This window comes from Carcharhinus amblyrhynchos, chromosome 24, assembly GCF_965287045.1.
Source record: "Carcharhinus amblyrhynchos chromosome 24, sCarAmb.v2.hapA, whole genome shotgun sequence".
Lineage (NCBI taxonomy): Eukaryota > Metazoa > Chordata > Chondrichthyes > Carcharhiniformes > Carcharhinidae > Carcharhinus > Carcharhinus amblyrhynchos.
Window position 1 is genome coordinate 32,184,678 of NC_137347.1, and position 72,089 is coordinate 32,256,766.

The window sequence follows — 72,089 nt, forward strand, 5'->3', positions numbered from 1 at the left end:
CGTCCTGTAAAGGCAAGCATGCCATATGCCTTCTTCACCACCTTCTCCACCTGTGCTGCCACCTTCAAGGATCTGTGGACTTGCACACCCAGGTCCCTCTGTGTGTTTATACTTTTGACGGTTCTGCCATTTATTGTATAGCTCCCCTCTACATTAGTTCTACCAAAATGCATCACTTTGCATTTATCTGGATTAAATTCCAATGCCATTTCTCCGCCCAATTTTCCAGCCTATCTATATCCTGCTGTACTCTCCAACAATGTTCATCGCTATCTGCAAGTCCAGCCATCTTTTTGTCATCCGCAAACTTACTGATCACACCATTTACACCTTCTTCCAAATCATTTATATATATCACAAACAGCAGAGGTCCCAGTACAGAGCCCTGCGGAACACCACTGGTCACAGACCTCCAGCCAGAAAAAGACCCTTCCACTGCTACCCTCCGCCTTCTGTGGCCAAGCCAGTTCTCTACCCATCTAGCCACCTCTCCTTTTATCAGAGAAAACTTAAGGGATTAAGGGGACTTTCACAGTAATTTCATTGCAGTGTTAATGTAAGCCTTACTACAAACTTTAACTTTAAAGGTTTGCAGTTTATGGTATTTGTGCCACTGAGGTGGATGATAGTATATTGCTGTGTTCCTCTGTAACATAGAATAATTCAGATTAAGTAACATTACAACGTAAAGGCAATCCATTAAAATACAGGTCCTTTAACTTTTTTGTTACCCCAAAATTGAGACATTTCCAACATCTTCAACTCTGTTTTCCACAGAATACACCTTTGTTAGAGTGAACGGAAAGCAGTACTGCATCCTTAGAATTCATGGTCACATCACCCACCAGCAATTCACATCTGAAATGGAACTAACTTTCCTAGGAGAGACATTCAACGTATATTACAAAACAAAAGGTGATGTAACTACAGACTATGTTAGAGACTGGCAGCTTGGAATGCCTACTGGCTAATGAGAGGTGTTTCACTGTTTTGCAGCAGATATTCCATTGCTGATTAATGGACATAACAGGATTGAATACCTCCTCAAACACTGCAGGATAGGGAACATTATCCTGAAACTAGATATCCTTCCATTTCAGACAACCTCAGTTTATCTTTTCCCTCTTACTTCTCTAGTTTCCTTTTGAATGCTATTCACCTCAAGCACCTCCTGTGGTAGTGAGTTCCAAATTCTAAACTGAGTAAATAAAGTTCTGTTTTTTTCCCTATTGAATTTATTAGTAACTATCTTGTATTTAAGGCCTCCAGGTTTGGATTCTCCCACAAATGGAAACATTTTCTCTATCTCCATTTTTCAACTCTATCCAATTCATTCATAATGTTGAAAGTCTCGATAGGATCTCCTCTAAGTCTTCACTTTTCTACTTTCTCCAGTGCTTCTACATCCTGTTATTGGATAGAAACTCAAATAGTGCAACATTCTCTAAATGCAACCTGAATCAATCCTGTACAAGCTAAAATATAATTTCTTTACATTTTAATTCTTTACCCCATTAAATAAATCCCTTTTTTTATTGCTTTACTGACCTGCAATGCTCCTTCTTTTAATGATTGAACACATATATCCCTTGCTCTATTCCCTGTTTTGTTTCTTATTTTTCTGTGGAGAACTGTCCAGTCTGCAAATTTTCTAATATCTTTTTTCATTATGTTGGCTTCTTCCTCAACATTGGATATAACTGTGCTACCCCTTAAATTTAGCATAATTTACATATTTTATTATGGAGTTCCAGATCAATGTAAATTATGAATAGCAGTGATCCCAATCCAGAAAAACTGCTTCCTACCTTCTTTCAATCTAAAACTGCCATTACCATCTACCACTACTTCTTGTTTTCTATTTTTTAAGCCATGAAGAAAGCTGGCTTCAAAATGTGTACAGAGGGATTTAGGGCACATGTTCACATAACATTAAACTGCAACTCCTCAGGTAGGTAAGACTATATAAAAAAAAATACTTGAAATTCATTCCATGATATACAAGGTGAAAGGCAAGAGGTCATGATGAGTTGGATGATCAGCCAGCCTGGTCATGATACAAAGATATGTAGAGGGATAGGTTAGTATTGAGAAAGCGGGGGGGCTGCAGAAGGACTTGGATAGGTTAGGAGAGTGGGCAAAGAAGTGACAGATGGAATACAATGTGGAAAAGTCTGAAGTTATGCACTTTGGAAGGAGGAATGGAGGCATAGACTATTTTCTAAATGGGGAAAATGCTTAGGAAATCAGAAACACAAAGACTTGGGAATCATTGTTCAAGATTCTCTGAAGGCTAACGTGCAGATTCACTCGGCAGTTAGGAAGGCAAATGCAATGGTAGCATTCATGTCGAGAGGGCTAGAATACCAGAGGAGGCGTGTACTTCTGAGGCTGTATAAGGCTCTGGTCAGACCACATTTGAGGTACTGTGAGCAGTTTTGGGCTCCATATCTAAGGAAGGATATGCTGGCCTTGGAAAGGGTCCAGAGGAGGTTCACAAGAATGATCCTTGGAATGAAGAGCTTGTCGAATGAGGAACAGTTGAGAATTCTGGGTCTGTATTCGTTGGAGTTCAGAAGAATGATGAGGCATCTTATTGACTTACAGGATACTGCGAGGCCTGGATAGAGTGGACATGGAGAGAATATCTCCACTAGTAGGAAAAACTAGAACCAGAGGGCACAACCTCGGGCTAAAGGGATGATCCTTTAAAACAGAGATGAGGAGGAATTTCTTCAGCTAGAAAATGGTGAATCTGTGGAACTCTTTGCCACAGAAGGCTGCGGAGGCCAGGTAATTGAGTGTCTTTAAGGCAGAGATAAGGGATTGATTCTTGATTGATAAGGGGATCAGGGGTAATGGGGAAAAGGCAGGAGAATGGGGATGAGAGAAAAAAATCAACCATGATTGAATGGCAGAGCAGACTCAATGGGCTGAAAGGCCTAATTCTGTTCCTATGTCTTAGGGTCCTTTGAGCCTCAGTTAATCTTTTGGAAGACTGCAGTTTGGGCTGTACACTGTAGATAGGACATTCAAGCATTAGACAGGGTACAGTACAATTTCAGTAGGATTCTTGCTGGTGTGAGAAAATACAAATATGAAGGAAGACTTGAAAAATTGAGTCTGTTTTATTGTAACAAATTATAGAATCGTTCAAAATTATGAAACAGTAGGACAGAATATACATAGAAGACTGTGGTCCATAACATCCGGGCTCCTCAGTGTCAGATTTGGGACGTAGCCCCAAAGATGTGCTGGGAAATCCTTCTTAGAAGTTCTCAGATAAGCGGTTGCACCACAATGTCCAGAAGTGTTAACTTCTGCTGGACAATTGCGCTGTGCTGGGAATCATCCAGCAAAGCAATTTAAATCATTAACTTTGGATGGTTCTATCAGATTTACTTTGAAAAAGTTAGAATAAAACCTCTTCTAACTTCTGTATAACTATTTTGAATACCTAGACTGACTCCCACATGGGACTCATTCCCCCCACCCATATGGGATACTCCATCTTCCCCACCCACTTACCGTAGCCACTTCTCCTTGATCTGTCATTTTCAACGTTACCTTGAATATTATCTACTTTAAAGCAGCTTATGCTTTGAAAAAGGGGGTGTATTCTCCTTCGCACCAATTCTTTTAGACTTCAAAGCTGGGCCTTGACAATTTATGCATTGCCTAGATCTTGTCCAGCCTGAATCAAAAAGGTTGGATGAGACAGGCTTGGTAGAAGTTTGGTGCAGGTAAGTGGGTACAGCGTGGCAATCTGATGCGGATTGCTATTTCAATTAAGTTATGGTTCATTATTTCTGGTAGTTGAGGGGGCTTAGTATGAGAGGCCCTAGATCACAAGGTGAGTGTTTGCCCTTTAAAGGATAAGATAGGGGAACTAATAATGGGAAATAAGAAGACATAAAAAAAACCAAGAATTTTTCAAAATAAAGTAAAACGAGGGAGGAACTTAAAACGATCATGATGGAAAAGATACTAGTAAACCTATTGGAATGAAAGGCTTACAAGCTCTCTGAACCTACTGGCATTCATCCTATGGTCTTAAAAGAAGAGGCAGCAGGGATAGTAAGTATATTGGTTGTGATTTTCAAAAGTTCCCTAGATTCTGGAATTGCCTTCTCAAACTTGCCACTTGCCTGAAGTGTGGTGAAGTAATGCTGATGATGTGCCAAGTGCTTATCTAGGTACTTTTTAAAGAATGTGAGGCAACCCACTTTTACCACCCTCCTAGGAAGCACATTCCAAGTCAAATCTCCTCCTTAGTGGAGAGAGCAGCCTATGGGCAATCTGGGACTTCAGCTTTTTATTACTGAATACAGAATGTAGATACCTGCCCTATCTACACATCTTTACCAGGTGCAAAGAATATTGCAAGTGCTTAGTCAGAAATTGGTCATGTTGTAAAATACAAAAGTAATTTTTCTTTTGCAAATGCTCAATATTTATAATTGTTTTTATATTCCTCCTAATCTGTTCCCTTTTTAATGATGTTTTGATCCGTCCTCAACAGAGCCTTGCAATAAACCATTTCCAATGCTAATAATCACTGGGTGCAGAACATTTCTATGAACTTTTTCCTTCCCATAACTCAAACACTTCTAGTGAAGCCCAGTACCACAGCTGCAACTTGTACCACTTGTTTAGCTTGCCAGACCCTCTCAAAAAAAGACCAGAGCTATTTCTGCTGATTGGTGTGTTAATAATTGGCATCACTATTTGGATTCCATAAATTTAAGATCACCAACATAACAGGGGGAAGAGGGTTCAATGAAATTAAAAATCAGAAATGAAGATTTATTCAATCATTAAAGACTAAGAACGCATTTTTAATATTTACCCTTTTTTTAGTTTCATTGTACCATCGTTATAAATAAAGATGAGTTTTTATCTGTTCCTGCTGGTTAGTGTCTCCTGTTATTTTGGAATTCAGCAGCATAATGTAAGACTACATTAAATCCACTAGGTGGTACATAAAGGTAACTGTTATCTCCTTGGCTCTAGGGCATCCATGTCAGGAGTCAACATAGAGAAGGCAAAACTTTGGGATTGCCAGGGACAAGTTGAGCTACCACGATTCACTTTTAGAACAATTTAAAAAATGCAAATAAAATTTGATGTTTTCAGATTGAGGATTTTTACAATAATCCAGGCTGTGTGGTGTGAAAACCATGATCTAATGCAATGGCTCAATCTCACACAGCAGCAGCATGGACTGTAGCACTCAGCAGTGCTTACTATATTGTTCACAACTAGGTAGCAATGATCAACTACATAGTTAAACTTGTTAGATTTTATGGATAAAGTGCAACCACGAGATGAGAGAAAAAACATTTTCACACAATGAGTGGTTTGGGTCTGGAATGCACTGCCTGGAAGTGTGGTGGAGGCAGGTTCAATCGAGGCACTCAAGAGAGCACTAATAATTACTTGAATAGAAACGATGTGTAGGGGTGCAGGGTAAAGACAGTGGAATGGCATTACGCCATGATGTTCGTTTGGACAGCCTGTGCAGACGCGATGGGCGAATTGGGTCTCCTGCGTCGGAACAATTTTGTAATTTGGTGATGAGGGGGTGGAGAATGCAGAGAGAGGGCTCTGGATTTCAAATTATGTGAAAAAATGCTTCCAGATTCCAGTCCTGAATGCTTTATGTTTACTTTCCCCATCAGAACATTTTTTAACATTTGGGATATTCCAAAGATGAATGATTGGGGCTGTTTTCCCTCGAAAGACAGCGACTGAGGGGGGAATCTAATAGAGGCATATAAGATTATGAAGGGTATAGATAAACAGTGGTAAGCTATTTCCCATGTTAGAAATGCACAATACGAGGGGCCATGGGCTTAGGGTGAGGGGGGAGAGGTATAACACAGATATTGGAGGTTTTTCACTGAGGGTAGTGGGGGTATGGAATGCTCTGCCAAGCAAGGTGGTGGACGCAGGCACGCTGGAGTTGTTTGACAGTTACTTAGACAGGCACATGAGTGGGTTGGAGATGGAAGGATATAGGAGATTGTTTTAAATAAGGTTCATCAACATTGGGACATCCCTGGTAATGTATGAGGATGTGGAATGATACTAATGTTTTTCTCTTTTAATTCATAGGTTTTAAGCCGGTCTGCCTTGTTGTCCAACGAGGGGCATACACGCGATGGGTCGTACAAGGGCTGCTCTTGGATTTTCGAGAATAGCCTAGTACTTCATGTCGTTAGTGTACGCTTAAACTGGACCAGATGCTGGGCAACACGACAGCTCAGTGACTATCACTGTTTGCTGTGCAGACACATGGATTTGGGCCAGTGTCTGTGGGAGTTTGCGCATTCTCCCCGTGCTTGCGTGGGTTTTCTCCAGGTGCTCCGGTTTCCTCCCACACCCCAAAGGTGTGCGATTAGGCTGACTGGAGGTAATAAATTGTCCCTAAATTAGTTTTCCCTCAATGTGGAATGCTATAAGCATAGATAAGGGTCATGGGTGGAGGGGAGACTGGTAATGTTAAAATGGCGGTGCAGGCTCGTTGGGCCGAAGGGCCTGTCTCCTGGGCTGTTTTTGTTCTTTGATTGAGGCACCAACCAACTGCATTCCCCAAACTGTAATTCTGATCATCTGCTAAATCTCAGAAAATTGAGCAATCCTGACAACAATACTGACAGTAAGCAATCATACATCAAAAGTCTATATCATGAAGAGATAATTGGCACACATATGCAGCATGAGTTGTACCTATATTTATTTAATTGAATACAAGATAACAATCTATTGTAAGCAGATGTGTTTTGGAATAAATACGAAGTATTTGCACAAGGCACTTATCACTTGAAGCAATGCACAATATAAATCAGAGGCATCAGTATTGCTTAGTAATTTAGATTATAGGTAAAGCCACTTTAAATCACATGACCACAATTCCATTTTCATTGAATCGTCCTCTGGAATACAGCTTCTACAATTAGCAGGCTTTCAACTGACCAGTTCCAACTACTTTCCTTGTTATTACGGGGCAAAACCAGCTTAAAGCATCAGACAATAAATTCCGTTTCAAAGATGGAAGTTGCTCAGGGAGTCCTAGGAATCACTGCTGGGGCCAAAAGATGTATTTCATGATGCGGATGTTTGTCTATTCAGTGTGTGGTGCCAATTAAACACAACTTCGTCTTGTGACACACTTGAGAAACAATGGGCTGCGTTGTACAATTACAGACACTCATCTTCCCAGAGTCTCACTGGAGGAGAACAAACACCTTTCACATACAAGTTCAGCAATTGTGGAACTTATGCTATAAATCCTAATCCTCTGGGTGAACATGAACACATTAAACAACTTTTTATACTTTGGTGTATAAGAGACCTGAATTATTACATTTGTACAACTCCCTGATCAGGCACACAGCCAGTTACACACAAATGTTATGGAAGAAAGGCAGTATTTCCTGGACTCCTCTAATTTGCATGGACACAGGTTGAAACAACATTTTGTACAGTGAAAGCAGTGTCTGCACAGTTACAACTATCAATAGGTGTCTGATGTTATTTGATAGTATACTGGGTATCCCAACTGGTAGTTGGCACTATTAACCTGGCTATGATATTGTGCTATAATTGCAACTGTATCTAGCGTGAAATCTCCATAGTGTGGCTAGCAATGACTACATTTTATTAAAATGATGCAGAACTCAGTGGGAACAGCGGTGATCATCTCTGCTTCAAGAGATGTACTCAATGGCAGTTTCATCCATCCAATGAATAATGGATCAATTGGTTTCCCAAACTGTTAAGATGCAGTAAACATGTTTTTTCACCGAACCAGCATGTTAAACAGTACCATTTGATCCAACTAGAGAGATCTATAAAACACCACAATTACCAAGTCGCTCAGCTGTACCAATGTTCCAGGTTTTCATCGAGTCGGTGTGGCGAAGCCTACCTGCTCCAGTCATTTCCATGTCTCTTTAGAGTCTTTCCAATTGTGATTCTGCAGGAAAGATTTGGTCTTTCCAAAGATCTAGCATTTCAGAACATCGGTAAATCCTTTCCAGTGAAACTCGTCACCAAGCTGAAGAATGGTACAGATTAGCCAGTAGCACGTGCTGCTTATGTCTCCCACTGCTCTCCCAAAACAAAGCAGCAATTGTAAAATAGCTTTCTGTTTGAAAAGAACCAAAGGTCATGTGGCCGCTGCAATAGCTTACATTTAGTTATATCCAATTCTGCAGTTTTCTGATGATTCGACTGGGAATGGCTCATGCACTGGGCGAAGAGCCTGTCCTCGGAGTTTGGAACTTCAGCTGTATCATACTTTTTCCTTGTGAGTGTGAAGGTTTGATGTGGCCAGGGGACACACTGGCACAGGCCACAGCACCTGCTGCCTTCTCTGGTACGGTTTTATTCAGAGCACACAAACCTGTCCAGAAAAGGGATGAGGGTGTACTCTGGAAAAGAAATCTAACACCTTGAACGCAAGGGCCCTGGTCAAACTGAAGGAACAGAGGAAGGAGCAACAGGTTAAAAGGGATTGGAAAGGAAAAAGAGAAAAAGAGAAAGACCTTTAGTAACATTCAAAAATATTCTTACATGGAGGATGTTTCAAAAACTGCACCAGGAACAGGACATGATCAACAGAATTCAACCCTACAACGGGCTGGGCCTCAATCAAAGGTTATTTAAATCTTTCATATTGAATAATCTTATTTTCACATGTGGATATTTACAGTGGCTGAATTGTCTCACTAAAGAATATTATTGATATAAAGAGCAGGATTATGTAAATTTAGCATAGAACAGAAGTTCCATCATCACTAATTACACTCCTGGGTGTGACCCAGTTAACCCACCTTAACAACTGTCCCAACAGTGGAACGGCAGATTGATTACACTTATATTCTGCATCAAAATGAACCTAGTGTAGTGGGGGTAACAGGGCAAAGCAGGGAAAGTCCAGGACAAGGGGAACACAATCTCAATATTAGTGCTAGGTCATTCAGTGGTAATGCTAGGAACCATTTCTTCACACAAATCTGGATTGTGCAGAAGGAGGCCTTCAGTCCATAAAGTCTGCACAGAACACAATCCTACCCAGGCCCTATTCCCATAATCTCATGCATTTACCCTAGTTAGTCCCCCGACACTAAATGGCAATTTAGCACGGCCAATCCACCTAACCACAGCCTATGTGTGCGTGTTAGGAAGTTGTGCACAGAAAGGACAATTATTACAAACAAGTAGTTAACAGAGGGTGTATGTAAAGCCACTCATTCATATCTCGAATCCGACTGCAATCGAGCAACATTCACAAAGTTTAAAGTTTATTAATGTCGCAAGTAGACTTACATTAACACTGCAATGAAGTTACTGTGAAAGTCCCCTAGTTGCCACATTCCAGCACCTGTTCAGGTACACTGAGGGAGAATTTAGCATGGTCAATGCACCTAACAGCACATCTTTCGGACTATGGGAAGAAACCGAAGCACCTGGAGGAAACGTGCACAAGCACTGGGAGAATGTGCAAACTCCACACCGACAAATGACCCAAGCCAGGAATCGAACCCAGGTCCCTGCCGCTGTGAGGCAGCAATGCTAACCATTGTGTCACCATGTTGCAACACAGAGTGACACAGATTATAACTGCTACTGAAAATGGAAGTATTCAGATTTCAGTAATGAGTTAAACCCCATATCACAGCATGTGATGTTCTGTGAATGAATTCATGCAGAAAAAAATCCCACCTGATTAAGGCTGAAACTAAATGATTCCTTTAAACCAGATCAGTACCAGCAGCCAAACTCCAGCAAAAGGTTTCTGGGCATTTGCAACTAAAACATTCGTGCAACAGCAGCTCATTACTTGGATAAAAACAAGAAATGCTGGAAATACTCAGCTGGAGAGAGAAACAATGTTAACCTTCAGTTTGCTGATTTTTCACCAGGTTCGGATATTGGTCATTAATTGTTTTCCTTTGCACAGCTGCTTGACCAGCTGAGTATTTCCAGCATTTCCTGTTTTTATTTCAGATTTCCAGCATCTGCAGTATTTTGCTTATGTATTAGAGCTCATTACTCATGCTTGCCTGTTTCATCAGCTCTGATTCAAAGCGTCCTATCTCAGGGAGCTGACTTTCACTTTGGGAGTGATGCAGACAGTGAAAAAATGGACCCTATCAATGACCAACTTTGAATAGGCCTTGGTGGGGTGACAATCTGTTGGGACCGCTGCTCACTGATTGATTAGCAGCATTAGGCAACATAATATGGCCACAAGTGAAGAGAAACCATCATCTCACAAGGAATAAAGCATCTTCAGGGGAACAGGAGAAAAGGTAAGGAGTAAAGGCAATGAGTTAAAACCTGCAGAGGATGACAAAGCAAAGGGGAGAGGAATTACAGGAGGAATCAATATATTCAGGGAGAGGGAGCAGAAGTGAGATTTTTATCATCAGGAGAGGTGAAGAGGAAGAAGGGAAGAGAGTTGACATTTGTGAAAGGAGGAGTGGGGTATGATTAGGGAGAAAGGGAGAGAAGTGAAGGAAGAGGGACAAAACAATGGAGAACAGAGGAGCAAAAGGGTGGAGTTAAAACTGGGGGGGAAAATGGAATAATTGTCTGATGTTTTTCCATTGTGTAATTATCTCCGATTAAAAATAGCAATTTCCTCTCATTCATACTAAAGGGGACAGTGGTCAGGTTCCTCATCTACAGAGAGGGGCTGGAGTTATCTGAAAAGCTTCCCACACTGCCGTGTCTCAATTAGGTGGAAATGCAGCACTGGGGCCACAGCCCTTCCCATTTGATGATGGATTCCCTCAGGCTACCATCACATTTACACCAGGCAGAACAGTACCAAGTCACAATTGCAGAACCAAGAAATCTATAGTTCCATCAGTTTGCTTGTTAAATATAATACCAGCCCAACACTAATCCAGGATATCACTATATGGGCACAGTGAGGAGCACCTCATCCTGTGTCTTAGCATTGTTTGCTCATACTTTGCTGCCACTTCCACCTTCAAAATAAGTATGAAACACAATGAAATAGTGTGTTCAAAGGGCAAATTTTCTGTCTGGTGTCTCCCACAGAAGGATTCTTGCCTGGCTTATGTTTGTATCATTCCTGGCAGCTGCCACAAGAAGCATGAGTGACAACAAGATGTACATTTACTAACATCTCCTCATACCAGTGAACGCCACTCTCATTTGCAGCACGCAGATAGTTTATCAACTACATTGACAAGGCAGGAACTTTATCCATGCAGCTGATACAAGGAAGGGAACATTCAATCCCAGATAGGGTCACCTTTCCAGCTCCCCAAAAGACAAATTCTGAACAAGCTGAGGTTCTTTGGTTAAGAGGGGGTAACCTCAGAGGTCTTTAAAACGATGAAAGGGTTTTGACAAGGTAGATGCTCCCACTTTTGAGGTAATCAAAACTCGAATTCATTAATGTAACATGGTCACCAAAAAATAAAATATGGAATTCAGAAGAAATGTCTACCTAGAGTGACAAGAATATAGAACTTACAACCATAAGAAGTTAAAGCAACAAGCGTTGACACATTCAAGGAAACTAGGTCATTACAAGGGAGAAAGGGTTAGAAGGTTATCATGATTAAAGCAAAGACGGTGGCCATTCAGCCTATCATGTTCATATCAGCCCTTTGCCAAGCAACTCAGCACCACTCCATGGCCTTTACCCTCAGTTCTGCAAATTTTCTATCTTTAGATAATTATCCAATTCTCTTTTGAAGGCTTTGATTGAATCTGCCTCACCACACTTAGCCATTGCATTCCAGAGCCTATTCACTCAGTGAAAAAAAACATTTTTCTTCATGTCATCACTTGCCAATCACCTTAAATCTATGCCGTCTGGTTCTGAAACCAGCTGCCAAAGGAAACAGTTTATCTCTACCTATTCTGTCCAGATCCTTCATGATTTTGAACATCTCCATCAAATCGCCTCTTAATATTCTGTTCCCTAAGGTAAATAGCTACAGCTTCAGCTTCTTCAACCCTATCCATATAACTGAAGATCCTCATCCCTGGAAACAGTCTCATGATGTTTTTTTCCCCATTCTCTCCAAAGCTTCCTAAAATGTGGTGACCAGAACAGGGGACAATATCCCAGTTGACAGATGATTGTTTTGTATAGACTGATCATAACTTTCTTGTTTTGTACTCTTTATCCCTATTTATAAAGCCCAGGTCTTCATTAACCACTTTCCCAAATCTGTCCTTCACCAAGAATGATTTGTGTACACATGCTCAGGTCCTCTGCTCTTGAATCCCCTTTAGAATTGTACCTTTCATTTTATAGTGTATATTGATGAAGTGAGATGGGAAGTGATGTATGTGGGCCATTAACTCTGGCATAGACCAATTGGGCTCAATGACAATAAACACAATGCAATCCTATGTAATTCTATACACAAGTACCTCTAACTCTTTGGTTTCAAAAGGAAGCCACAGGTGCCCAACTGAAGGCCACAAACAATGGCCTGGGTACAGAAACGTGGAGATGAAATTAAATATAAACTGTCGAACATCTGGATTGCAGATACTCGTGCAAGTCTCCTCTGTATCTGCAGCTGACAGTGGTGCCTCAGTTCTGCTGTCAAGTATCAAATTTTAAATTCAGTTGGCAGCCTCGATACTGTCCAAACAAGTAACCTAACTACTCAGAGTTTTAATATCTTTCTTTAATTTGACACTCCCCCTTCAAGCCCTGTAAAGCAGGTTCTTTTTTTTTTGGTTTTCATTCCAATTCAATCCAATCAAGTCCAATTCAGAATCTCAACAAGTTGAGACATTCCTGATCCAAGCCGACAAGACACAGCTCTCACCTCCTGTCTTGGGCTTGATCTACATGATCCAAGCTGATTGGAGTAGGCATAGCTCCTCCTCCAAGGCTTGATCTCATTTGCATCTGAGCCAAAAGACCGAGATCCCGCTTTTAAAAATTGCTTCAAGTGAAGGTGAAATGTAACTTAATGACTTCAACCAAGCACAGCGGGTCGATACTACACTTGATCTTAGCCAAAAGACTGAGAAAACAGGTTCTTAATTAGGTGGAAGAGACTATTGGAAAAAACAAACTGGTACATATGGCACTGCAAAACAGCTTCACCATTTCAGAAATTATCAAATTATGCAGCTGGAAACTTGATACAAATATTTGAGACCAAACTGATCTTGGCCATCACACTAAATATTTCTGCTGCCAAGTTCCTCATTTTGGCAAGGTCCTGCATGGAAGGTTAGTTAGGAAGGTTCAGTTGCTAGGTATACATGGAGAGGTAGTAAATTGGATTAGACATTGGCTCAATGAAAGAAGCCAGAGAGTGGTAGTGGAGGATTGCTTCTCTGAGTGGAGGCTGGTGACTAGTGGTGTGCCACAGGGATCAGTGCTGGGTCCATTGTTGTTTGTCATCTACTTCAATGATCTGGATGATAATGTGGTAAACTGGATCAGAAAATTTGCTGATGATATAAAGATTGGAGGTATGGACAGTGAGGAAGGTTTTCAAAGCTTGCAGAGGGATTTGGACCAGCTAGAAAAATGGGCTGAAAAATGGCAGATGGAGTTTAATGCAGACAAGTGTGAAGTATTGCACTTTGGAAGGACAAACCAAGGTAGAACATACAAGGTAAATGGTAGGACACTGAAGGGTGCAATAGAACAGAGGGATCTGGGAACACAGATACATAATTCCCTAAAAGTGGTGTGACAGGTAGATAGGTTCGTAAAGAGTGATTTATAAAGGCTAACGTACCAAAAGCAAAGTATTGAGTATAAGAGTTGGAAATGTTATGGTGAGGTTGTATAAAACATTGTTGAGGCCAAATTTAGAGTACTGTGTGCAGTTTTGGTCACCCAATTACAGGAATGATACTAATAAGGTTGAACGATTGCAGCGAAGGTTTACAAGATTGTTGCCAAGACTTGAGAAACTGAGTTACAGTGAAAGGTTGAATAGGTTAGGACTTTATTCCCTACAGCGTAGAAGAATGAGGGGAGATTTGATCGAAGTACATAAAATCATGATTGGTATGGATAGAGTGAATGCAAGTAGGCTTTTTCCATTGAGGCTAGGGGAGAAAAAAACTAGAGGACATGGGTTAATGGTGAAGGGGGAAAAGTTTAAAGGGAATATTGGTGGGGGGCTTCTTCACATAGAGTGGAATGAGCTACCAGATGAAGTGGTGAATGCAGGCTCACTTTTAACATTTAAGAAAAACTTTGACAGGTACATGGATGAGAGGGGTGTGGAGGATATGGTCCAGGTGCAGGTCAGTGGGCCTAGGCAGAAGAATGGTTCGACAGAGTCAAGGGCCAAAAGGCCTGTTTCTGTAGTATAATGTTCTATGGTTCCATGATCTCCCTATAGATTTGGCCTGCACATGGCAGCCAACAGCAAACCCAAGCATGGGTTGTTTAGACAAGTTGGGATTTTGGACAACACAACTCAGGTCGGCATGAAACTGTAAGACCAGAGCCATTATAAACTGGAACTATAGTCTCCGAATAGTACTGATGTGTCAGCCTGGGACACCCTCTGTGTCGAGTAGTACCGCACGTTCTCAGCCTGTTTTTCTCAAGGATGGTGGGTGGGACCCTGCACGTTTTACAGCCCATCACCAATTCAACAAGGCACCATTAACATGCATGCATGAGACAGTAGGTCAGTGCACCCAGATATATTTTGAGGGATAGTGTATTATTTACAGACATTCTTCCCATAGGACCATGCATTATTTACAGCCACATTTGCTGAACGACAGTGTAACATTTTTAAGGTACAGAGTTCACTATTTACATACTTTCAGATAGCTCACTATTTATTGTCACATTTCCAGTGACCACAGCACTATTTAAAGGTACATTTCCAGTACAGCAGTGCAGTATTTACATTTAAGCTAGATTATGCATTATTTCTGGCTGGGCCATGGACAGCTTACAGGGAGATTTCTGATAGGACTGTATGCTCTTTAGAAGCACATTTTCAGTACAGATACAAATAGTCGGGCAACAAATTATTAATGTAGTACCAGGTTAGCAACCTGTGGCTCATTTAAGGACTGATAAGGAACTCTTCTCGCTACCAACTTCCTTTAGAAAATAGTTATCTAAATAGATTTCTAATTTTAAAAAATTACCTAAAATATTCTTGGCAATGGATATTTGGATGCAACAGCTACTTGCTAAATGTCAAATCACAAAAGTGAGATTCTGTTGGATCAAAAGTCATAGGTTACAGTTGGACTGTTTTGCCAAGCAGAAGGACATGTCATCACATTAATGGCTCACGTATCGCTTGTAGCTGATCAAGCAAGCCGCTAGCATGGACATGTACATTAATAAAAGGAACTGTGCCCTTGTTTTGAAGCTGTTTTGCTACATTTTTTTAATACAGGAAATGGAAACTGTACCCAATACTAAGAGAGCCAGAGGGTTTTTTTTAAACTGAATTTGAATTTAATTTGGAAAATAAATTGACACAGAGTTTGAAATAACGATAAAGGAATGTGTCACTCCTCACAATTATTGAGATTTCAGTAACAGTGTTATGTGTTTTTGACTCCATTTAAAAAATGGCTCAACTTGTAATTAAGGTTGTTGACCCCCAAGTTCCAATCACATTCTTTAAGGACATTTAACTTTCCATGCATTGAGTATAATTTGATATACATTCATGTATCTTTGAGAGAGAGACACAATTTTTTAATTGAAAAGTTATTTCTGTTTGTTTACACCTTCCAAATTTCTCCCTTTCCCGAATCCCCCCACCCTCATAACACACATTTCAAAGATACTAACAACTCTTCAATATCTCACACCACTGCCCATTAAAAAGTGTTATATGCAACAATTAGCAGCATTGTAGCCTAATTTCAGTCACGAGTTTCCAGTTAGAGTCATTGGATCTGGAACAAGATCTCTGCTTTATATTTTCTCTCTCTCCAGCCCAGGGGTTCTGAGGCCAATTACACATCACTCCTCACTCAAGCTTGGCTAGCGGTACTGAGAATTTAATAACATTTCTTTAAATTTAAATCAGGAGTTTAGAAAACGAGAGAGGTGCTGGGAACAGTACTTGGAGATGAATGCAAGGAGTATTTTCTCGGATCTAAGCTCATCACATAGGGAATTACATTCTCCATTTAATCAGTGTCTATACCATTACCTGCAAAAACATCTCTCTACATAGAGATGTAACTTTCAAATGGACATCCCTAGCTTTCTGTGCTAATGACAGGCCAGAGCTCCAACTGTTCTACCCAAGAAATAGGAATTTAACATTTCATGTCACGACACGTGGAAATCCTTTCCATAATAGACACTCGGGGATCTGGTATGTTAAAGGCTCAAGAGCAACAGGATAATGTCAGAGCAGCTAGTCGGCTGATGTGTCTCCTCATGCAATGGCCATGGGTGATGAAAATGAAGAATGTTGATGAAGAATGTCGATCAAGAGTGCGAGCACGCTTACCAGCTGTCAGCACCAGCCTCACTCTGAAACCTCTTAAATCCAATCAGGCCGTGCATGAAACTGCAAAATCCTCACAAGTATCCTCCTAGGGAACAAACACTCAACATTACACACATACCAATGATGACTGTCTCTCCAGCTCTCTCTCTCACACCCAACAGCTGTCACCAAGGAATCTACATCAGACAAGAAGGAACTGTCCTGTCCAGGGTTGGGGGGCCTTCAACCCCAAAACTTACTCACTCTCCCAGCGAATCCTCCCAAATCATTAGCTTGACTCACTCACAGCTGCCAACAGCCATACATCAACATTATTTAGATTACCTTGAATGTCAATACAACTGTCCACTGATTGTTACACTGCCCTTAAGCAGTTCACTCCAGCGTGCAGAACTGAAACTCGAAACTCACTCTGCCAGGATAGAATCGTGCTGGTTTACAGTCTCTGTTCCAATTTCTTTTTTTTCAATACAGAAAAAAACAGAAACTGGAGGGAAACAAGGTTGTAATGAATTAGCCTCCAATTATAACCCAAAAGATTGGCAAGTGACAGACACCATGGATTGAATAGATCCAACATTGTGACCTCAGATTTTCATCAAAAGAAATGCCACGGAACAAGGCTAGCTGGTTACTCTACAGGGACGCCACCTCTTAGGCTGGTGCACACTGACTCTGTAGTTTATCCCCACCTTGTACATCTTATCCCCATCATTTCAATGAAATTAATCTTTTACTGGAATTCCCCGATATCTTAGTAAATATATTGCACTCTGATCTAGCACAAATGCAGAAAGATCAGAAAATTCCTGCATCAAACCCTGGTCTCTGCTGCACTGCTCAATGTAGAACAAGAGCGGAATTGGAAAGCAGTATCTTCAGAAAGAGGTAGATTTCCTGCAAGTACAATGGGGTTCCTTGGGCAAGATGTGCAGACCCTTTAGAGTTTATCCAAGTCCTCAAGTATTGTAGGTGGGTTCAGAACTCTTGTTAGCTATTGGGTCTCCTGTTGTGATACTTACAGATCAGGCCAGAATTACACAAATCAGTTGGGAACTGTGTGAATGTGGGTTTTTAAACACAATGGAACAGGTTATACTGCTTATGAAATGGCAGTTATATGGAATAAGTATGTTTTATAGAAAGTTAAATTCTGTAATTTCAACTCAAATTATTAACCCATACACTATAAGTATCAAATTCATCAGGTCTTGACTAGAAATCTGTATTTTCATATAACCTGTGCAGCTAATTTGTCTAACATTTATAGCTGCTACTGGATCTTTTAATGTTTAAGAGTGATGTTGGAACTGGGCCACTGAGCTGTGCAGAAGCATTAATGGGCGAAAGAGAGAAAGGTGGTATTTGCTAGATGGGAACATGACAGCAAATCAAATAGAGATATTAGAAACATGATGTGTCTGTTGCATGGGAATCAATTATTAGTAGTAAGAAGCCTCACAACACCAGGTTAAAGTCCAACAGGTTTATTTGGTAGCAAAAGCCAAATCAATTATTTTGCTTTTATTGATCAAAAGCCAATCGATTATTAGACAGTGATTTATAGACGTGATGACATCTCTCCCTCCTTGCCCCTCATTCTCTATTCTTTCATTTCAACCAAGCTAGCATAATTGGGCCAGTGGGCTGATGAATGACATGTGGAGTTTAATTTAGACAAATGTGAGGTGATGCATTTTGGTAGATCGAACCAGGGCAGGACTTACACAATTAATGGTCGGGTGTTGGGGAGAATTATAGAATAAAAGAGATCTCGGGGTACATGTACATAACTCCCTGAAAGTGGAAGCTGAATAGACTGGGACTTTTCTCCTCTGGAGCGTAGGAGACTGAGGAGTGACGTTATAGAGGTCTATAAAATAGACTAAGTAGATAGTCAATATCTTTTCCCAAAGGTAGGGGAGTTTAAAACTAGAGGGCACAGGTTTAAGGTTAGAGGGAAGAGATACAAAAATGTCCAGAGGGGCAATTTTTTTCACACAGAGTGGTGAGTGTCTGGAACAAGCTGCCAGAGGTGGTAGTAAAGGCAGGTACCATTTTATCTTTAAAAAGCATTTAGACAGTTACATGGGTACAATGAGTATAGAGGGATATGGGCCAAATGCAGGCAATTAGAATTAGCTTAGGGATTTTAAAAAAAGGCAGCATGGACAAGTTGGGCCAAAGGGCTTGTTTTCATGCTGTAAACCTCTATGACTCTATCCAGCCTCTCCTTTTAACCCAAACCATCAAGTCTCAGTAACATTCTAGTAAATCTTTTCTGCACTTTTTCTAGTTTAATCATATCCTTTCTATTTTAGGGTGGTCAGAACTGTACACAGTATTCCTAGTGAGGCCTTACTTGTACAACTAAAACAAGACCTCCCAACTCCTGTATTCAGCGTTCTGACCAATGAAACCAAGCATGCCAAATGCCTTCTTCACCATCCTGTTCACCTGTGAGTCCACTTTCAAGGAACTATGAACATGCACCCCTAGATCTCTTTGTTCTGTAACTCTCCCCAGTGCCCTACCATTAACTGAGTAAGTCCTGCCCTGGTTCAATCTACCAAAATGAATCACCTCACATTTGTCTAAATTAAACTCCATCTGCCATTCGTCAGCTGACTGGCCCAATTGATCAAGATCCCGTTGCAATCCAAGATAACTTTTTCACTGTTCACTATGCCACCATAGACTGTGAGTGTAGGAGGCTTAGGGGTGATCTGATAGACGTCTATGAAATAATGAGGGGCAGATAAGCTAGATAGTCAACATCTTTTCCCAAAGGTAGGGGAATCTAAAACAAGAAGGCATAGGTTTAAGATGAGAGGGAAGAGATACAAAAGTGTCCAGGGGCAATTTTTTCACTCAAATGATGGTGAATGTCTGGAACGTGCTGCCAGAGATGTAGTAGAGGTGGGTACAATTTTGTCTTTTAAAAAACATTTAGACAGCTATATGGGTAAGATGGGTATAGAGGCATATGGGCCAAACATTGGCAATTGGGACTAGCTTAGTGGTTTAAAAAAGGTGGCATGGACAAGTTGGGCCGAAGGACCTCTTTCCATGCTATAAATCTCTACGACCTCTATGAATGTATATTCAATTAGAAGCAGAATCCTGATAAAATCTCAGTCCCAAGAAGTGTTTCCTCTCGATAAGGGCCACCAGGCCAATAACTAGCAACAGTTTGAAAATCTCAAGATACAACTCACCAAGTCATTCAATAACTCAATCAAAACTCTTGCTGAGATGCAACTCTACAGGCTTCAAGCATATTTCCAATAGCTCATACAATTGAATATTCTTCTGATACTAGCCCTGTTGGTTGGATACTTGGGCTTAAACATGTCCCCACCGAGGCCATGTAGTGGCAAGGCAAGGAACTCTAGCCCAGACCAGCTGAGGTCAATCCTAGCACTTGCCTATCAGCTAGCACTGCATACAGAAGGAAATAAAACTCAGGACCTTCTTGCTCACTACGACTCAGTTCCAGAATGAGAAATTGGGGGAGCTTAAAATTAATCTATAGTTGACAAATGGAATCAGTTCCTCTTATTTCTCTTTTAATGGATGTAGCAGACAAGAGACTCAGCCCAGTGAAGCTGAATACTAAACAGCGCTTGAAGCAAGACAAAGAGGAACAGCTGGGATGAATGAGTACACACACACAAACATATTTTCTTTACCAGATTGTTAGAAGTGAAATAAATCACAACTAGAGAGAATGCCAAAGTAAAGCACATCTCTGCTTCAAGTAGTCTCAAATAAATTAATCAAAATGTTGCAGAATAAGGTTCTGCAAAGAATCCACGACAGCTTAATCTGAAAATGGGTAGGGAAAAAAAAGGAAGGATTTCCATGGGAAGCTGTGGCCTGTTCACCACATAGTGGGAGAGTCTCAGCAACACAAGCGTAGTCCTTGTGCCTCCATCTCAGACACACAACAGCAGGCAATGAACCATCTCAAAGAGAGAGTGTCCAACTAGTTTCCATGATATTCAATGGCATTACCATCTTTGATTCTCCCATCAACATCTTGCAGGGAATGACACATCCAAAAACACTTCCATGATCTAAAAGGATAATGGCGGCAGGTGCATGGAAATACTTTAAGTCACAAACCACCCTGACTTGGAAATATATTGCTTTTCCTTCATCGTTGCTGGATCAAAATCTTGGAATTTCTGAGCAAAACGGCAACACCTGCAACAAATGGACTCCAGTGTTCATGAAAGTGGTTTACAAGCACCTTGACAGCACTGATGGGGAATAAATGCCCACCCTTGACAGCAATGTACATATTCCAAGAATTAATAAATAAAACACAATAGCCTCCTTTGATCATATGAAGGAGTCTTAGCAAGGGCCCATTGGCCCAAAGGATAAGAGGTCTCCACCTGCAATCAAGCTGGATTCTGTCTCAACACTTGGCTGAAGGTAAACCTGGAAAGACTGCTGCACTAAGCATAACCGCAAAACTGACATGGAACAGTAGGAAGCCAATGTTTTGTATTCCATTATTGCTTCTGAATTTGATGCAAGTCAACATTTCCTTTCCTAAGAATATGAAATCTCTAAAAAGGAAATGACTTCTCCAATTCAATTCTAATAAGGAAGTAACTTCTCCAGGTAAACATGAAGTGACCACATCCTTCTTCCCTTCCAGAATATTTAGACTGTAGTCGCCAATTACATGAACCTTGTTCAGGCTGAAACCAGTTAACTCTGAGGGGCTCATTTACTTCCCAATGACAAAGTCCCAAATGACCACAGGCTGCTCTCCCCTTTGAGACAGAGAGCTGACTGGTGGTGATTTAACCTGGGGATTACTGCACCTCAGGCAAGGGGCAAGGTTGAGAAGGCGGATCTTCATGAAGAACTTCAACTGGTTTAGGAGTTCAATCCTCGCTATTGGTATTGCTCTGGATCACCAACCAGCAGTCCAGCCAAATGAGCTAACTGACTCCTCGCCCCACGACACCCCTGTTGGATTGCTCCAGCTGTCCTGTCAATAGCATTAGGAAATCAACCTGTCGCTAAATCTGATGATTTGTGTTTTCTTCCTTCCTCCACGAAGGTGTAGGCACTATTGAGTACCTTTCTTTTAAGAACCATTCATCATGTGAGCTGAGACTGCGCATCAGCAGATTATTCAAATGGTGGTGGGGTGTGGGGAGAGCGTAACAACTGAACACAACTCCATTCTTGAACAATTATTCGCACAGTTCACTGAGGTTACCATATGGTGATTAAGGGTGGGATGCCTGGTTGACTGCCCCTTCAGCTGAAACGGGCGACACGGTGGCACAGTGGTTAGCTCTGCTGCCTCACAGCACCAGGGATCCAGGTTCAATTCCTGGCTTGGGTCACTGTCTGCGCAAAGTCTGCATGTTCTCCCCTGTCAGAGTGGGTTTCCTCTGGGCGCTCCGGTTTCCTCCCATAGTCCAAAAGACATGCTGGTTAGGTGCATCGGTCAAGCTAAATTCTCCATCAGGTGACCAGGCGCTGGAGTGTGGCAACTTCACTGTAGTGTTAACGTAAGCCTACTTGTGACTAATAAACAAACTTAAGTCAACACAGATTGGAGTTGGAGCCGGGGTCATTTTTGTTTTGTACACTTTGCACTATTCTAAGCAGTGCTTCACCAACGCAGGCAGCAGAAAACCTTTGTGGAACCAAAAGATAAACCTGAATATTGTACTTTGAATCTCCACGTTGGACAATATTTGCTATTGTGATGTTATGCCTGATTTGACCCCTCTGTCTCCAAAAGCATATGTCAGGAAACCGATGTGCTAACAGCTTTCGAGAGCAGAGTTAGAATGCTGTGGAACTCTCCAAATGGCCATCTGTCTTCTCAGGCGACAGTAAGCTACATCCATCCAAATCTCTCCACTCTGCTGCACAATCTGTGATCCAACTCACCCATTTTATTTCTATTTAAGAGTTCATCAGGGAAGACCTTTAGATGAATAGCACCAATTTTATTATAAATACAAGTTAATTGAAAATAAAACAGCAATAATTAGATAACATTCTCTGTACAGGCAGACTGCTGGCACAGAGGATTCAAACAAAAATATTTTAAAATAGTACAAAGTGGTAGCACAAATTGGCAAGAAGTTTCTTGTGCAATTGTCACTGCAGTATGCACATTGGCAGAGAGTGCTGAAAGCACAGGCAGGATTCTACAGTGCAATTCAATTCTGCAGCCTTTTCCCATGGTACAGATAGAGGCCCTCTGGCCAACCTTCACCAGAACTCTGGCTGTAGCAATGCTCACCAACTCTCTGCGACATCCCTTCCCTGGAGTGCTTTCTTGGGTCCATTCCCTTCCATCTTCAAACACTCAATACATGTGACTGCAGAGCGCTCCAGGGTAATGAAAAGAACATTCTGCTTTCTGCTGAGCACTGCCAACCCATATTAAAATCACATGATATTTGTCAACCCACAATCCCACTTGAAGCTAAAGATGCAACGCAGCGGTTCATAATTAGATTAAAAAAAGGCCTCCTCCACCCTCAGATCCACCTCCCCTTTTCAAATGCAACATTAACCCTTGAGCACGAGCCCCCAATCTTTGTTCTTTCACTGTAACATGATCCAGTCCCAGTCATTATGCTGTGTCTGGTTTCAGTGTTTTAGGTCAGCTCATTGCAGCAGGATGTTCCTGCTCTTATTTCACTATAACGGAGACGAACTCCAAAGAAATGCAGGCAATAACATATCCCGTGATCCTTACAGCCCATTCGCTGGGCAGTCCACCACTGATTCTTCACAGCATCCACACGCTTGTACACATGGAGTTAATCTGTTTCTGAGGGCTTGGCTCAAGTGACATTTCCAGCCATGGGAACTGCATGCAAAATGTCACCGAGTCAGGCACCTAAACGTTCCCACATAATGAAGTCTCTGTTTCTGTTCATGCTCAGGGTGAGGTCATGGGTAAGAGGAAGATAGATAGATGCATGAGGGAAGGTGGACTCAAACATGACAGGCATGGTATTAATTCACACCATCATTAGGCGTCACCTCCTACCAGGCTGACTTCTGTTTTTGCTCCCTGAGAAACTTTACGCTGGTGCATAGGCTGCTGTATTGTTTCTGGGTCCGAGAAACCACGCCTGTCAATTAAACTGGGAAACAGAGAAAGTAGTGAATAATCCATAGCCAAGCATCAATGAAAATATCAATATTCTCATAAAAACTTAATTTGAATACAAATGCAAAATGGCTAAACAGGTCATAATCTGAGGCATTTCTGTGGAGATTTTCTCATGAAGAAAAATAAGAGGATAACAAAAGGTGATTCAGCTAATCAACCTCATCCTTGTAGTGTACTAACTCCCTCAGTGAAGCCCATCCTTTCACTACACCAATGCTTCTGTCGAAGACCATTTTTTCATCAGCCCAACCTTTCAACAGAATTGCATCTTGCATTGGAGCTAAAACTGGATGAACTCAGGATCATTTGGGAGGCTGAGACAGTTGTAGAAAAAAGCTACAGGGAGGTAGTTACTCCTAGAAATGAGGATACTTGGGTGACTGTTAGAAGGCATCAGAAACAGTCAGTGCAGCGATCCCCTGTGGCTGTTTCTCTGTCTAACAATTATACCGTTTTGGATACTGTTGGGGGGGTGGGGGAGGAGAGAGAGAGAAAGAATCGCAGTTGGTGTGTTGCCTCCCAGGTGCTGAGGTCCGTGATGTCTCAGATCGTATTTTCAGGATCCTTAAGGGGGAGGAGGACCAGCCCCAAGTCGTGGTCCTTTTAGGCACCAAAGACACAGGTAGGAACAGGGATGGGGACGTAAGGCAGAAATTCAGGGAGTTAGGGTGGAAGCTTAGAGCTAGAACAGACAGTTATCATCTCTGGTTTGTTACCCATGCCACGTGCCAGCAAGGAGAGGAATAGAGAGAGAGAGAGAGAGAGAGAGAGCAGTTGAACATGTGACTACAGGGATGGTGCTGAAGGGAGGGATTCAGATACCTGGATAATTGGGGGTCATTCTGGGGTAGGTGGGACCTCTACAAATGGGATGGTGTTCACCTGAACCAGCAGGGGGATGAGAACCTGAATTGTAGCTCCAGTGTACAGGAGGTTGAGAGTGGTGAGGTCATGAATAAAGTTTCAAGGTCGCAGGAGTGTACCAGCAGGCAGGAAGGTGGTTTGAGGTCTGTCTGTTTCAACGCCAGGAGCATCCAGAATAAGGTGGGTGAACTTACAGCGTGGGTTGGTACCTGGGACTGCAATGTTGTGGCCATTTCAGAGACATGGACAGAGCAGGGATAGGAATGGTTGTTGCAGGTTCTGGGGTTTAGATGCTTCAGTAAGATCAGGGAAGGTGGTAAAAGAGGAGGAGGTGTGGCATTGTTATTCAGGGAAGTATTACGGTGGCAGAAAGGATGTTTGATGAGGACTTGTCTACTGAGGTAGTGTGGGCTGAGGTTAGAAACAGGAAAGGAGAGGTCACCCTGTTGGGAGTTTTCTACAAGCCTCCGAAAAGTTCCAGAGATGTAGAGGAAAGGATTGCAAAGATGATTCTGGATAGGAGCGAAAGTAACAGGGTAGCTGTTATTGGGGATTTTAACTTTACAAATATTGACTGGAAAAGCTATAGTTTGATGGGTCAGTTTTTGTCCAATGTGTGCAGGAGGATTTCCTGACAGTATGTCGATAGGCCAACAAGAGGCAAAGCCACATTGGATTTGGTACTGGGTAATGAACGAGGCCAACTGTTAGATTTAGAGGTAAGTGAACAGTCTGGTGATGGTGACCACAATTTGGTTACATTTACATTAGCGATGGAAAGGGATAAGTACATACTGCAGGGCAAGATTATAGCTGGGGGAAAGGAAATTATGATGCGATTAGGCAAGATTTAAGATGCATAGGATATGGAAGGAAACTGCAGGGGATGGGCACAATTGAAATGTGGAGCTTGTTCAAAGAACAGCTATTGCGTGTCCTTGATAAGTATGTACCTGTCAGGCAAGGAGGAAGTGGTTGAGCAAGGGAACCGTGGTTTACTAAAGAAGTTGAATTGCTTGTGAAGAAGAAGAAGGAGACTTATGTCAAGATGAGACATGAAGGCTCAGTTAGGGCGCTTGAGAGCTACAAGTTAACCAGGAAGGACCAAAAGAGAGAGCTAAGAAGAGTCAGGAGGGGACATGAGAAGTCTTTGGCAGGTAGGATCAAGGAAAACCCTAAAGTTTTTTATAGGTATAGGTCAGGAATAAAAGAATGACTAGGGTAAGATTAGGGCCAGACAAGGACAGTAGTGGGAAGTTGTGCGTGGAATCTGAAGAGACAGGCGCTAAATGAATATTTTTCATCAGTATTCACACAGGAAAAAGACAATGTTGTTGAGGAGAATACTGAGATTTAGGCTATTAGACTAGATGGGATTAAGGTTCATAAGGAGGAGGTGTTAACAATTCTGGAAAGTATGAAAATAGATAAGTCCCCTGGGCTGGATTCTCTGGGAAGCTGAGGAGGAGATTGCAGAGCCTTTGATCTTTAGGTCGTCACTCTCTACAGGAATAGTGCCAGAAGACTGGGGGATAGCAAATGTTGTCTCCTTGTTCAAAGAGGGGAATAGAGACAACCCTAGTAATTATAGACCAGTGAGCCTTACTTCTGTTGTGGGCGAAGTTTTGGAAAGGATTATAAGAGAGAATTTATAATCATCTAGAAAGGAATAATTTGATTAGGGATAGTCAGCACGGTTTTGTGAAGGGTAGGTTGTGCCTCACAAGCCTTATTGAGTTTTTTCTGAAGGTGACCAAAGAGGTGGATGAGGATAAAGCAGTCGATGTGGTGTATATAGATTTCAGCAAAGCGTTTGATAAGGTTCCCCACTGTAAGCTATTGCAGAAGATACGGAGGCATGGGATTGAGGATGATTTAGTGGTTTAGATCAGAAATTGGCTCGCTGCAAGAAGGTACAGGGTGGTGATTGATGGGAAATGTTCATCCTGGAGTTCAGTTACGAGTGGTGTACCCCAAGGATCTGTTTTGGGGCCACTGCTGTTTGTCATTTTTATAAATGACTGGATGAGGGGGTAGCTGAATGGGTTAGTAAATTTGCGGATGACACTAAAATCGGTGGAGTTGTGGACAGTGCGGAAGGATGTTACAGGTTACAGAGGGACATAGATAAGCTGCAGAGCTGGGTTGAGAGGTGGCAAATGGAGTTTAATGCAGAAAAGTGTGAAGTGATTCATTTTGGAAGATGTAACAGGAATACAGAGTACTGGGCTAATGGTAAATTACTTGGTAGTGTGGTTGAGCAGAGAGATCTGAGTGTCCTTGTGCATAGATCCCTGAAACTTGGCATCCAGGTTGATAGGGTCGTTAAGAAGGCGTATGGTGTGTTAGCTTTTATTGGTAGAGGGATTGCGTTTAGGAGCCATGAGGTCATGTTGCAGCTGTACAAAACTCTGGTGTGGCCGCACCTGGAGTATTGCATACGGTTTTGGTCGCCACATTTTAGGAAGGATGTGGAAGCATTGGAAATGGTGCAGAGGAGATTTACCAGGATGTTGTCTGGTATGGTGGGAAGGTCTTATGAGGAAAGGCTGAGGGATTTGAGGCTGTCTTCATTAGAAAGAAGGTTAAGAGGTGACTTTTAATAGAGCCATGTAAGACGATCAGATAATTAGATAGGATGGACAGCGTGAACCTTTTTCCTCGGATGGAGATGGCTAGCATGAGGGGACGTAGCTTTAAATTGAAGGGTGATATATATAGGACAGATGTCAGAGGTAGGTTCTTTACTCAGAGAGTAGGAAGAAAGTGGAATGCCCTGCCTGCAACAGTAGTGGATTCACCAACATTAAGGGCGTTTAAATGGTCATTGGATAAACATATGGATTATGTTGGAATAGTGTAGGTTAGATTGGCTTTAGATTGGTTTCACAGGTCGGCGCAACATCAAGGGCCGAAGGGCCCATACTGGGCTGTAATGTTCTATATCCTTTTCAATACCTGAACTATCCCACACAAGCTTTGTTATTTCTATAGCCTAATGCTTCCATCAAGAACCATCCTTCTGAAACCCCAAAATTTACATAGGACCTCATCTCTCGACTTGTCCACCCTGAGCTCCACTTATGACTGTGTATTCATTATCTTGGCAATTATTCCAGTTATTTGCCACTCCCCTCAGACAGAAATTGTTTTGCCTGGTCTGAATTTACTTTTCACAAGCAGGCAGTGCTGATAAGTCAGGAACAGGAATCACTGCCCACTGACAGGACAGCACAAGTACATTACACTGTAATTTAGTTATACCTTTGTTCCTGTTGGACATGATGCCTCATGCATTTACAATTTATTTTTTTCGTCAGTTAATCCTTTGATTCAAGAACCATTGGGTGTGGTTGCCATTTCAAATTATTATGATGCAACCATTATTGCATAAATACAGGAATATACAAGCACCTTGTTCTCTTCCAATCCAGATTCAAAAACTCATGTCAAGAACTCCAATACTTACTTATTAATCCACACCAGCAATAAATACTGAACAAATCCCACTATACTGCAATACTGGCACAAAGCACTGGACAGCACTGAACAAATACTGAGTACAGGCTGTCTAATTTAATAGAATTCAACTAAAGGAAGCAACAGAAGCTAAAAAGAGGCAGACAAACGAACATTTACAAGGGGTTGGGAGGGAGATAGAGAGAGACAAACACACAAATAGTCACAGATGCAGAAGATGGAAGAAAATGAAAGAGAGACAGACAAACATACATGGGGATGGAAGGGAGAGAGAGAGACTGGTTTGTAGGTTTCTGGCTGTACCTGGGTGGCATTGGTCCACACAAGACTGCACAGCAGTTAGTGATGATACTGTTGTAACTATAAGGGTTAGTGCTTTCGTCTGAGCTTCGCTTACTGGACCAGGAACCTTTAATCTGTTAAAACATTAAAGCACAAGGCATTTCATCAAAAGCAGGATCAAAACATTCATGTGACAATTTATACTTTTCAACTGCATTTCTTTCCTATGTTTCTCTGCAGAGCTCTCCTCTCTCGGTAAACTCCATCAGTTAGCAACTTTGCAAAATATCCTGGGACACGTCACTCTAGTCAAGTGAAGGGTGATGGTTTACTGACATGGAGCATTTAATCTTCTACATTTAATGCCAGCCTCACAACCCGGGGTCCAAACACAGGACAGATACAGCATAGTTTAGATACAGAGTAAATCTCCCCCTATACTGTTCTATCAAACACTTCCAAGGCAGGAATGGCACGGACCAGCTACAAAGTAAAATTCCCTTTCACACTGTTACGTTGAACACTCATGTAGACACTATAAAAGAAATTAGTTTAGTTCTCTACATGGTTAAAGAACAGCAGCTTCCACTGTGTTTCACTAAATCTATAGCCATAACTGCATCAATGTGACATTTTCATTTCCTTCACAAGACACTCCATGAATTCTCTGAAATCAACTAGAGTAAGATTAGGTATAACCTGATGATGAAAACCAGCTGCCTTCTTAAAGTCCACATAGACAACATCTTTAGATATTTTCATGTCCATCTTATTAGAGACTTCAAGAACATAACTAGATTAGTCAGACATGAACCATCCTTAAGAAATGTGGACTTTGATTATTGACACATGACCAAGCGCTTCAACACGTTGTCTCCTGATGATTAAAATAACTTCCTCACAGTTGATGAGCTGACAGGTCTTTGGAGGGTTTGGAAGTTAGGTCTTACGAGCGAAGGTTGAGGGAGCTGGGGTTTTCTCTTTAGAGCGGAGGAGGATGAGAGGCGACTTAATAGAGGTTTATAAGATGATGAGGAGGATAGATAGAGTGGACATGCAGAGACTATTTCCTCAGGTGGATGTAGCTGTTATAAGGGGGCAAAACTTTAAGGTTCATGATCAGAGATATAGGAGGGATGTCCGAGGTAGATTCTTCACTCAGAGTGGTTGGGGTGCGGAATGCACTGCCTGCTATGATAGTGGAGTCGGACACTTTGGGAACTTTCAAGCGGTTATTGGATAGGCAATGGACCACACCAGAATGAAAGGGAGTGGGATAGCTTAATCTTGGGTTCGGACGTAGCTGAGCACAACATCGAGGGCCGAGGGGCCTCTATTGTACTGTACTGTTCTATGTTCTATTAAGAGAGAGATATGATGCGTGCCAGAATAACAATAGAGTAATAGAAATCAGGAAGAGTATCTCAAATGCAGGACAGAGATTAAAGCTGGAATAAAGAAAGCCAAGGGGAAGCAGGAAGAAAAGATGGCAGGCTGTGTTAAAACAAATAACAAAATGTTCTTCAAAAATATTGATGGTAAAAGATTAGCGAAGGATAGAGTGGGACCCATAAGGGACAAGCAGGGTAAACTGCTCATCAAAGCGGAGGATATGGCAGAGGTACTAAATGAGTACTTTGCTTCAGCCTTTAGCCAATTAGAAGATGGTGACAATGGCAAAGTCGAAAATGTGGATGTTGAGCAACTGAGCAGTAGTGATAAAGGAGTGCAAAAAGGGCTAGCAGCGCTCCAGATAGGTAAGTCACCAGATCCAGATGGGATGCATCCTAGATTGCTGAGAGGGGTAAGGTAGCAAATTGCAGACCGTTGACAGAAGTTTTCCAGGACTCTCTGAATACAGGATTAGTCTTGGAGGAAACGGAGGCTTGCAAGTGCAATGCCATTGTTTAAGAAAGGGGTAAAGGATAACCCTGGAAATGACAGATCCGTCAGCGGGAAAACTGATGCAGGCCATAATATAGGATAATACAAGATAAGATTTAGTGTATATAGTAAATACTAATATTAGACTGTCAACATGGCTTTGTCAATGGCAAGTCATGTCTGACAAATGTGATTGAGTTCTTTGATGAGGTGACACAGGCAGTGGATAAGGGTTCTGTGCATGTTGCATATTTGGACTTTCAAAAAGCATTTGACACAGTGCCACATGGCAGGTTTGTTGGCAAATGTTTAGGATTGATGGGTCCTTGGCAGCTTGGATTAGAAGTTTGCTAAGAGATAGGAAACAGAGGGTAGGTATGGGTGAGCATTTCTCAGATTGGAAATGCGCTGAAAATGGTGTCCCTAGGGATCAGTGTTGGGACTCTTTCTGATTTATATAAACGATTTAGAGATGAGCGTTGAGGGCAAAATTTTTAAATTTGCAGATGATACTAAACTAGGGAGAATGACACTGAGCAACTTCAGAGGGACACTGACAAGTTGGCCATATGCGCAGACACCTGGCAGATGAATTGAGAGGGAGAGCCCGACCAACTGAGACAAATGCGACAAACTGACGGATAATAGACTGATTGACAAGAGAACCACAGAGTGAGCAAGTCCAATTGACTGACTTTTCCTCCCACCAAAGTGTAATTCAAACTTAAATTTCAGAGATAGAGTCAACTATTGCACTTATCAGTTGACATAGAAACATTAAAAAAAAGCAACTTTGAGCCTGCTCCACCTTTCGTCATGATCATAGCTGATCATCCAACTCAATAGCCTGATCCCACCTTCCCCCATATTGATTCCCTTCGCCTCAAATGCTATAATTAATGGCCTCTTGAAAACATACAATATTTTGGCCTTAAGTACTTTGTGGTAGCAAATTGGACAGGCTGACCATTTCCTAGGTGAAGAAATTTCTTATCTCTGTCCCAAACAATCTATTCAGGATCCTCAGACTGTGACTCTGGTTCTAGACACCCCCACCATCAGGAACATCCTCCTTGCATCTACCTGGTCTTGTCCTATTAGAACTTTATAGGTTTCTATGAGATCCCCCTCATTCTTCTGGACTCCAGCAAATATAAACCTAACTGGCTCAATCTCTCCACATACATCAGTCCTGCCATCCCAGGAATCAGTCTGGTAAACCTTCTGTGCACTCCCTCTCAAGCAATCTATAGCCTTATTAAATGCAGTAAACCAGCAAATTAAAGGGGATTTTGGAAGCCTAGACATGTGTACAATAGCATTAAAATTAGTACTGCTTTATCACCTCAGTTGCAATGACTCTATAAGCTTGTGGCGAAACTAGTCAAATTGGTTCCACTCATGACTAAACTTCCAGTGATTGGTATGTGACCTCAAACCGAACGAACAACAAACTAGCTCAACATATTAACATGCAACTTTATTCATCCATCCACACGGACCTGCTGAGCTCCACTTCATTAATGGAAGCCACAAAATTCATCCATATAATTTCTGCATTTACGCAACATAAAAGAATGATCAGACTCATTCAACAACAGACGATACTAGCAAAACATAAATACAAGAAAAATTTCTTTTAACAAACGTTTTTGGAAATAGAAAACCGGATATCGGGGTGTCAGTGTACATGAAATGAAGCTGGATGGTATAGGTGCTCCTATTCACCTTTAAAATAAATCAAGACAGGTGTGACCCATTTAATTCATCACATCAAACGAGTCATGATGGAACAATAGCGTGAAACTACGTTTACAAAGGCACACAGACACGCACACACACACAATGTACTCACATCTTCGTTTGTTGTTAAGTTGGAAGCCACCAGGTATGTGTGGAACCCTGAGAGGCCCAGAATAGACCAGACTGAGAAAAAACAGACCACCAACTCTAGTGCGGTGAGTGGAGTCAAGGAAAAGATCCTCCTAGAGTTCAAACACTACCCAAACTTTCCCAATATCCATCCTCCCAATTCTCACTACAGGCTTCACCAATTCTACACCTGCACACACGTGAACCACTTAGCCTCACGCAGGCAATGACCATGTGACCCCTGCTACTGCTCAGGAGCTGATTCTTTTGGCAGTTTCAATGTTTTGTTCTAGTTATATTAAAAGTTCCCTGAGAATGAGAGGGGGAGAAAGCCTGTATTCAATCCTCTGTCAGCATTGTTCTGTACAAATTTGTGCCAAGAATCACACCTTCTCAAAACCTACCAGTTCAGCTTTGAAAACTACAATCTTTGGTCTAATCAAATTAAAATGCTGGCCTCTTCCCCAGCCCATTCAATGTAGTACTGAAACATACAGGACACGTAATGCCAGGTTCTATCACAGCTCTGTGCTGAGTTCACAGATGCAGCTGGTAAGTCATTTGGTTTACTAGAAACTAATTCACTGCCTTGATGGAGGAGATGACACATGGGTGAGGAGACAGGAGGGTCGACAGTTTCCCTGACTCTCAATTACTCCTTATTCTATTGGCACAGGAAGGGATTACAGGAAACAGAGAATCATCACCTGGCATCCTCATTCTTCTGCTTCTCACTATCCAGACTCTCACATAAAACAGGCACTTGTGGTATTGAAGAAAGAACAAAACCTGTGGAACTGTAGTCCAGTGAGAGCCATTATCCAAGGAACTGTACCCCAGAGAGAGTCTGTGCCCCAGGAGTTGTAACCCACCAGTGAGTGTCTGCAGAACTGTACCCGAGTGAAAATCAGTGCCTTTAGAGGAGGAGAGAATATTTAAAAATATAAATCTGAATTTGATTTAGAAGTTAAACTGGCAGCCTCCCTTTCCCCAATCATGATTCCCTTCTAAATTGAAAGCTATGTTGGTGAAACCATGTAGCAGCAAAAGAAAGGATATCTTGCTGGAGTTTCCTGGAGTGCATTTAACAACCCAATATTCTGTGACCCTGGGGGTGAAATAAATAGAAAAGTTAGTGCAGTGTGAACTACCCATGCCAACAAAACACAACTAGGGTCGAGTAACAGTGAGGAAGTCAGTTGATGCAAACTGCAATTAACATTGTTGAAAAAACAACTTCCTTATGCCTATTCTTTACAGGTGTGCAAATTTCCATCCAGATGACATCAAGGCTCTTCCCTAGGTAGACCTTCAGTACTGGAGTTCTATGAGGATGTGTCTAGGGCGGTGGATAGAGGAGAGCCAGTGGATGTGGTCTTTCTGGATTTTCAGAAGGCGTTTGATAAGGTACCTCACAAGAGGTTACTGCAGAAGGTCAGAGGACATGGAGTTGGGGGTAGGGTGTTAGCGTGGATAGAGGATTGGTTGTCAAATAGGAGGCAGAGAGTGGGGGTCAATGGGTGCTATTCGGATTGGCGGTTGGTGACTAGTGGGGTGCCCCAGGGGTCGGTGCTGGGGCCTCAGCTATTTACCATTTATATAGATGATCTGGAGGAGGGAACCGAGTGTAGGGTGTCGAAATTTGCTGATGACACCAAGATTGGGGGAAAGGCAAATTGTGCGGAGGGTGTGGAGAGTCTGCAGAAGGATCTAGATAGGCTGGGCGAATGGGCCAGGAAATGGCAAATGGAATTTAATGTTGGCAAGTGTGAGGTGGTCCACTTTGGTAGGAAGAATGGTAGGAAGGACTATTACTTACGTGGCGAAAAACTGCAGCAGGCGACGGTGCAGAGGGACCTCGGGGTCCTTGTGCATGAGTCGCAAAAACCCAGCTTGCAGGTGCAGCAGGTGGTCAGGAAGGCGAATGGGATGCTGGCCTTCATAGCGAGGGGGATTGAATATAAAAGTAGGGAGGTCTTGCTGCAGCTGTATAGGGCATTGGTGAGGCCGCAGCTGGAGTACTGTGTGCAGTTTTGGGCGCCGCACCTGCGCAAGGATATTTTGGCCTTGGAGGGAGTGCAGAGGAGGTTTACTAGGCTGATACCGGAGTTGAGGGGGTTGAGATATGAGGAGAGGCTGAATAAACTAGGCTTGTACTCGTTAGAGTTTAGAAGAATGAGGGGAGATCTCATTGAGACGTATAAGATGATGAATGGGATGGATAGGATAGAGGTGGAGAGACTCTTCCCGCTCAAAAAAGACAGTAGGACTAGGGGGCACAGCCTCAAGATAAAGGGGGGGCGGTTTAGAACGGAGTTGAGGAGGAACTTCTTCACTCAAAGGGTGGTGAATATCTGGAATTCTCTGCCCGTTGAAGTGGTGGAGGCTGCCTCGCTAAATATTTTTAAGAAGCGGGTTGATGGGTTTTTGATAAGAAAGGGGATTAAGGGTTATGGGGAGAGGGCGGGAAAGTGGAACTGAGCCACGACAGATCAGCCATGATCTTATTGAATGGCGGGGCAGGCTCGAAGGGCCAGATGGCCTACTCCTGCTCCTATTTCTTATGTTCTTATGTTCTTATTAATAGTTACTTGGGTCATGCCACTGCCTCTTTCTTCCAGACCCCCTCCCTACATTAATCTGGAGTCATGTAATAATGAAACTCACCATAAATATTGTGCTTCACATTTTACAAACAATGTCTGTCACCAATTTAATTGGAGTGCTCATCAACTCATTTTTTTTGCATGCCCCGCCACATGATTTCAAAAAGCAATCTGATCCTGACACTAGTCTTTTCACCTAGTCTCCAAGGTCAATTCATTCACATGCCAACTCCCACCTTGCTCTGTTCATTCCTGCACTGGCCCCTTCTTTTAATTTGTATTCTCACTTTATCAATAGCTTTCATTTATGTAGCTCTTTTAGAAACAACAAAATAGTCTCAAGATAAACTCTGGGGGACTTACGTAGTGTAAGATGAGTTATCACACAGGCAAAAATGAAAGCAGTTAGAAAGGAGAGTGAGAGCAGAAACATGTAGAAAAATCTGTAGTTCCTTTTCCCGACACAGTTCCCAACCCAAGGGCAGTGGTGGTCAAATCGTTCTGCAAAAAAAGGATAAACATTCACAGTAGTTCATCATTCACTGTCAACCTCTCCTATCCAGACAGGGGAATTCAATGCTGGGACTTACAGCCAAAATCAACCACCCTGTTTTCACACGAACCTTTGCAATAATTTTCAAACCCTTCTAGCCAGATCCTATTCTTCATGGATGTGTGAGCCATGTAATCTGATTTTAGCTTTCAAAAGCCAAGGATAAGAGCACATTGAAAAAAAAAGTGATGGAAGATCTCACTTACATTCGCGACTCTTCTGACATCACCGACCAATTTAAATTTTCTGACCCGCACTGTCCCTTTTCACCATGGATATCCAATTCCTCCACACCCCCATCACATATTAGCATGGCTTGAGGACTCTCGATTTCTTTCTCAAATGGGAGCCCAACCAATCCCCAACCACCTCCATGCTCCTCAGCTTAGCTGTATCTGTCCTTACTAACCTCTCCTTTCACTTCACCCACATCCTCCAAATAAAGTGTTTCTATGGGAACCTATATAAGCACAAACTATACCTGCCATTTTTGTGATATTGAGTCCTATTCAGGACACATCCCTCACCTTTTATCGCCCACAAAACTTTTGAACTGCAGCAATTCAAGGTGGTGGCTCTCCACCAGCTTCTCAAGGATAATTAGGAATAGGCAATAAACACTGGTCTAGCCAGGAACGGCCACATTCCATGCAAGGATACATTAATGACTGTATCGGTGTCATTTCCTGTTTGCAACCCAAACTTGCAAGAGATTGGAGACTTGGTTTGTTCTCACTGGAACGACGGAGGTTCAGGGGTGATCTGATAGAAGTCTACAAGATTATGAGGGGCATGGACAGAGTGAATAATCAGAAGCTTTTTCCCAGGGTGGAAGAATCAATTACTAGGGGGCACAGGTTTAAGATGCGAGGGGCAAGGTTTAAAGGAGATGTACGAGGTAGATTTTTTTTTTTTTACACAGAGTCGTTGCCAGGGGAGGTAGTGGAAGCGGACATGGTAGTGACTTTTAAGGGCGTCTTGACAAATACATGAATAGGATTGGAATAAAGGGATATGGTCCCCAGAAGGGTAGGGAGTTTTACCTAAGTCAGGCAGCATGATCAGTGCAGGCTTGGAGAGCCGAAGGGCCTGTTCCTGTGCTGTAATTTTTTGTTCTTTCTTTACTCAAACTGAAAGATTGTCATCAATTTTACATCCAATTTACACCTTCACTTGCTCTTTGCATAATGCATCTTTAAGCTTTCCCTTCCTTGACTTGTGTCTCTATTCCTTGGGTTAGGTCATTGACAAATAACTGGAAGTGCAGTAACTCCCAAAACTACCTTGACTACACTTGCTTGCACCCAACCTGCTGTAAGGACTCTATTCCAATCTTTGTCTCAGTCTTTGTTCTGATGATACTGCCTTCCTTATCAGTATTTCTCTGATCTGTTGTCCTTCTTGCTCAACTGAGGATCCCTCTCCATCATGGTAACAGAGCTGGATGTGTTCCTCCTGTTCCCCACACTTCCACTCTCACCCCTTCCCTTCCTTTCCATGGCTATGATAGAATTCCTCCTTGTCTTCATTTTCTGCCCCACATTCAACAAATCAGCTTCACCTCCAGAATGATGCCACCACCAACACATCTTTTCTTTCTCTCCAAACATAAGATCGTTAGAAACAGGCGCTGGAATAGCCACTCAGTCCTTCGAGCCTACTCACCATTCAATAAGCTCATGACAATCCAAAGGGATCATTCCTTATATGACACCTAGGCCTACTAATCAGGCACCCTGACACTACATCCCCTCTCACGGCAACTTATTGTGCAAGGGCAGGACATATAACAACTAAAGTTTTACCACCATCCTTATCAGTATCCAAGGCCCCAAACACCTCTCCCAGGTGAAATGATTACTTCTTTCAACTCAATATACTGTACTCACTGTCCATGATGTATTGGGGAGAACAAATACAGATTGTGATCACTTTGCTGAACACCCCTGTTCAGTTCTCATGTATGATCCCAGCTTTCCAGTCACCTGTCATTTTAATTCCTCACCTTTCAGTTCTCAGAACAACGCCTCATTTCTCAATAAGCAACCTAACAGCTTCTATGACTCATCAAGGAATTCTACAATATCAGATCATAACCACTGCCACCAGTTTTTCAGGTAGCTGCAACTACGATTCCCATTCGTACCTCCACTAAATGCATGTTTTGATTTTTCATCACCCAGATCCCCACACCCAGGCTGGCCTTCACCTAGCCTCACTGCCAGGCCTGCCCTCCCCTCATGCTGCACTCACCAACACAGTTGTCACACAGGCTGCAATGTGATGTCCGTGGAGGCCGGAACATTTTGCAACTGAAGCAGTATTTGAGTTTCACTGTCTGCCCGTTGATCACCACTTCCTTTGTGCGAGGTGGGGGGCGGTAACCTGAACCCCCAGAGTTTTCTGGAAAAGAAAGGAGCAAGACTTGTTATAGTGTCCCAGGTCTGAGAGATACACTATGCTAAACTACCTTGCTAAAACCCGAGGTGGTTTACACTACTGGAGCCTACTTTTTCAATCGCTTAGCAGCAATCGACTCCCAATTACCTCACCCCACCTTCCTGAGGGTAATGTCCTCCACTGAGGCAAGGGTTCAATCTGCACCAAACAAAGAGGACATCTGGCCTCTCTCAGCTGTTCCTCCATTGAATTAAATAATGGCTGATCTGCCACCTTGGTTCCATAACCTTTAATATCCTTGTCTAACAGAAATCTATCAATTTCAGTTTTCAAATTATCAATTTTTCCCACCTCACCAGCTCCTTTTCAGGGTGAGTCTGGTATGCTTCCCTTTGTGTCAAGGATGCTTCCTGGTATTGGAAGACTCCTCCACCAATAACAAGTATTGTATTTATATAGATCTTTAACATAGAAAAATGTCACAGAAGCATTATTAAACAAAACGTAATACTAAGACACATAAGGAGGAACTAGGGCAGAGAAGTAGGTTTTAAGGAGCGTCTTTACAGAGAAAAGAGGTGGGGAGATTTTGGGAGGAAATTACAGAACCTACAGCCCAGGCAGCTGAAGGTGGGCCACCAATGGTCAGAGAAAATAGTTTCCATATATCAACCCTATCAATTTGTTCAATTATCATAAACACCTTAATTACATTGCCCCTTAATCTTCCAGTATTCAAGGGAAAACAAGATTTACTTGTACAACCTGTGCTCATAATTTAACTCTTTTAGCCCTCTTGCACTCTGCACTGCATCCCCCCCAAGGCCAATAAGTTCACCCAGCTATGCAATGCCCAGAACTGAATGGAGTCTTCAGAAAATAACTTACTAGGGATTGATACAACTAATTTCCACCCCTTTGTAATCCAGTTCCCCAGCGTCCAGCTGGAGAGCAGGTTACACTGAGTTACCTCAGCAGCCAATCACTCCCATCATGCAGCAGGTAGTCAGTTACTTAAGTTACAAGACAGTCAGCTACCTATCTGCCTCTCCAGGTCAGCTGCTTCATCCGGTGTGGCTCGCGGCAGGATCCCAGGGTCAGTGAAACTTGTGTGCAGCAAGGTACACACCACAAACACAAACAGCAGCCCCGCGATAATCGGAATGGCCAGAGTCAGGTTCTCCGTCAGGTAAGGACAGCTGTCAAAACAAAATGCAGATGGTTTGCATCTCCTCAGGCACGGCAAACATGCCTGACAAAACCACAGAACCAAACAATCAGGAAAGGGCTTCCAAAAGGTGCCTTTTCTGGCTTTACCCGGTATTTAACTCATGCTGCATATGCCCTGGGAAAATTTCATGAGAAAATGTCAAGAGGGCTTCACTTGCCCACATGGTACTAAACTGACCCCACTTTACAAGGTGAAAGGGTTGCAGTTGCAATCTCTCCTTTAGTTGTCAAGATTTGGAGTTCTGACCTTTTTCAAATGCACTCTCTATACCTAGAAGTGACTGCATGCTCACACAATCAGGAAATTGCCTGTGGTTCCCCTGACAAACATGCAGCAATGCAAGCTTTCAAAAGCAAGGGGAAAGAATTCCACTGAAAACAGTGACAAAACACCAGAATTGGACAAATCTGCACAGACTTGGAAGGGGAGGTGCAGCTAGAAGCTTAGACCGTTCTATACAAAATTTCCCCTCAGTCCACCACAAGCACCATAGTGGAGCTTCCCATCCTGGCTGAGAAATTTTACTGCAATGACCTGTTATATCCCATCGGTGCAGAGTCGATGGGCCAAATGGCCTCGTTCTGCACTGTACGATTCTATTACCAGCAGAATGTTTTATTTTATCACCCTTCTGCTGAGAGCCACTCATGACCCTGTGAAATAGTACCCAACTAAGCGAGCAGACAAGGGGTAATCACCAATCCTGGGCCCCTCTCTACTTGTGTGATAGTGGCCAAGAATTCGTGGCTCTGTCTGCTGTCTATTCTTTTGGCTGGTCATTAATGGTGAAGTTGGGTGATAGTTCTGTTTGGCTTCTGGAGAGTTGCATCTGCTGCACTGTGTGAGAACAGCAGGTGTGCAGACATTACACAGAAATTACAATATGGGCATAGACCATTTGGTTCACATGATCAGAACTAGTCTTCATCCTCCACACAAGCAGTATCCTAATCCCATAAGCCTAGAATGTTCTAAGATCCCCTTTCTATTCCTTGATCCATTTATGAAGTTTATTGCTTCAATCACTAATATGAAGAAAGAACATGTCCAGCCTCCACAGTTAAATCTCTCACCTCACATAGGTGGCGGTGCTGGCGACATGCAGTGTGGAGTCTGCCAGTTGACTTTTCAAACAAACCTAAAATCTGACAAAGTTCTCCAACCCTCCAGCACATTCTGCAATGTCCTGCTCCAACATCAGGCATTCAAACTGAATTAAATCCCTCCCCCTATTGTCTGACTGAAGAGAAGCAATGTAAGAAAATGTTGAGCAGGGCACTGGCAGAGCGACACTACCCATGCTGGTGCCAGCAAAATCACACTCTGCCCAAGCAGTTCAAGGTTCACCAACTAACACTTCAAGGAATTCCTAATTCTAATCTAAAATTCTGCTACTCTCCACCAAGCAAACAAACAAAAATCCAAAGCAGATCGATATTGCAGATCAATATTTGCCTCGTTGTCAATTGATTCAATCATGTGCTGGAAGTCACGGGATACTACGTGACGTATTGCATCTCAGCTGGAAGAAGCAATTCCCGTTCATTTATATCTCCAGTAACACAATTACTGACAGCATTCCAGTAAACCATAGGCAGCTATTCCCAATAATGTGCAGACCTCCTTCAGCTGGTGAGTCAAAAAGGTCACTGAGTTCATCCCAAGCACTTACAATTATGGATCAAAGCACTGACTGACACATAGAGATCAGTCACCCATGCCCAAAGAGATTTCATAATAGGAAACTGTCAACAGGGTAAAAATATCTGAGACAAAAGAGTTGGTATTGAAAAGCGTGTGGTATTGACACAACTAAACAGCAAATGATGTGTCCTGGGGAAGGGTGAAGCCAGATTGGTGAAAGCTGCCCATTGAGAGCAAAAAAAAGTAAAACAAAATAAAATCAAAATGTGCAAAAAAGGATGCAAAGTTCTTCATCAAAACATAATGTGCCAGTCCTTGGGCTTACATGAACTTCACTGGAACGCTGCAGGAGACCAAGGATGGAAAAGCCAGTGAGAGATCACAGTGAAAAATTAAAACAGCCAACGATCCCCTTGACTTTGCCCCCATCCCATCAGCCTCTGTATTCAATGGACCTTCCTCCACAATTTCTGCCACCTCCAGCTCAATGATTTCTACTACCTTTCAGCATTCCATTTCTTCTGGAATATGCTGATTCACTCCTCAATCACCCCAACACCCTCTCCTCTTCAAATGACAACTTTCCATGCAAGTGCAGAAGATGCAACACCTGCCCTTTTACCTTCCATCTCCTCACCATCCAGGACCCAACATTCGAGGTGAAACAGGAATTTAGTTGCATTCCATTTTGTGAAGAGGAGGTCACGTCTCACAAACTTGATCAAGTTTTTTGAGGAAGTGACAAAGATAATTGATGAGGGTAGGGCAGTGGATGTTGTCTACACGGACTTCAGTAAGGCCTTGACAAGGTCCCTCATGGCAGACTGATGCAGAAGGTGAAGCTGGATGGGATCAGAGGTGAGCTGTCAATGTGGATACAAAACTGGTCAAAGGAGACAGAGGGTAGCAGTGGAAGGGTGCATTTCTGAATGGAGAACTGTGACAAGTGGGTTCCTCAGGGATCAGTGCTAGGACCTTTGCTGTTTGTAATATATATAAATGATTTGGAGGAAAATGTAACTGGTTTGATTAGTAAGTTTGCAGGCAACACAAAGGTTGGTGGACTTGTGGATAACGATGAGGACCATCAGAGGATACAGTAGGATATAGATCAGTTGGAGACTTGGGCGGAGAGATAGTAGATGGAGTTTAATCCAGACAAATATGAGGTAATGCATTTTGGAAGCTCTAATAAAGATAGAAAATATACAGTAAATGGAAGAACCCTTAAGACTTTTGATAGGCAAAGGGATCTGGGTGTACAGGTACACAGGTCACTGAAAGTGGCAATGCAGGCAAAGAAGGTAGTCAAGAAGGCATACGACATGCTTGCCTTCATCGGCCAGGGCACTGAGTTTAAAAATTAGGAAGTCACGTTGCAGCTTTATAGAACCTTAGTGTGGCCTAACTTGGAATATAGTGTTCAATTCCGGTTGCCACACTACCAGAAGATGTGGAGGCTTTGGAGAGGGTACAGAAAAGATTTACCAGGATGTTGCCTGGTATGGAGGGCATTAGCTATGAGGAGAGATTGGAGAAACTTGATTTGTTCTCAGTGGAACGACAGAAGTTGAGGGATGACCTGATAGAAGTCTACAAGATTATGAGAGGCATGGACAGAGCGGATAGTCAAAAGCTTTTTGCTATGGTGGAAGAGTCAGGGCACAGGTTTATGGTGCGAGGAGCAAGGTTTAAAGATAACGTATGAGGCAGGTTTTTTTTTTTACAGACAGTAGTGGGTGCGTGGAACTTGTTGCGGGGAGAGATAGTGGAAGCAGATACTGAAGTGACTTTTAAGGGGCATCTTGACAAAAACATGAAAAAAATGGGAACAGAAGGATATGGCCCCTGGAAGGGTAGGGGGTTTTAGTTCTGTCAGGCAACATGGTTGGTGTAGGCTTGGAGGGCCAAAGGGCCTATTCCTGTGCTGAAATTTTCTTTGTTCTTCTTTGCTGCTCATTTAATTTATTGTATTGTAATCACTGCTCACAACAGTTTGTTCTATAGCAGGGCAATCAAATTTTGGTTGGGAAGCTTGCAATCACCAAGAGCGACCTCAAGCCTCCACGTCTCGTCATTTTAATTCCCCATTTTGCTTTCAAAATGAGGTCCCTATCCTGTCTCCTGCAGTCTTCCAATGAAGCTCAATGCAAGCTTGAGGCACAGCACCTCCTCTTTCGATTAAGCACTTACAGCCTTCTGAACTCAGCAATGGCTTAACAGTTTCAGATTGTAACCTCTGCCCCCCCATTTCGTTCCTCTTTTCAGAGTTTCGATTTCAACTTGCTTTGATTTCAGATGTCAGCTGTTTTTTCTGCTATTAGCACCTCGACAAAACAGTTTATTTCCTTATCCCATTACCACTTCCTTTAGCCTGACTCCAGTTTTTTTTTTAAATAATCTGTCCTGTTTTTGATCCTCGAATAGACCTTCCCTTTTGTTGTTTTCTCATCTTCCCTGCTTTGACTTCTGAACATTTCTACTTTCAGTTGATGAAAGGTCACCGACACAAGATGTTAATTGTTGTTCTCTCTACAGATACTGCCTGACCCTCTACTTCCAACAGTTTCAGTTTTTTATTTAAAATTTCCTTTTGTGAAAATCTCTCTATTGGGTTATCACTACGATCACTTCAATCTATGGAACAAGGAGCCCTTCTCATTCGTCTGTTACGAATGTACTTCGTGTGATCTATCATTACACAAAAGATATCAAATTTTCAGTGTATTAAGCACCCTCAAAATCATAGACTGAAATTCACCAACACGAGAAAACTATACTTCACCGTAGGTCATACACTGATTGTGGGTTACAACAGAACCCCCCAACACCTCCAGCGCAGCACACACTGACTGAGTTAGTGACCGCCCCCAGTGCAACACACTGACTGTGAATTAGTGACCCCCGCCCCCCCGCAGCACACATTGAGTGAAACCACCTCCTGCAAGGATGCAGCTTAAGAGAAGCGCTCACTCGAAGCCGAAGAAGAGGCCGCTGGTACTGAGGATCAGGCCCAGGGTCAGGTAGAAAGCGCCGCTGTGCCGTCCACTTATCAACCGCCCGTCGCAAAAGAACCGATTCTTTCCCGCAAACGACTCCCACTTCCGCCGGCGCCGCTGCTTCCCTGAGGCCGGGGCCTGGGAGGCCGAGGTGGAGCTGTTGCCGGGCGCCAGCGCGATCTGGCGGTACTCGCACTCTCTCATAACCAGAGCCGCAGGGGATTTCCCCCATACGGCCCCGGGTCTCCACTCTTAGTCGCGGTTACTAGGTGCAGCTCCCGGCTTCCAGCCGCTCCGCCACCTCCAACATTCAGACTCCACAACTAAGTCGACAACACCCAACATAAACAAGAAAAACAGGAAACTCAGCCCGGTCTCCGGCTGCACCACCACCTGGCGGCTGGGAGGGAGCCGCCCTGCACCGCCACTTGGCGGTGAGAGGAGCCAGCCTCCAGTATAACACCACCACCTGACAACTCGGAGATAGGGGCAACCTCCAACTACGCCCACACCTAGTGGTTTGCAGACATCAACCAACTCCCCCCCCCCCCCCCCCCGGAAACTGCTTTGACAAAGGGTCATCTGAACTTGAAACGTCAGGTCTTCTGTCTCCTTACAGATATTGCCAGAGCTGCTGAGATTTTCCAGCATTTTCTCTTTTCTTGGCAAACTGTAGAAGCTGAACTATCCTATACCAACACCGCCACCTGGCGGACCAGCCACCAGTAATACAGCCTCAGAAACTGGGGTTGATTTCCAGCCACGCCCACACCTGGCGGCTCCAAGAGACGAATTAGCCTCCAGTAGCACGGCCACCCAGCGCATCGGAGAAACGGTCTTGCCTCCTGTAACACCGCCACCGGACGGCTCGGAGATTGGAGCCGTCCTCCGGCTACACTGCCACCTGCCGTCTCGGAGAGAGGTGCTAGCCTCCAGTAACACTGCCACCTGACGGCACGGACAGAGGAGCCAGTCTCCAGTAACACCGCCACCTGGCAACGGAGACAGGGGCCAACCTCCAACTACGCCCACATCTGGCGGCTTCCAGACAGCAACCAACCCACTAGCAAAGTGCACCACTTGGTGGCTCGTAGAGGGTGAACTGTCCTAAACCAACATCGCCACCTGGTGGATCAGAGTCAGCGGACCAACCTCCAGCGACATCACCACCTGGCGGCTAAGAGACAGGAAATCGGCCGGCTGTTACGTCGCCGCCTCTCAGATCCCAAACAGGAGGGGGCCCTCCAGCGACATTACCACCTGGTGGTTTGGAGAGGGTATAAAAGAAACATCACAGGAATAATTCCGGGGTTGAGGAACTTCAATTAAATCGACAGATGAAAGAAATTGGGACTGTTCTCCTTGGAGAACAGAAAGTTGACGGGAGATTTAACAGAGGCGTTCAAAAAAAAAACCTGGACAGAGTAAACAGGGAGAAACTGTTTCTATTGATATTGTGCCCCAGCGTGCACTGATTTAATGTAATTAGCAAAAGAAGCATGGGGACATGAAAAACTTGTGTGCAGTGAGTGGTTAGGATCTGAAATGCACTGTATGAGACTGTGATGGAGGTAAGTTCAATTGTAGTTTTCAAAAGGAAATTATCTGAGAAGATTGTGCAGGGCTGTGGGGAGAAGGTAGGGGAGTGGCTCTCGGTAAATTAGAAACTATTTATGATTCAATTAAGGCCACCACCTGGCAGCTCAGAGAGATGCGGAAGGGTCTGGCTTGTAACTGCCGGAAGCTGCATTTTTCTATGTCTGCACTCCATCTCTAGATATCAAAACCATACGTGTTGAAATTGTGGAATTCTGTTTATAAAAACTCAAATCAGAAGTTGTGCTGTAGCCAAGTACATGGAAAAACTTCAGAGAAACTCTGTGTGATAAATTAATAAAGATATAAATTAAGGAAATGCAGTTTATGTGGTTTATAAGGAGTTTGAAAATGCATTTGATAAGACAGCACCAAAGAAACAAAATCAGCATGCGAAATGCAGATACCTCACTAAACTGCTGGGTTTAAATAAAGAGAAAATTTAAATTCAAAAACAAAAAGGTTTAAAGTTTGTTTATTAATGTCACAATTAGACTTACATTAATACTGCAATGAAGTTAATGTTAAAATCCCATGTCACCACACTTCAGTGCCTGTTCAGGTGCACTGAGGGAGAATTTAGCATAGCCAATGAGATCTCATTGAGACATATAAGATGATGAATGGGATGGATAGGATAGAGGTGGAGAGACTCTTCCCACTCAAAGGACAGTAGGACTAGGGGGCATAGCCTCAAGATGGGGGGGGTTTTAGAACGGAGTTGAGGAGGAACTTCTTCACTCAAAGGGTGGTGAATCTCTGGAATTCTCTGCCTGTTGAAGTGGTGGAGGCTGCCTCGCTAAATATTTTTAAGACGCAGGTTGATGGGTTTTTGATAAGCGAGGGGATTAAGGGTTATGGGGAGAGGGTGGGAATGTGGAACTGAGCCATGACAGATCAGCCATGATCTCATTGAATGGCGGGGCAGGCTCGAAGGGCTAGACGGCCTACTCCTGCTCCTATTTCTTATGTTCTTATGTACCTAACCTGCACGTTTTTCAGACTGTGGGAGGAAACCGAAGCGCTTGAAGGAAGCCCACGCAGCCATGGGGAGAATATGCAAACTTCACACAGTGACCCAAACCCAGGTTTCTAGCACTGTGAGGCAGCAGTGCTAACTACTGTGTCACCAAAAGGAGGGGAAAATATCAGCTTTCCAACCCAAAATATTAAATCTGCTTCTCCTCTCCTTGAAAGTCCTTAAACTTGCTGTCGCCTACTAAATGTATGCTCATCTTTCCTGGAACTATATGTTTAAATCCAATTTTTAATCTGCAGCACCAAAATGGCTTTTATCAAAATTACATATTCCCACATTTGATTTATCATTATCACACATATTGGTATACAGTGAGAAGTATTGCTTCTTGCACACTATACAGACAAAGCGTAGAGAAAGAAAGAGGGTGTGGAATGTAGTATTCCAGTCATAGCTAGGGTGTAGATAAAGATCAATTTAATATATTACTCTTTACCCTTCTCGACCTGGCTGCAACCTTTGTCACAGTTCACCGCACCATCTTTTTTCAATGTCTCTTCTCCATCGTTAAGTTAGATAGGGTTGCACTCACCTGTTTCTTCTAATTGTGACAATACGGTGCCTTTAAGAAATGTATTTGAGTCATGTAACTGGTGCAGGATTGTTTCTAACACTGACACTTGGACTATAACTAGCAGCCTCTGTTGTTACTGCAGTAGCTTAGTTGGTCCTATTTGCTACAATGTTTGTTTTAATTTGAGCTAATTCTGTTTTGTTATTCTAGTGCCCCCCTGAGGTTTTGCAGAGTGGGGCTTGATTAGGTTGACTGGCAGAAAATCATGTGACTAGGTGGAGCCAGGCTTACACAGAGAAATCATGCTTAAATGCTGCTTACAGTTGTTATAGAGCAGTGCCTCTTTTTCTCTCTCTAGAGTCTGCCAGGAAATAAGTCTCTTCCTCTGAGATACTGCTGTTTGGGGGCTGATCTTTCTCTGAAGGTGGTTATATGAGAGTCAGAAGATAGGTGCCTGTGTGGATCTCTGTCCAGCAGTGTTAAAAGGCTGGAAATCTAGCAACCACATGAACATTTCTGTTTTGGCTGCTAACTGGTTCTGAAGAGATTTACGTCCATGGGGTACTGCTTGTAATTGGAACTATAGAGATTGCTTGCTGTTAAGAATAATACTTTGTCGTGCTTAAGTATTTTAATTCGTAAAAGTTATGCTAATTGTTATATTCTAAATAAGATCTTGAATAAAATTTGTTTTGATAAAAGTTTCCTAGTGGATCAATTGAATCATACCTGGAGCGGAATACCTTACGCTCACCCTAATGGTAAACTCAAGAAAAGTTGGGGTCTAGGTTAACTCCATAACGTACTTTGGAATTTCTGATCTGGTCCCTAACATAAATCCAATCTGCAATGCCTTCTCTTTCCCACTCCTCCACTGTTACCTCTTAAGTGTCCCAAGAATCTATCCTTAGACTCTCGTACTTCTCAATTTTACACTACCCCTCAGCATCAACATCTGAAAACACATCAGGTTTTACAGGTGCACCGATGACACTCAGCCCTCATTCACAACCACCTTGCTTCACCCCCCTCCATTGATTCTACATTGTCTGATTGCTTGTCTGACATACTGTACTGGATACACAAAAATTTGTCACCTAAATATTGGGAAGATCATTGTCTTCACTCCTCACCACTAACAATGTACCCTTGCTATCAACTCCATCCCTCTCCCTAACAACTTGCCTGAGGTTGAATCAGACTATTTGCAACACTGTTGTTGCATCACCTTGAGATAGGATTCCCATCACATTGCTTACTTACACTTAGGTAAAATTGTGCAAATCCATCCTGCTTCAGCTCATCCTCACTAATGTCTTGGCTACTTTAAAATTTGACTATTCCAATCTAATCCTGGTCAGACTCTCATCTTTCCCTATCCAGAAACTAAGTTCATTCAAAACTTTGCTGCTGCTATACTAACTCGCACCAAGTCCATTTGGCTTGTGTTTAACAACTCAATTTTAAAATTCTCATTGTTAGTTTTCAAATCCCTTCATGACCTTAGCCATATATATTTCTGCTCCCTCTTCTATGTCTACTATTCTCTGAGCTTCTCCAATTCTGAACTCCTGCATATCCCTGATTGTAATTGCTCCATCATCAACAAATAGGCCGTCAGCTGCCCAAGCTCTAACTTCTGGAATTCCCTTCAAGATGCTTCTTAGAACCCAACTGTTTGACCAAATCTATTATCGCATTATGTGGCTTGGTACCAAAATTTGTTAAATAATACTGGGACCTTGGGACATTTTACTACATTAAAGATACCATGTAAATACAAATGGTAGTTGTATGAGGTTTCATGGATAAGGATGGTTGGAGGGCACAAAACAAAGGCAAGGTGTCAAGAAAGAAATATTTCTGTCTAGTTTGGAATTAATAGCAGACATTTTAAATCTCATCATAGTATACAAGCAATTTTAAATGGACTGAAGTTCAGATTCCTATACAAGTTTATTTCAGTACAATTCTGCACCTTTAAACATTGTTAGCAGAAGCTGGGAAGAAATGACTAAAAACAGGTAGACACAGGATAAATGCAGGAGCCAACAACAATTACAAGAAAGAATTTTTTGTTTCCTTCGCAGGCACATTAGGGAGAACTTATCTTAAGCTGCAGATAGGGACAGCACGTTGAAGATTTAGGAAGCTGCAACCCACCAACGAAAGTGGTCTGAGAACTGATACAATCCACCACAACCAAATGGTCAGGTTGAAAGGATGTTTCTTAGAAAGCGGCAGAAATGGGAAATGCTTCTCCACAGGAGTCTCTGCCATGCTGCAATATTCAGAACTGACCTGGATTTAGGAATTGAGGGAGCAATATTGAGATTTGCTGGTGATACCATATTGTCAGCCAAAATTGTGATAAATGTTGTGAAAAATGATAGAGAGATTGAGAGAATGGACAAACAGTTGGCAAATACATTTTAAGACTGAGAAATGTGAAATAATACAATTTGGAAGAATATTTAAGATGGTTTTAAATGAACCAGACTGAACACAGGACATTTGGTGTCATTAATTTAAACAGGAGCTGAATAGGTTTCACTGTTGCATCATCATGATTAACATACAGAATACTACATCGCTACTAAGTAAGTGAAATGGACGCATGTTCAAGTTGGGAAGACATCAGTAATGAAACAAATACAAAAAAATTAAACCAAATTCTCTGCCATTCCCCAGAACAGATTTTTGAAAAGAAACATGCAATCATTCACAGGATATTTACAAGCCCAGTATTTATTGCCCATTCCTAATTATCCCTGAGATGATGCTGGTGAGCTGCCTTCTTAAACCACTGTAGTCCATATGGCAAAAATGCTCCGATAATGCTGTCAAGTTGGGAATTCCAGGATTTCAACTTGCAACAATGAAGAGATAGGTATTATATGTCCAACTCCAGATTGTGTATCTTAGAGGGAAATCTGGAGGTGATGGTATTCCTTGTCCTTACTGCCCATGCTCTTTTTTGGGAAATCCATTCCCCTGTGACTGACTCCATTCCTCTCCCTGGCAATTCTCTAAGGCTGATTCAGACTGTTCACAATTTTGATATCACATCAAGATGAACTTCCTACCTTGCATCTACACCATTACCAAGACTGCTTATTTCCACCTCTGTAACATCACTTGATTCTACCCTGACTATAGTTCATCCGTTCCTGAAACTCTCATTCATGCCAATGTCACCTCTAGACTTGATTATTTCAATGCAATTATGTCTGGCCTTCCACACTGCATTTTCACAAAGATGAGATCATTCAAAACTCTCCTAATTCACCATGTCCCACTCTCTCAATTTACTTGTGCTCGCTTATCAACATTGGCTCCTGGTGAGGTAGTCCCTCAATTTTAAAATTCTCATTGCAGTTTTTAAATCCCTCCATGGTCTCCAAGTGCCCTAACTGCAATTTCCTCTATCCTTCCAAACCTCCAAATCTTAGTGCTCTGTCAAGTCTGGTCTTTTGAGCATTCAGAATTTGAATTACTCCAACACTGGCACCTATGCCTACAGTTCCCTAGCTCTAGGTTCTGGAATTCTCTCTGCTGCTCTTTCCTCTTTTAAGATGCTTCTTAAAATTTACCTCTTGATAAAAGTTTTTGGTCACTTGGCCTAATATCTCCTTAAGTGGCTCAGTGTCAAATTTTGTAGTATAAAACTTCTGCAAAGTACTCTGAAACGTTTCATCATCTTAAAAGGTGCTATATAAGTGCAAGCTTTTGTTATGGCTGTTGTTCAAAGTCAGGAATTCATGGCACACATTGCAATGTCGTGCTAATGGTGGAGGGTTCCGATCAAACGGATGGCTTTGTCAGTTTTTGGAGCTGCACTCATCCAGGTAAGTGCAGAGTACTCCATGACACTCCTGGTTTATGTATTTTAAGCAGTGGAAAAGCTTTAAGAGAGTTTGTAGGTGAGTTATTTGCTTCAGAATACCTTACCCAAGTATCTTATTTTCACTTCAACCAATTAGCTGGATGTAATCAATCAGTAGGAAGTGGAAAGGGACAGTGGGAGGGAGTGAGAACTGTGTCGCAATAGTCACAGAGTCATCATTACAGTGTGGGCAGGGCATGTGGTAGTATGTGAGATCAGTGCACCTATGGTTAAAGAATCCATGGTTTTTGGCTCCTGGTTATGCAGCATTATTTGTCCAGGTTAAGTGAACAGGCAATAAAGTGTTAGATGGAGTATAATGTGGGTAAATGTGAGGTTACTCAGTAAGAATTATACAATATCGGTATATTTTCTAAAATGAGAATTTTTTAAAATATTGGCATTCATAGAGATTTGGGTATCCTCATACAAAGAACAGAAAGTTAGCATACAGGTGCAGGAAGTAATTATGAAGGCAAATGATATTTTGGCCATTATTATATGAGGGTTGGAATACAAGAGTAATGAAGTCTTGCTATAATTGTACAGAGTTTTGGTACTACCACAGCAAGAGTTTTTGGTAACCTTATCTAAGGATGGATATATTTATCTTGGAGGCAGTACAGTGAATATCCAATACATTAATGTGTGTGTATTTGTGTATATGTGTGTGTGTGTTTCTGGGGGGGTGGGGGTAGCCTCAGTTTAAGGGGTTGATCATTTAACATTGAGATGAGGAGGAATTCCTTCATTTCAAAGTTGTGAATTTCTGCAATTCTGTATCCTAGAGGTCTGCTGATGTCTACAATTGTTGAGTCTGTCCAAGCCTGAGATTGAGATATTTGGAATCCAAGGGAATCAAAGGGTATGGGATCATTCAGTAAAGTGAAGCCAAAGTCAGAGGTCAGCAATGATCTTCCTGTATGGTGAAGCAGGGTCAAAGCATTGTATAGCCCACTCCTGATCCCATTTCTAATGTTCTTTTGTTCACCCCCACCTCAATCCTGACTGCACCACATTGCATTCCATGCCTAGACAACATGGATGACAATGAAAAGAAGTGTGAGGGATCTATCCCACAAACATAGTGAACCAGCAGATGGGAAGACCCAGGTAGCACCAAGCCAGCTCCTTGAGTGATCAGGTCCATGGGAGAAAGTTACAATGCAGAGCAAGTCCAAGGAACCAGTACAGTAAAAAATATCCGAGAATACAGCGTGCAGTTCGACTGCAGCCCTTCCAGTCCCACATCAGAGCAGTGAGCTGGTTTCTGGGGAAAATTCCAAACTTGTAGGGGTGAAGTGAGGTTGCAGGGTCCCGAGCCAAGTATCCTGGCTCCACTTCCAGGAGCAGGTGAGCAGCAAACCAGTATAGAATGGGCGAGGAGGAAGCTAGGAATCTGGTTACAACCTGCACAGAGAGCAAGAAATTTACTAATTATTTCACATCTTCAAGAAACAAAACATTTAAACAAAAGCAAAATGCTGCACAGCCTGGAAATCTGATATAAGGGTCCGGCAGCATTAATGGAGAGAGGCATAGAGTTAATGTTTCTGACCACACATTTAAATCTAAGCACATCCAGATCATTAGCAAGGGGTTTCATCATCAGTCCATGATGTTCAGTTCAGTACAGATTTCTCTCCCTCCAATGAGAGCTGCACAGAGTAACGTGTCCAAACCAAACACTGTTCATTAATAGTCAGCTCTCTTTACACAGGACATAGAATTCTCTGTCAGAAATCAGCTTGGAAGCAGAGTACATGAATTATTTTAAAGGGGAATCAGTTGTTTGAAAAATGTGGAGTTATAGGACTGAGCAGGCAATGGGATTAAACTGGGCGATATTAAAGGGCATGGGTAGAGGACAGGATTAGACTAGGGGATACTAAGGGGTGTGGATAGAGAGTGGGATTAGACTAGGGAATATTAAAGAATGTGGCTGGAAGGTGGGATTAGACCAGGGGATTTTGAAGTGGTAGAAGGTGGAATTAGACTAAGGGATTTTAGAGGCTATGGGTAGAGGGGGAGATTAGGGTCTGGATGCTGATTGGGAGTGGGGAGGGTATTAAAAGGTGTGATCAGGAGAATGGAATTTGATGACCAATCATTCCATATGTACTCTCTGCACATCCGATATTTATCGTCTTTTTAAACAATTCTCACCTGGATGTGCATGAAGCAAATGCCAAATGCCAGCAGTGTTGATGCATGAACAACATAGACAAACACTTGTTGTCCATAGAAGGTAGACAGTGGTTTGTTGTCCCTTGCAGTTTCTTCTTTCAGCTTTCTCTTTGCCAGACCCAGCTGCAAACAATACCAAGGATCAGCACATACAAACTGCCAAGCTGCCCACACTCCCAAAACCACAATTGGAAATGCCAGCAGAAAGTTGGGCAACTGACAGAGTTGGTAATATCTCAGGAAGCCCACATTCCAATATTCGTCCTGAATGTATGAGTATATGATGGGGTATCGGTGATGGCACCAACTGGGCAGAACACTATCCTTATCAGGGACACGATAACCCTTTTCCCTGGCCATCTGTAGCAAAGGCTGAGGAATGTCCAAGGCTGCATTCACAGTTGATTTACAGAACGTCAGGTATCCATAACACTGAAAAAGTACAAAAGGCAACACGATCACCAGTGTTCCTGCAGCCACTAGCAGCACAGACCGAAGGACAAGATTCAACCATGATTTGCACAGGTTTTTTTCTGTAACCTTTAGCTTGTGTCTTACATACAAAGAGCAATGCCTCAGCTGGGAGTAAAACAGAAATCCTGCGTTTACAATCCCATTGGAGCGAACTGCTGTAGACAAGGAAAATAGAATGCAACTGATCAGTGGTTTCCCCTTCTCCAGGTACAGCATTCCACCGAAGGCCAACAGCGTAAACATGCTCTCGGAATAAGCCGCAGACATAAAGACACTGGCTGGCGTGAGGCAGAAGAGAAGGCTGGAAAGACAGGCCAGCTTGCGATCCTGGAGTACAATGATACTCAGTTGGTACAGAACAACAGCTGATAGAATGAAGATCACCATGTTCAGTAGCACTGCTGCAAGTAGTAGCCGACTGTGAAGAGTCAGCAGCCATTGAAGGGGTCTGAGCACTATGTCTGCCACTGCCCGGAGACTCACTGGAAACAATGGCAAAAAAGCAAAGTTATGCTCGTAGATGTAACCAAATTCCGCTATAAACAGGAAGTGTTGTGCATCCCAGCGAGAGAAACCACTTAAAAGGATTTCCAGCAACACATCGCCAGTGCTTGAACTCTGCAGTTGGGGCGCTCGGAATGCATCTGCTCTGTGGTCAGGAATCAATGAATTAAAAATCATCTGAAAAGGAACAAAGCGACAGTGTAAATATTCTCTCCAACAGATAAATCCAATATTAACCAATACCCACCCATAAAACTGGGTCAAACACAGAACCAATTGAAGGCTAGTGAGATCCTGAAAGCACATGTAGCTCCTTCAATGTACTGCTTGCAGAATCACATCCAGCAACAAGTATCACTGAAGGAGCCACAATTTTAATCAATTAAAAATGTTAACTATTAAAAATTATAATTATAATAATTATAACAAAATAACTAATTATAATTGGAGCAAATTGGATTTTCTTTTCGTTTAAGCCCTAGTTTGGTACTTGCAAGATCAAATCACACCAAACAAAGCAGGAAGCTCCTGGTTTCCAACCGGTCTGTGCTGCAGAAGTAATGCCAAGGAGTGACAGCTACGTTTGGCAGCCTGGGTACAGTTTCACAATGAGAGTCAGCACCTTCAGGATCTGTACCCCAGTGAGAGTCAACCCTTCAAGAACAGTATCCCACAGGAACTGTATCCCAATCAACATCAGCACCTGTAACTTACTGAGCATCAACATCTTCAGGAACAGGACAGCATTGAGAACCATGACCCTCAGTCATGGTCCTTGGGACCTGTACCCCAGTGAAAGTTAGCTTCTTCAGGAAGAATGCCTCATTGAGAGTCAGCACCTTCAGCAATTATAACCATGTACCTTTACATAACATCTTTTAACATAGTAAGACATTCCAGGTCTGCTATCAAATAGAAATCTGACACTGATCCACATAAGTAGATAGGAGGGTAGGTGACCAAATGTTTGGTCAAGAAGATAGATTTTAAAAAGTGTCGTAAGAGAGGAGAAATGTTGAAGGTGTTTGTGGAGGAAATTCCAAAGTATGGACTTTGGTAGCTGAAAGAATAGTCGCCAACGGGGAATGATACATAAAAACAAAATCAGGATGCGCAAAAGGCCAGAATCTGAAGCATGCAGAGTTCTTCAAGGGTTTCAGGGTTGGAGAAGGTTATAGGGATGAGGAGGCAAGGCCACGGAGAGATTTGAAAACAAGGATGAGAATTTTAAAATGTAGGTGTTTCTGGACCAGCAAGAAAATGGTGAAGGTGAGCGGAAAAGAAGCCATTAGGGCAGCACAGTGGCACAGTAGTTAACACTGCTGCCTCACAGCACCAGGGGCCTGGGTACAATTCCAGCCTTGGGTGATTCACTGTGGAGTTTGCATGGTCTCCCTGAGTCTGCATGGGTTTCCTCCAGGTGCTCCAGTTTCCTCCCACACTCCAAAGATGTGCAGGTTAGATGGATTGGCCATGGTAAATTGTCCTTTAATGTCCCAAGATACATAGGTTAGGGGGAATAATGGATAAATACTTGGGATTGCGGAATAAGGCCTGGGTAAAGTGATCCTTTGGAGAGTTGATGCAGACTCAATGGGCTGAATGGCCTCCCACACTGTAGGAATTCTGTTTAATTGCAGGTTATTCTCTGGCTATAAATGGATAAATAGGAATGGAACCAGACAAGAGCACAGCCACCCAGCTGGACAGGAGAGGGACTAAAGGAGAAGGATATGATCAGCTATGTCAAAGGCTGCAGGTAGGTCTATAGGACATGGAAGGATAGTTTACCACAATTAAACTAACTCAGGATATCATTTGTGATTTTAATAAGGGTGATTTCAATGCTGTGGTGGGGGTGGAAAATTGATTGGAGGAATTAAAACATGGAAAGATAGGCAGGGATTTGGGAGGCGACAACATATTCAAGGATATGTATCCCAAAATTTCAATGAATTTCTCAGATTCAGTGCCAAAAGGAGATGCGTGGAACTAATGTAACACATGGACAGTCTGCTTAACCATAACCCTGTCAACACTGCTGTAGTCCAGGGACAGTCCCTAGGAAAAATCCAACATTTTAGGTGCAGATAATGAATACAATCCCTGTTATATGAGTACACATGTTCACTTCTTGGAGTATTTCTTTAATCAATGAAATCGCTCAACCCATTAGAACTGTACAAGGATTACAGACTGACCTGGAAAAGAATGGTCAGGATTCTGGAACAAAGGCCAAAATGTACGACTGACTGGAGGTCAGACAATGTCATGCTCCTGGTTTAAATCTCCAAGCAGATCACAGCACTGGTCCTCTGCACACTGACAGCAATTAATCATCTCATGATCTCTGAAATTGGATTACAGAACATTAATAGGAACATCTGAGAAAAGATTCATAACAGGAAATGTTGGAAACATTAAACACTGCCTCACTGTTTCATTACTCCCAGTGTATCACTTTGTGCCCATTCACATTAAGCAGATTCTGCCATGTGTCTACCCATTGGACCAGTCTCTGACTCCCTGATGTTGGCACCATTTACATTGCCTGATTTTATCATTTCTCAAATTAGAATTAATTTTGTGCTTGACAATGGTCTTGAGTAGTTTTCCCACCACTGATGTTATATTCCATGTTACCTGCGACCCTTCTTTATGGTCTCTGTTTACTCTTATATCCTTTTCTGATTTCCCCTTATATTGCATTATTCAGCATTCTGGTTTTTGACTGTATTCTGCACTTAACATAAACTAACTTTTTTTGTTTTAACCTCTCATCGCTATCTCATAGCTTTGGATAGCCCATCTTTCCTCCTCAAATGAAAAAATATGCCTGGTTTGTACCCTATCTCTGCTTTGAAGCCGTATGAAAGGGCTTGAAAGGGCAGATGTAGAAAAGATGCTTTCACTTGTGCAGGAGTCCAAAACTAGGGGTCATATTTTATGACTATCAATAATAAATCTGATTGGGAATCCAGGTGGAACTTTATTCAAAGATTAATTAGAATGTGGAACTTGCTATTACAGGAAGAAGTTGAGGTGAACAGCAAAGATCAATTTAAGGGAAAACCTAATAAAAAGAGGAAGATAGGAAAAGAAGGAGATACTGATAGATGGAGCGAGATTTGAAAAGGTTTGTTAGAAGTGCAAACACTTGCATGGACCAGTTGGGCCAAATAGCCTGTTTCTACTGTAAATTCTCTATGTGCAGGGATTCCCTGGAGGGTCAGTATTTGTACGGTCTCCATGTCAATAATTTGTTGTGTCTCTATGCGTGTGAGAGATGATATTTGTTGGGTCTCTGCACACATGTAACACATTTGTTGGGTGTGTGTTGTATTTGATGATATTTGTCAGGTCTATGCATGCGTTTTTCTCATGACATATTTCTTAGCTCTCTGCGTGTGAGACAATATTTGCTGGGTCTCTGCACATTTCTGACATCCCAAGGAATTGTGGCACTGTCCATGGAAACATATTACTGTTAAAGCAGCAAAGGGAGCAATGCATTGTCTAAAGTGTCATGGCACTGGCATTATTCAAGCGGCAGTGCAAAAGGAGTGCTGCACTGTCCAAGGGGTCATGTCTTGAAGCACGGTACTGCCCAAGGGATAATGCCAAAGGAGAGTTGACCTGTCTGAGGGACAGTGTCATGGAAGCATAGCAATGTCCAAGGAGCAATGCCAAAGAAATGTTATACTGCCAAAGGGGCAATGCCAAAGGGGTGTTACTGTCTGAGGGGCAAGGCTAAGGGGTGTTACACTGTCCACAGGGCAATGCCAAAGGTGTAATGCACTGTCCAAGAAACAATGCCAAAGGGTGTTATACTGTGTCCACGGGGCAATGCCAAGGGGTGTTACACAGTGTCTGAGGGGCATTACTAAGAAGTGTTGTACTGTCCAATGGCAAATGCCAAAGGGTGTTACATTGACCAACGTCAGAGGAGTGTTACACTGTCCTAGGGAAATGCCAAAGATATTTTGCATTGTTCAAGGTGCAACGCCAAGGGGTTTTACAATGTTCTGGGGCAATGACAAGGGGTTGTAATGTCCGAGGGCCCCTACCTTCAAAACAGCTATTAAACCAAGTCGTACATTTACTTCAATTTAAGTAAAAGATAACTTGGCATTATTTCAAAAGCAGGTAGTTCTTCATGGGATCCTAGCCAAAGCTCCCTCAAACACCACCATAAAACAGATTTATCAGCTCACTAATCCTTCTGGGATCTTCCTGCGTTCACAAATCACGTGAGAATAGTGATTGCACTTCAAAGGGATATTTTAAAGTGAAAGTCACTAGAGGAAACGTATGAATAATTACAGTCCCCCGTCCTGACTGTAGTCGGTAAATGGCTCCCTGCCCAAGACCCGACTCGTTCTCCAGCTCACTCCACCATCACAGCAAAGAGGGCTCCCTGACCCTCCGCAATAAGATCCGGGTGAAACCTGCAGAGTATGATGGGAATTACTGACTGCCAGTAAGAGTGAAGGTCGTGCTCGCCATTTTTGATATTGGCAGCAATTCCACAGGGAGGAAGTCATGGGTTCAGTCCTGACATTGTGCATCAATGGCTCCCGTCTCTGATGATCAAAGTCACAAGTGACTCAGGGGTTGGAATAGATACTTGTATATTCCAAAAGATTGCTTTTGAAGTGTAGGTAAATACAACAGCTGATCTGTTTGCAGCAAGATCTCAGAAACAGATGAGATAAATGATCACGAATTTGTTTTTCCTGATATTGGTTAAATTGCTGAGCCTTCCGCTTTTCTCCTACCGGCCCATGACTTCTCTGCGAATCAATCGCAAGGTTCAAACGGAGCCTTGGTTTAACAATTCGTCTGAAAGATGGCACCTCCCAATAGCGCAGTCCTCAGTATTGTACTGAACTGGCAGCAGCCTAGAATACTGCTGCTTCGCTCAAAGGGAGTGCTACAAGGAAGTAAAACGAAACAATGTCAAAAGAACAGCAAGATTTATTTGTGAAAGTATAATATTTTTCGAAGCGCCCTGTGGCTGGGACCTAATAATAATTGAACGTGAATATATGGACGCATGTTAAATATTTCCCAGCCGTGGCTCAACGTTAAGATCGATCAACGGTGGGGAATGGTGGCATTGTGGTAATGTTAGTGAACTCGTAATCCTCTGGCCCGGTTCATTATTTCCAGAGTCCGAATTCCAATAGGGCAGCTCGGGAATTTACAATTAATCTGCAATGAAATGTTAGTCTCATTAAGGAAAATCAAGGAACTACTGGATTTTCGTAAAAAACCCAGCCGGTTCATTAATTAACCTTCAGGGAAGGGAACCCACCATCCTTACCCGGTCTGGTGATTCCAGATCCACAGTAATGTGGTTGACTCTTAACCGCCCTCTGAAACGGAAGAGCAAACCACGCCAAGATGCACTGCAGTGGTTCCAGAAAGCAAAAGCGATTAAGGACAGGCAATAAAAGCTGGCCTTGCCAGCTAGCTCACACCTTAACAGCAAAACAAAATCTTAATCAGCCACAATGAAGGCAGCAAGGGGTTTTCTTTCCAGATGACCTGACAAGGGTGGAATTGTTATTTGTAGCCATCCAGCAAATCCTTTCACAAGTCCGTCTGCGCAGAATCCCTCAAGAATCATTCTCTTTGTAAGGAGCTGCTAAGAGATCCATTATCTCCATCACTAACAACGTGAACTCATCAGCGCGTCGCGATCATCAGAATAGACCACTTCACCTTCTTCTATTGGTCTCCTGACCTCGTCCTTCCATTGGTGCCTTAATCGAGCATTATTTTCACTTACACACGTCCCTCCATCAAAACACCCAACTGCACGTGCAACATTTCTGATACAGGATTTTGTTAAATTAAATCAAAGGTTTACAAGTCTGAAAGTGGAATTAAGCAGCTGGATTTCGCACCAAAAACGGCTAAATCCATGCCTAAAGTCTGAATTAACCTTGACTGAAATAAGCACAGCTGTTTCTCCGTCTCCAGAGCAAATTTTCAAAATTTCCCATAGCCAGTGGCATAATCCTTTGCACAACAGCTACCTCCCCATCCTATTGCAGATCAAGAGATACACGGAAAATAAGTTCATAGGTAGGAATAGACCATATAGCCCCTCGAGTATTCTCCATCATTCAGTATGATCATGGTTGATTTTTTATATCAGTTTTAGGTTTCCTACTCTGTGTGCCCTCGATTATTTTCCTGCCAAAACTCTGTTGATCCCAATCTTCAATACTGAGCATCTATTGCTCTCTGGGCTAAAGAATTCCAAATTCTCAAATAACGAAACAAATAACACTGATGCACAAGCGGCCCTGATCAGTAACTATCGAGAAAGCGTTCCACTCACATATCATCTGTTCCCTCTATAACGATCTCTGGTCATTTGTAAATTAGGAGTGATGGGTAATCGTTAGCCTTGATCCAAATGGAGCCAGGGAAAAAAAGTATAACATTGTCTACATTAAAAAAACTTGAGAACGCTAGAAAAGTTCAGCGGGTCCGGCAGCGTGCGTAGGGAGACTCAAAACTTCCGGCTCGGTTTCCTCTCTGCGCTGCCGGACTAGTTGGGTTTTTCTAGCGTTCTCGGTTTTTGTTTCAAAGTCTAACATTTGCATATTTTACTGTCTTAAAACGTTTGATGCATTTTAGTTACGATTTTTGAAAACTGCTACATGGACAATAATAGTTTGTTACTACATCACATAATTATAACACACACACGTAATGGCGATGAAGGAAAGAGTATGAAAAGGCACCGTAAAAGTGCTTAAAGACTGTAGGGTGCACAGAGGCAGTAGTCAGGGTTAGCATTCGGATGTCTTTCTGGAGTGACTGGAATGTCTCACTTGCTGAGACATTGAATTGGATATATAAACAAAAAGATTTTCTGACTCAATGATGTATTTTGCATGAAATTACTGTCCAGTTAAATCCCAGCTAGAATCCGCGCAACATCTGTCCATTCCTGGGATTACTTTATTTAACAGTCCAGTTAGGACCAGTAAATGTTTTAACACCCCCTGGGGTTGATACTCCTCTTTTTAGAAAAATGAAATCAAATAACCAATTGCTGCCACATGACTTCTATTTTGAACAAGTGAAATTACCAAGTAAACAACCAAATAAACTGAGGGATAAATTAAAGGGGCAGCTCCTTAAAAGGGATATTGCCCGAAACAAAAAACAAATGAAACTTAAAATATTAAACTAAATTGGGATTGGTGCCAACTGACCACACACTTTATAAATATAGTCCTTCAACTCATAATGGGGAGGGGAAGCGGAGAAAATTTTAATCCTAAATAAACACTGAACATAATACTGTAAAGGTTTTGACTTGAACAATGGTTTTATCCATTTTAAGCTATAATAATTTGAAGTATAGGCTGAACAGATTAATGTGAGAAAGGTATAGCGAGGGATCTTCCGAATGGTATGAGGTATGTGCAGAGAAGGTCTTCAGCTGTGTTTACTTTTTCCTCCATCATGTAAGTGTGCCTTGATAGGCTGTTCCACCACAGGAAGCATCGGAACGGTGCTTAATATTATCTCATCAAATGGCAACAATTGATATGCCCTTCCCATAGAAAAGCTACAAGGTTACTTGTATCACGCCCCTACAAATATAGTTCAATGAAACAAGCGAAAAGGAGGGAAAACAGATGAATATTCCCCTGGCACCAAATATAAAAAGGTCATTGAGAACTGGCCTGGGACACTAAAGCATCAGGTCCAGTTAATGAAAGTGCATAGCGCAGTAAATAGCTGATTGCTGCTTTTAAATTGATTTGGGCACAGAACATAAGAACTAGGAGCAGGAGTAGGCCATCTAGCCTTTCGAGCCTGCCCCGCTATTCAATAAGATCATGGCTGATCATGGCAGAATCGGGTCATAGGTTATTCACGTAGATACTAAGCCACTAGGTACAGCTCGTATAGCCTAAACAAGTCATTCATTTTCTGTGTTATGACCGAACCCAGGCTTCATCTCTGCTTACTTACCTGCATCACTATGTGCAGCTATAAGAGGAAATAAAGTATATATACAGTATCTCAAACATCTGGCTTCAAAATCAAGCCTGGATTAGCTCTAGTTTGTGATACAGAACTGCTAGAGAGAAGATGGTGACCTTTGATATATTAGTACAATTGGAGTTACGCGACAAGTAATATACGTTATACCAGATGTGTATCTTTGTCTGGACTTGATGGCATATGCAAAATAATGACATTTCGGCCAGGTCGGGAATTACACGCCTACCTTCAGCAAACTAGGCACTTATTTATGCAGGAACATCTCCAAACAACCAGTATTACCGGGGAAGTTTGCAGGTGTATTGGAAGTGGATTAAGTAAGTGAAGACCTCCCTTCTCCAGAGACTGCTAGCTACAATTTTCACAATTCATGGGTGGACCTGAAAGTCTGTGCAGGTTCGATAACACCTGAACTCTTTTGCTGTCATTCAAAATGATTGGATAATGAAACAGAAGCAGAAACCACAATCATTCCTCATGACTGTAACGGCACGCAGGCCAGGCAACATAGGTTCCCTTTCTTAAATTTATCAACTAATCCGTTTCCAATTTAGGAATTATCACTTTCGCATCACACGAGTGCCACAATCATGGCACGGTATTGCATATTAAGTCTTAGATCTTAATCTTCGGGACCTTCCACCTGTCGTTAAGCAATTGTTATACTAGATGCATGGAAAGTGTTACACCCCCATTCCCGTATCAGATCAGTTGCTACATTTTGCGCCTGTTATCTGTGGGGTAATGTACAATAGGAACATCTACAATACACAAGTCAATACTAATATCTTCGTATTATAATGATGCATTTTGTGTCAGATGCTAACACATAGCTTAAACTAAGTCGTTAGAATTTCCCAACGGAACCCTAAGCAAGCCGAAGCGGTTGGGTCCATGTAATTTAAACAGCCCCGGGTTTGTATAATTACCCAATAAATCTCTGCTGATTCTTTTTGCTCTGACGAAAGGTCATCTAGATTGGAAAGGTTGGTTCTACTCTCCCCACAGATGCTGTCAGACCTGCTGAGATTTTCCAGCATTTTTTGTTTTTGTTTGTATAATTATTGCTGATTTGAAGCCAACATGGCTACATCTTAGCTGTCATTATTCTATGCGTCACAAAAGTTTATAACCACGAACATTTGTCTGAAGCTCTATTTCAGCGATAACGGAGCAAATGTGGTATAACATCACCATCTACTGGTAATTTAACATACGACGAAGATCACATGACAATCAACTGATAGGATCAGCGTATTTCACCTGAAATTATTCACCTGGGTGTATAAAGATGCCAATTTTCAGTGAGTTTTTGATATTTTGTGCTGAGAATTTGGCTGGATTAGAATTGTAGGGTTAAGGCAGACCCGGGGATATCCAACTAATAAATCTGGCTTGTATTTTGTCAATTTCCAAAAGGAGTAAGTTGATTTATCTATGGCAGCCGCATCTATATTAGGATTCTGTTCATCTAAATATATTGTATATTCGTGAAGTGCCGTCTTCTTGCATTCATCGACTTCATTAATTTTACTTGTCTTCAGTAGGCAACTTCCAATTCTTTTGTCGTACATTACTAAAACTGATGAATGTCCTTTAATAACAGGCACATTTTTCAATCTTTCATGTATATTGCATTTCTAACCAGCAAACACTGCATCTATACATTTAATGATCCCATTACTGCCGTTTTTCATCAGTCTTGACATTGCATAGCCTTCACTTATCTCCATTGTTAAACCTATCTCGATTGTTAAATCTGCCTCGAAGAAACTTTTCGTTTCACCTCTCTCGTCAAACACTTGCATTCCTTCTTTTTTTCTCCAAAGGCCAAATTAGTCCAGCCTTGACTACTGTTCCAATAGCTGGAACACTTCTAATCCTGCTCTCACTCCTGAACCGGGTTCAACAAACACCTCAATATCTCCAAACTCGCTGACCGCACCCTCTCATCACCCTTGTATTAATATCATATTCAGCGCAGCTCTTGCGTTTCTTCTCATCCCCCAAACTGCACATACCCAAATTTACACGTTCTTCTTCCAACGTTGAAGTAACTATTTTTGGAATTGGTCACATTCAAATTAGTCGACTTGGTTGTTTTTACCAACCTCCAGGATGTGTGTTTTCAGGATAGGAAGCCGGGCGCTCACTTTTCTCCTGCATTTTCAGTACAGTTCTGGTCACCCTATTATAGAACGCATATTATTAAACTAGAAAGAGTGCAGAAAAGATTTACTAGGACGCTACCGGGACTCGATGGTTTGAGTTATAAGGAGAGGCTGAATAGACTGGGACTTTTTTCTCTGGCGCATAGGAGGCTGAGAGGTGACCTTATAGAGGTCTATAAAATAATGAGGGGCATAGACAAGGTAGATAGTCAATATCTTTTCCCAAAAGTAGGGGAATCTAAAACTAAAGGGCATAGGTTTAAGAGGGGAGAGATACAAAAATGTCCAGAGGAGCAATTTTTTCGCACAGAGGGTAGTGATGTCTGGAACAAGCTGCCAGAGGTAGTAGTAGAACAATTTTGTCTTTTAAAAAGCATTTAGATAGTTAGACAGGTAAGATGGGTATAGACGGATATGGGCCAAAGGCAGAAAATTGGGATTAGTTTAGGTGTTTAAAAAAATGGCAGCATGGACAAGTTGGGCCGAGGGGCGTGTTTCCATGCTGTAAACTCTATGATTCTTGAAGATCTTGATAAATGTCTCTCCATTACTCTCCTGCTGTACTATATCAAGCTTCCTTCCAGAATGGTTGGTTTGATCTTAAATCATCTGGATGTCATGAAGATTTCTGTTTCTGACATCAACCCTTTCCCAGGCTCAAGATGTGTCTTCAACTTTTCCCATCTAATGCCAGTTGACCTTTCTACCTATATCACGTTATGTTCATTTTTATTTTTACCTGTAAAATGACCGCCTTCGTCTCAGTAACTTCCGATGATGGGAGTTATCATCACTCGATGGGATTTTTAAAAAAAGACGCGGTGAGAATTATTTTACGGACGATCTACTTCAAAGGTACATTTAAAAGTCTAATCAAGGTACGTTGATTTTCCCCTTTTACTGCTCTACCCATAACGTCATTCATCTATTAATATCCCTGGCCTTGCTATCTCCATTAACCTCAAGTCGGACACTTTCTGATCCCCAAAGTTTGATGCAAAAACGAGTTGTTCTGAACAACTAATTTTTGAACAAAGCATAGGTACTGGTTCCCTCTTGGAAGAGCTCTTATAACAAAATTTCTACATCTCTACATACAAAAAAGGCGTGCTCAAAGGAATTCCACCCATCCAGCCTTAACCTACTCTTAACCCTCACTCCCCCTGCCATGTGCTGACTCTTCCCTCCTATATTGGTGAAACCAGCTTCAGCGGTCTCCAACGTAATTAACTGATCTTTAGCATAATCTCAAAGCTCGAACTTTTTCGATCTTTTCTCCTTTCAGGCTTACAGATTGTCCCATTCTTCTCCTACGTTCTTCTCAACTTCAATTTACATCCTGCTACCGGAGGAAGAACCTAAGGTCAGAATCAGGTTATGAGGTGGAATCATTCAGAACTGATAAAAGGTATTCTCTCCGCAAATTCCAGCACTTATGAAAAAGTGTTTTTGCAGTGCGGGTGGATACATAAGGGAGCTTTCATAGATTCAGCCAATAGCTTCCATGTTAGACCGAAATAAGAGTTGATGATGGTACTTCAGTAATTTACATATCGACTTTCGAAAGGCATTTGGTAAAGTACATTACAGATGTTATTTAAAAAAGCAAAAGGATTAATGGTGGTAGTAACTAGAGTACATAATTGGCTTCAGAGTAATTGACGGCATAGGAATGCTAGACTGAATGGTTCCTTGTGTCGTATAATTCTATAGGAGGTCAAGAGTAATGGTTAATAGATTTTTTCCCCTGACTGGACGTATATAGTGTGGTTCCCTAGGGACTGGTATGAAAACCAGGTTTTTTTTACTGTTCGTCACCTAGATTTGAATATACGAGTTTTGAAGTTTTCAAATGATACAAGTGTTGACAGCATAATCAATAGCGAACATGATAGCAGTAGATTTTAGACGGATACAGACTGGTGAAATGGGCAGATCTAATTTCGTGCCAATAAGTGTTGTCATGCAGTTTGGGCAAAACAACATGGAGAGAAGTATAATCTAAATGGTATTTTGTTGTGGTGCCAATTTGCAAGACAGATTGATAAGGCGGGTAAACGCATGGGATATTTGGTTTTGTAAATAGGGGCATTAAATACAGCAAGTTACGTCAAACCTTCACCAATCATTAGTTAAGCCTGGCTACGAAGTATTGTGTAACACATTCAGATGCCAGGCAGCGGGGGGTAGGATACAGAGGAGTTTTATCAGAATAATATGAAACATTGTGAATTTCAATTGTATAGACAGGTTGAAGAACCTGGGATTGTCACCTTAGACGGTATGGGGAGACTTAATATTCAAAACTAAAAGGGAAAAAAGAGATTTCGCACCCATGGTTAAGATCTGGTATGTGTTACCTAAAACTGCTGGAAGCAAATTCTACCAAAAAGGAATTTCGAAAAAGCAATTAGATGTATTTGAAGATAACTGATCTGAAAGGGTATGGGGAAGCTGCATGTGAAACTAAATTGGAGCGTTCTTTTAATGAGCCTACATATGCTTGGTGGCTAAGTAGCTTCCTTCTGTGCTATGGGGTGTCAGTTCATCTGATTTAATAGCTGTTGACAGTTAACTTAAATCACCAAATGCAGTTGAACTGAGAACTAAGTTAAGCTAAGTGTTAGCACAGGTAAATATGTCTGGGGCTCAATGTAATCTTCAATGTCTTCAATGTAATTAGGCACAGGGCAATGATACTATACCAAAGACAACAAAATTTGTGCCTCTAAAAGCGACTATAAGCTGAAGACACTAGCATTTACGATTCAAATTGTAATGGCCCTTTTTCCTGAAAGGAGAGTAAGAGGAGTGACCCAGGATAAAACCAGGCGAGAGTGAACCTGCGGGAGAATGAGAAGCAATATGTTAGAAACTGGATCTCCAAAAACCAAACCAAAACAATATCACAGGACTTTAGGTAGGTGATTGGTGAGTATTGGAAGCTTATTTTTGCTCTTTAAAATAGGTGTCAGTCGCAACCACGAGTGTAATCTATTACTTTATTAAATGCAAACAGATTAAATATAGTCGATCAAATACTAATTTTGGCTAAATAAACAAGTTTAGTCAGACATGGCAAGGTGGATGGATGAACTGGAGTTGCAATATGTGGGAGTTTCCAAACAGCATCTCGGTCCCAACCATATCTTTAAGTGGGGGTCTGCCGTTCTAGGAACTTCAGCTCAGAGTTGTTGGGGTGGAGTCCAAACTGCAAACATTGGAGGATATCAAGGAGGGACAGAGTCACCTGACACTTTGTTCCCGGAGGCAGTTACACGCCTCAGGTTAACGACAGGAGGGTGTGACTACGAGCCCACCAGAATAAAGATCCAGGATGTAGCAATGGGCGGAGCTTCAGCCTTTGCTTTTGACCAACAGATATCAAAACTTGATCGCTTCATGTAAAATGGATCGCAGGACGGATGGCCCATTCAAGTGGCTCCCCTTGCCACTAAGGGGAATAGATATTGTTCTCTAGCCCGAGACCAATAATTTTAATGGTTGTATTACTTGTCCAGTACTAGAGTTCAGGGCATCTTTTCACAATTAGGAAAGATGGGATGGGAAGGAACTAGTTATTGGGGTTCACGTAGCAATCATCGACAAAACTGGAACAACAGCGAGGTTCTACAGCCGAAATGTGACAAAATGGGTTCTAAATTAAAAGTAAGGTTTGTCACAAATAAGACTTACATCAGCCCTACAACGAAGTTACCGTGAAATTGTTAAGCAAAAAACTTCTGCAGTCTGATTTTTACCTGAGCTACAGGCAAGTTGGCACTGGACCAATCAGTTTAGGGAATTAAACGTGTGGCTCAGTAGTGTGACAAGCAAAGGCTTTGATTTATGGGCTGGCATCTGTACTAGGGGAGGAGGGATTTGGGATGGAGTCAACTTAAACCGGGCTAGGATCAGCATCTTGGCTGTCCACAGAACTTGGAGTCCGGATAAAGAGAAATTTAAAAATCTAAAGTTGAGGCAAGTGTAGCTCTGTTTTGGGTAAAGATAAGCAGAGTGTGACAGGAAGAGACAACGTAAGCAAATAAACAGTTAGTAAGAGCTAACTATATAAAAGAGGCCAAAGTGCGCATAAGACCTTAAGAGAATGAGAATGAGACTGAGGATCGAGGAAACAGGAAATGGCAAAAGAATTAGGTACTTTTGCACCAGTCTTCATAGTAGAAGACATTTAACATTCCAAAAATACTAAATCCAGGGCAAAGAAAGGGAAATAAATACAATAACTATCACTAGAGAAAACGTATTCGGGAAACAAAGGGCTAATGACCGATAAATCACTTGGGCTTGATGGGCCGTTTCCTCGGATATTGAAGGGAGTAACCATAGACATAGTGGATGCATGGTAGTAACTTTGCATAATCTTTAAATTCTGGAAAAGTCTGAGGATTAAAAAATTGCCAATTTAACATCCTTATTCAAAAAAGGAGACATAAAACATAACTATACGCCAATGGTTAACATCTGTCACTGGGAAAACGTTAAAGTCCATTATAAAGGATATTCCAGAGCATTTAGAAATACATAAGGTCAAGTACAGTGTGGCTTCATGAAGGGGAAATCGCATCCAAAGTTATTATAATTCTTTGAGGCAGTAACAAGCAGTATAGATAAAAGGGGAAATCAGTAAATGTGGTACATCTGGATTTCCAAAAAGTGTTCTGAAGTACCACTACAAAAGGCTACTTAGAGCCCATGGCGTTAGGCTAGTATATTCATATGGATTGAAGATTGGCTAACTAATAGAAGATAGTTGGGATAAGAGGCATTTTCAGGAATGGCAACCTTTAACTTGTGAAGCACCACAGGAATCAGTGCTGGGGTCACAATTATTTACAATATATATTAGTGACTTGAACCAGGGAAATGAATGTACTATTGCCAAGTTTGCAGATGACACTAAAAATAGGTGGGAAGGCAAGTGGCAAGGATGACAATCTATAGAGGGATATGAGCACATTAAGTGAATGGACAAAAACTTGGCAGATTGAATATATAGGAAAATGTGAAGTCATATAAAATACTCAACGGGATTGATAAAGTAAATGTCAACCAAAAGTTCTAGAACAAGAGGTCATTGTTGTAGAATAAGGAGGGGAGGTTCAAGACAGATGAGTAGCTACTTCTCAGAGGACTGTGAATCTATAGAACTCTGTGCTCCAGTGTACAGTGGATGCAGAGTCAATGGATCTAAGAGATAAATATTTGACCAAGTGGGTTAAAGGGCTATGGGGAAAAGGCTGAGAAGTGGAGTTAGGATTAGGAACGGGCTCAAAAGGCTGAATTGCCTACTCACGCTCCTAATTTCTACATACTTTGGTAAGAAGAATAAAGGATCAGAATATTATTTAAATGGAGAAAGACTACAAAAACGGCAAGAGGGGAATTTGGGGGACTTCATGCATAAATCACAAAGCTAGCACTCAAGTTCAGCGGGTAATAGGGAAAGCGGATGGAATGTCGGCTAAAACTAAACAAAGCACTAATTATACCACACCTGGAATACTGTGGACAGTCTTGTTCCCCTCATCTAAGATACACTGATATTGGAGAGTCCAGAGAAGGTTTACTAGGTTGATGCCAGGTAAGGGTATGGAGGGATTTCTTTGAGGAGAGGTTGAGTAGGTTGGCCCTGTACTCATTGAAGTTTAGAAGAGGAGATGTCCTCATTGAGACACATAAGATGCTCAGAGAGCTTGACAGGGTAGATGCTGAGAGGTTGTTTCCACTTGAGGGCGAGTTTGGAACGAGAGGGCATAATCTGAGTAAAAAAAAATTCACTTAGAATCATAGAATCAATCCCTATGGTGCTGAGGCCATTCGGCCTGTTGAACCTGCACCAACTATGGTCCCATCTAGCCCCTATCCCTATAACTCCATGTATTTACTCTGCTGATCCCCCTGACATTAAGGGGCAATTTGGCATGGCCGATCCGCCTGGCCTACACATCTCTGGAGTATGGGAGCACCTGGAGGAAACCTACGAGCAGTTGGAGGGGGTGTGCAAATTCCGCACAGTCAACTAAGGCCAAAATCCAAATCTGGGTCTTTGGTGCTGTGGGGTGGCAATGCTAACCAACGAGCCACAATGTCGTTCTCTCATTTAGAACAGATGAGAATTTCTTCTGAGGATAATGATCTGTGGAATTCTTTACTGAAGGCTGTAGAAGTTTTTTGTTATATTCAATGTCGAAATAAATTTTTAATCAGTAATGAAATCAAGGATTATGGGGATAAAGCAGGGAGGTGGAGTTGAGGATGATCACATCAAATCAGTCACGATCTTAGGGTGGCATGGCAGCACAGTGGTTTGCACTGCTGCTTCACAGCTCCAGAGACCTGGGTTCAATTCTCAACTTGGGTCAGTGTGTGTGGAGTTTTCACATTCTCATGTCTGCATAGGTTTCCTCCAGGTGCTCAGGTTTCCTTCCACAGTCCAAAGATGTGCGGATTAGGTTGATTGGCCATGCTAAAAATTGCCCTTTGTGTCCTGAGATGCGTAGTTAGAGAGGTTAGTGCATAAATATGTAGGGGTATGGGGGTAGGGCCTGGGTGGGATTGTGGTCAGTGCAGATTCAATGGGTTGAATGGCCTACTTCTACTCCTACATCTTGTGGTAATGGTGCAACAACAAATATGCAAGGTATAGTGCAAAAACTTAGAGGGTTTTTTTCTGAATGCACAGAGCATTCATGATGAGACAAATTCATAGCACAAATAAGTGGTTTAGATTGAATTATTAGAAAATTAGTTACAAGGTGCTCAAAGTTGGGAAGTAAGTATTCCAGGGTACCCAACGTTTTGAAAAGGAGGCAGAGTAGCCCTGATGATAAAAGGTGATGTGGGCAGTAAAAGAGGATTCTGCCTCAAAAGGTCAGGATGTAGAATTAATGTGGGTCAGGAATAGGAATAACAAGGTCCAGAGGACACTGGTGGAAGTAGTTTACATGTCTCCTAACAGTAATTATACCACTGGATACAGAATAACCAAGAAATAAAATGAGGTTGTTATAAAGGCAATGTAACAACAACAGGGTCTTTAATCTTCATACAGACTGGATGAATCAAGTTTTGTGACAGATTCCTGGAAAATAATACATTGTGGAATCGGCTAAGGATGAAGCTATTTTAGATCTATGAAGCAAGGTTAATTTGTAATCTCACCATAGAAGATTCTCTAGGAAAAAGTTATGACAGAATATCATATTCAGTTTCAGAATGAAATACTTGTGCACAAAACAAAAATCTTGAACAAAAAAACTTTATAGACAGGAGGGGCATATTATTTCACAGGATGTGGACTGTGCCGGCTAGGCCAATACTTAATGTCCAAATCTAATTCACATGTTTTCTTGAACAGTGCAGTTCAACTGGTGTCCACCAAGTGCTGTTATGGGAGCTCCACGATTTAGACCCAACAAGTGAAGGAACAGCAATTATAGTGAGAATGGTCTGTGGCTTGGAAGAGAATTTGCAGATTTTCCCATGCATCTGTTACCCTTGTCCTTCTAGGTTGCAGGTTTGGAAGACACAGTGGAAGGAATCTTGCTAATTTGTTGCAATACAGCTTGTAGATAGTACACAAAATTGAAGTGGTGGATGGGATGCTAATCAAGCAGTCTGCTTTGTCCTTGGTGTTGAGTTTGCTTTTTGAGCTACACTAATCCAGGCAAATGGAGAATATTCAATCACACTCCTGACTTGTGCCTTGAAGATGGAGATGGGGCTTTAAGGAGTCAGAAGATGAGTTGCTTATTGCAAAATTTCCAGTCTCTGATCTGCTGTTGTAGCCACAGTATATGGTTGATGCAGTTATGTTTATGATTAACGGTAATATCACTGGGGGAAATAGATTCAATTTTGTTGGAGCAGGTCATTGCCTGGCACTTGCGTGACACAAATGTTACTTGCCACTTATCAGACCAAGCAGGAACAATGTCCAAGTCTTGTTACATTTGGAAAGACTGATTCAGTATCTGAGGAATTGCAAATGGTGCTGAATATTATGCAATCCTCAGTGAACATTCCTACTTCTGACCTTATGATGGAGATGATCATGAAACAACTGAAGATGTTGGGATTGGGCCACTACACTAATTAATGCCTGCAGCAAGAAAATGCATTTTCACCAGTAAATGGTTTGGTCTGGAATACATTGCCTGGAAGTGTGGCGGAGGTACA

The 72,089-nt window shown here is 42.2% G+C and overlaps 2 protein-coding genes across 6 annotated transcripts; both read right to left on the bottom strand.

Annotated features, from left to right (window-relative positions):
• Positions 1-6,758: 6,758 nt before the first annotated feature.
• LOC145358004 (palmitoyltransferase ZDHHC18-A-like) lies at positions 6,759-43,884 on the bottom strand. 2 transcript variants are annotated; one of them, XM_080211678.1, is made up of 9 exons: positions 43,451-43,884; positions 38,641-38,801; positions 37,456-37,605; positions 35,013-35,150; positions 33,103-33,151; positions 32,027-32,129; positions 28,309-28,421; positions 23,536-23,632; positions 6,759-8,483 (listed from the first exon to the last, which is right to left on the bottom strand). In XM_080211678.1, the coding sequence occupies exons 1-9, from the start codon at positions 43,678-43,680 to the stop codon at positions 8,250-8,252; spliced, it is 1,275 nt and encodes a 424-aa protein (XP_080067804.1). In that variant the 5' UTR covers positions 43,681-43,884; the 3' UTR covers positions 6,759-8,249. The 2 variants fall into 2 exon arrangements, with proteins under 2 accessions (XP_080067804.1, XP_080067805.1); XM_080211679.1 differs by lacking the exon at positions 6,759-8,483 and adding an exon at positions 15,432-16,572 and having other exon boundaries at positions 43,451-43,877.
• A 4,653-nt stretch (positions 43,885-48,537) lies between these two features.
• On the bottom strand, positions 48,538-59,143 carry pigv (phosphatidylinositol glycan anchor biosynthesis, class V). Of its 4 annotated transcripts, none has more exons than XM_080211387.1 (4): positions 59,003-59,143; positions 55,878-56,026; positions 52,678-53,853; positions 48,538-51,921 (listed from the first exon to the last, which is right to left on the bottom strand). In XM_080211387.1, the coding sequence occupies exons 2-4, from the start codon at positions 55,947-55,949 to the stop codon at positions 51,652-51,654; spliced, it is 1,518 nt and encodes a 505-aa protein (XP_080067513.1). In that variant the 5' UTR covers positions 55,950-56,026; positions 59,003-59,143; the 3' UTR covers positions 48,538-51,651. The 4 variants fall into 4 exon arrangements, with proteins under 4 accessions (XP_080067513.1, XP_080067510.1, XP_080067512.1 ...); XM_080211384.1 differs by lacking the exon at positions 59,003-59,143 and adding an exon at positions 58,000-58,251; XM_080211386.1 differs by lacking the exon at positions 59,003-59,143 and adding an exon at positions 57,891-58,251.
• Between the last annotated feature and the right edge of the window lie 12,946 nt (positions 59,144-72,089).

Coding starts and splice junctions, on each gene's coding strand:
- LOC145358004 (XM_080211678.1), bottom strand. CDS start 43,680: ATGAGAGAGTGCGAGTACCGCCAGATCGCGCTGGCGCCCGGCAACAGC. Junction 38,802..43,450: donor GGCCTCTTCTTCGGCTTCGA/GTGAGCGCTTCT, acceptor TTGTTTTGACAG/CTGTCCTTACCTGACGGAGA. Junction 8,484..23,535: donor CAAAAACAGAAGTCAGCCTG/GTAGGAGGTGAC, acceptor CTGTTCCTTCAG/TTTGACCAGGGCCCTTGCGT.
- pigv (XM_080211387.1), bottom strand. CDS start 55,949: ATGACATTGTCTGACCTCCAGTCAGTCGTACATTTTGGCCTTTGTTCC. Junction 53,854..55,877: donor TCCTGACCATTCTTTTCCAG/GTCAGTCTGTAA, acceptor GTTCCTTTTCAG/ATGATTTTTAATTCATTGAT. Junction 51,922..52,677: donor TTTGCTTCATGCACATCCAG/GTGAGAATTGTT, acceptor CTCTCTGTGCAG/GTTGTAACCAGATTCCTAGC.